At 34.5% G+C, this 72,089-nt stretch overlaps 5 protein-coding genes across 6 annotated transcripts; 4 read left to right on the plus strand and 1 right to left on the minus strand.

Annotated features, from left to right (window-relative positions):
- Positions 1-7,477: 7,477 nt before the first annotated feature.
- On the plus strand, positions 7,478-8,967 carry LOC122599832 (probable WRKY transcription factor 50). Its single transcript, XM_043772420.1, has 3 exons — positions 7,478-7,884; positions 8,199-8,340; positions 8,598-8,967. The coding sequence occupies exons 1-3, from the start codon at positions 7,623-7,625 to the stop codon at positions 8,725-8,727; spliced, it is 534 nt and encodes a 177-aa protein (XP_043628355.1). The 5' UTR covers positions 7,478-7,622; the 3' UTR covers positions 8,728-8,967.
- Positions 8,968-11,637: 2,670 nt separating this feature from the next.
- Positions 11,638-13,051, plus strand: LOC122599831 (probable WRKY transcription factor 50). Its single transcript, XM_043772419.1, has 3 exons — positions 11,638-11,982; positions 12,300-12,441; positions 12,763-13,051. Exons 1-3 carry the CDS (start codon positions 11,652-11,654, stop codon positions 12,890-12,892), a joined length of 603 nt encoding a protein of 200 aa, XP_043628354.1. The 5' UTR covers positions 11,638-11,651; the 3' UTR covers positions 12,893-13,051.
- Positions 13,052-14,507: 1,456 nt separating this feature from the next.
- LOC122599830 (protein PLASTID MOVEMENT IMPAIRED 1-RELATED 1-like) lies at positions 14,508-19,513 on the minus strand. The gene is made up of 3 exons (XM_043772418.1): positions 19,367-19,513; positions 16,745-18,699; positions 14,508-15,449 (listed from the first exon to the last, which is right to left on the minus strand). Exons 2-3 carry the CDS (start codon positions 18,697-18,699, stop codon positions 14,687-14,689), a joined length of 2,718 nt encoding a protein of 905 aa, XP_043628353.1. The 5' UTR covers positions 19,367-19,513; the 3' UTR covers positions 14,508-14,686.
- Positions 19,514-23,608: 4,095 nt separating this feature from the next.
- Positions 23,609-29,983, plus strand: LOC122600520 ((S)-coclaurine N-methyltransferase-like). Of its 2 annotated transcripts, XR_006324058.1 has the most exons (9): positions 23,609-23,877; positions 25,119-25,227; positions 26,076-26,300; positions 26,792-26,891; positions 26,970-27,080; positions 28,157-28,240; positions 28,959-29,017; positions 29,151-29,587; positions 29,754-29,983. XR_006324058.1 is itself a non-coding variant. In XM_043773251.1 (8 exons), the coding sequence occupies exons 1-8, from the start codon at positions 23,691-23,693 to the stop codon at positions 29,341-29,343; spliced, it is 1,068 nt and encodes a 355-aa protein (XP_043629186.1). In that variant the 5' UTR covers positions 23,609-23,690; the 3' UTR covers positions 29,344-29,732. The 2 variants fall into 2 exon arrangements, 1 of the variants encoding a protein (XP_043629186.1); XM_043773251.1 differs by lacking the exon at positions 29,754-29,983 and having other exon boundaries at positions 29,151-29,732.
- An 8,101-nt stretch (positions 29,984-38,084) lies between these two features.
- On the plus strand, positions 38,085-53,605 carry LOC122599127 (valine--tRNA ligase, mitochondrial 1). Its single transcript, XM_043771583.1, has 21 exons — positions 38,085-38,206; positions 38,507-38,615; positions 39,072-39,146; positions 39,245-39,414; positions 39,525-39,597; positions 39,731-39,796; positions 39,886-39,969; positions 40,387-40,464; positions 40,602-40,685; positions 40,813-40,892; positions 41,445-41,502; positions 41,579-41,881; positions 42,217-42,387; positions 42,460-42,659; positions 43,033-43,435; positions 48,759-49,010; positions 49,797-50,297; positions 50,978-51,084; positions 52,079-52,178; positions 52,362-52,507; positions 53,258-53,605. The coding sequence occupies exons 1-21, from the start codon at positions 38,100-38,102 to the stop codon at positions 53,427-53,429; spliced, it is 3,339 nt and encodes a 1,112-aa protein (XP_043627518.1). The 5' UTR covers positions 38,085-38,099; the 3' UTR covers positions 53,430-53,605.
- The last annotated feature ends 18,484 nt before the right edge of the window (positions 53,606-72,089 follow it).

Consider the following 72,089-nt stretch of genomic DNA (forward strand, 5'->3'; position numbering starts at 1 on the left):
ATATATATGATTCTAAGTGTTATATTTTGCAAGTTGTAATACAATAATTACATGAGACATATTGATGGATTTGTTTGTCATAGTCATTCTACAAGGCAAATGTTACAATATTTTCTATATTATAATTTTTTTTTAAACCAGTTATACTCATAATGTGATATTAAACATACTTGTGAAAAATTAGAGAAAAATCGAGAGTTGTGATTGGTCAATAAACAAACTAATTAAATGATGAAAGATTATAAAAAATATTCTCAAGTTGATGGGACTAAATATTATAAAAAGTATAATTTAAGTATTTAGGGCTAAAAAATATAAATTATTGATGGAAAACAAAAAAGTGTAAATTAGTGAGACTTTTGCTACAAAAAATAATAATGATTATTAGGATTATGATGACATAAGCGAGAATCAATTTGACGAAATTGAGCGATGTGATTGGTCAATAAATCATTAGTTCAACTTTTTAGGTTCGTGTCTAACACATGGGGCTTACGATTTTATCAATATTAGATGTTTTTATTATAATTTAGAACATAATATACTATTTTGAATAAAAATTGATCGATATATCAACACTTTGAGTTTTATATTAAAATATTTTTTTCAAATATATTCATCGAAGTTGTCTTAAAATGTTAATATATATATTTACATCAAATTAATTAATTAATTTTATGTTTATATGATAAAACATACTATTGGATATATATTAGTTATTATTCAATTGGATATATATAGAGATTGTTTTATTGGATAAATATTAACTATTATTTTATTAGATATATATTAATAATTATTATTTATTTAATATATTAAAATTATTGGGTAAAAAGTGTAAATTTGTGATGGAAAGCAAAAAAAATATAAATTAAAGTCAAAATTGAAAACAATTGTCAACTTTAAAAAATCGAGAGCTGTGATTGGTCGATAATTTATTAGAGCAACTGTGCTTTAGTATAATAAAAGATGAATAAAAGTTAATGCATAGAATTAAATAGAATAAATTAGTTTCCATATCTAACTATTTAGTTTTAATGGCCAAGATTAATTTAACTTTGAATCTAAATGGTTAAGATTTAAAGTTGTTTTTATTTTTTTCTCTTAGCTCTACCAACAATATATATATAATATGAATGTAAAACTACATTACATTCTTCATATTGTTTGTTGTAAAATTCTTCATCTTTTTGTTCAAAAATATGTTTCATTCGAATGAGAAGGATATGGTGCTTTTATTGTGTAAAATTATTTATATAACTTAATGGGAATTAATTATATAATTATCATTAATTATATTTTTTTATTAGATAGCTAATTGACAACCAATATATTTAGGTTGCCTTCATCTGTGTATACGAGTTTTTGCAATTCTATTTGTAAGCCAAAATATAATTTCCATATTTAAGTAAAATATGAATTTGACTTTTACGTTTCTATGAATTTACGGACTATGTAGCATGCATATGTAGTGATTGTATGTATTTAACTTAACCATGTTTCTATACTTACAAAACATTGATTTGACTTTTTATTTCAATGGCTTAGATTAATTACTTTTATATTTTCAATGATCAAGATTTAATCTTCAAATTAACTTTTTCTCTTTGCTATGGTAGCCATATATATATATAATATTGACCCATGTCCCATACCCATTACGATTTACGAATATCATCTCGAGTATATTAGGGAAACACTTAATATATAAACAAATTTAATTAGGTATATGCAAACCGGTGCTTATAGGGTATTAGTTATCGTGCATTTAATGTAGTCAGATTTTCTAAAAATATAAAAATATGCATTTATGATTTATATAAAAAGTTTTTTTTTCTATTTTATTTTATTATTTATGATGTCATATATAAACACTTTCCTTTTCAAAATTTCTTGTTTTTTTAATAAGATTGTTATGACATCACTATTCTATATAAATAACTTATTTGTCACCTTCAAAATTATTCTTAAAAGTTCTTTTCTATTTTATTTTATTTATTTATGATGTCATATATAAACACTTTCCTTTTCAAAATTTCTTGCTTTTTTTTTTCTAAAAAACTCTAATAATCTATACATGGTCTTTTATGTTTAATCATCTAAATAATTTTGTCATAATAGATATTTAAATTATTCGCATATTATGTGGGTTAATAAACTAATTTTAAGGTATACTATTTCGATGTTTCGATGTTATGAGTACCGTCGTTGGACTGCCACAACTTCAATGGCAAAGATACGTTTTTATAAAACTTCTTCAGAGCTGAAGATACGTTTTTATAAAACTTTTATTAATATGTCTGGGTTGATCCGGCTAAATTAGCTAATACCAATTAATAAGAAGATACCGTCACTTAACATACAAATCTAGTAACAAACTCATTTGACATACGATTTACCAATTCAAACGACCAAATGGTCGATTACTCATTCCATTTCCAAACTTGCATTTTAACTAGACTTGCATTCAATCAACCTTAAACAAAATGTTTTGGCATCACTTTCCATATGACCATATGCAAAATGTAACACGTAACTTTTACAAACAAAGATTTTGAAGTTTTTTATTTTATTTTATTTGGTTTTTTTTTTATTATTAAACATTGTTATGACACTGTGGAAGCACCCATTAAAACATAATCAATGCCTCCTGGGAAGATTAATCACCATACATGGTGTTACCAATTTGCATCACAGCCATAGTATAAAGATTCTATAATTTAAGGAGAAAGGGTGTAGTCGGTAAGTTTTATCGGCAAGTTGGATCGGCTAGCATCAGCTCTTTGGCAAGGTTGTAACATGTGCATTGGCTAGCATTGGCAAGGTCAATCAGCAAAGTTGGATCGACTACATTTGGCCTATGCTGGTGAACGTTGGGAGCATCTTTTGTGACGGTTATTTTTTTTGTTTTTAGCAAAAGTAAACGTTGGGAGCGGCTGTGATCTTTTTTTTTTATTATTCTTTTGCCAACTTTTATATATACATACACAAACATTTTAATCAAACAACCAAAAAACAAAACATACTATCAAAAAACAAACATACTAATCATATTATCAAATTTCATTAGCCAAAATGTCGGACAACGAACAACTACCCGTAGCAATAATCCCTGAATTCGAAGTTCCGATTTCTAGTCGTCGTCGTCGTTTTCTGACGGCTTTGAGTTCTTGGCTTCTATTGCTCTTGCAACCTTAGAAGAAGACACTGCATCTTCCTCTTCTGCAAACACATGAAGATTTATTTGTAAAGATTGGTACACGGCTCATGAGAGATTGATGTCCATGTACCTTGTAGATGATCCGATGTTTGAGGACGATGTTTTCCGTACGAGATATCATATGTCGAGGTGGTTGTTTCTGAAAATCGTAGAAGATATCACTGCATCATTTGCATGGTTTCGGGATTCAGAGAATGCAGCGGGTATTAGGGGGTTCTCGCCAATTCAAAAGTGCACGTGCGCGCTACGGCAACTAGCGTACGGCAACCTCGCCGATAACTATGACGAGGGTTTGTCGTTCTCTACTAGAACTGCATGTGAGTGTCCAGACAACTTTTGCATCGCCATAAAGCATATTTATGGTGAAGAGTATTTATGTTCTCCGACTAGCCACGATGTTGAGCGTTTATATGAGGCACATGAAGCTAGACATCATTTTCCTAGCATGATCGGTAGCATCGACTGTACCCACTGGACTTGGAGAAATTGGCCACATAGTTTGCGTGGGCAATACCACAGGGTGATCATGAACGCCCGACTATCATACTTGAGGCTGTTGCTTCCTATGATTTATGGTTTTCACATGCGTATTTTGGTGTTGCAGGGTATGACATCAATCTGTTGAAGCAATCGCTATAGTTTATTCCCGAAGTGAATGGGAAATCTCAATTTGTAGCACTACACTCTTGCCCCTGACAAACAATAACTCGACAATATAAATCATCTAATAAATGAGGTTTGTCTTTTTTTTCTTTCAAAGGTTAATAAGGCTTGTCGACTTTGCAAGTAGAATGTAAGACGTCTTCAATCTTCATTGACTAATTCTTATATCTGTCAACTAATTATCATGAATTACAATATATATATACTATCTGTATAGACAAACTACCAACTCCAAAATTGAACATTCTATCTTTAAAATTTTTAATTTACCCTTTTAATCTATACTCCTATCAAACTTTATCCCTGAAATTCCAAAAATAACCTTAAAAGAAAAACATTAGGTATGTCCTTCTCTTCCCTAAAGTTGCTCACATTATATACAAAAAAAAAACACATGCGGTCATGCATTACTGAATTTAATAATCAATTAACTTAAAAAAGCTCATTCTAAAACAACAACGGCGGTTTGCACTTTCAGCCGGACTAAGAAACACTTGAGTTGAATCATACATTCATATAATAACACGGTACCACTACTTAACCAGCGTTTTTTTCCTATATCACGCCGCATCGCGCGAGTAAAAGGCTAGTTAGAACCGATTATAAAAGCCGAAATAAAAAGTTCTATATGACAAATATGTCATCTTTCAATAGAAACATTTCCAAATAATAACATAACAAGCCAAAATAATACAAATATCAAATGAATCACGAAAGCCATGTCATAGGTTTAAAAAATTTTATACGTTAGCTTTTCTTGCGTGCCACTACATTTATACATATATTATCCAGCGATAGGAAATAGGAAAGCACCGAGATATAGCTGTGGGTCCCATCTTAAAAAGTACAGTTTCTTTTATGTTTATATAATAAATTAGTCCTATTACTAGTAGGATATACGATAACTATACAGATTATATTAGAAAAGAATTCAAATATGCATTATACATGATTCATGAATATAAGATAAATTGTAGCTAAAGTAAATTGATAATAAAAGTTAATTTATAATAAACAGTAATGATAAATATAATATATGTTCAGTTAAAGTTTTAAACTTACCTTAAATTTTTACAATTACATCAAAATCGAAACGTGTAAGCATAGTAGATGACGGCAAATAGCCTTGTGATTTCAGATCGTAACTTCAAACTTTTGAAGTTTTCATTTTAATAACTTATTATATAAGTAATATAAGTTATAGGAGTTGAAGAATTAAGAAAGTAAAAAAGACAATTTTATTATTGAGAACGATCAATCAATTAGGTTATAATTTATTTTTTTATCTATAAGCCAAAAATTAGAGTTTAATTTCAAGTCTAATAAAAAAAATTGAATCTATATACAATTAAAACTAATTTAATAAAATAAATAAATTAAAAAGACACATGTCGATCAAGGAGTACAACACGTGTAGAAATTTCAATTCTATTTTAGTTTATTGGTAGATTCTCCGTAAAACATAAACACTGAAACTCAATAGCACGTTTTTCATTGAATTCCAGTGTGTGTATTTTAATCACTTTCCATTGCTAGCCGTCCTTAAAACAGACGTTCCATTAATAAAATCGTAATCAAATTTATAAGATCGGTCTTTAAACTCGATAAGAAATTTTCATTATTTATATGCCCATGATATAACGACCATTTATGACTTTTCTTTGATTTGCTTTAGAGAAATGAGATTAATAAATCTACAACAATATTTAACCATCCACAACAATACATGTTATTGTGTAGACATCCATCCACAACAATACATGTTATTGTGTAGACATTTGTTGTAGATAGTTAAAAAATGTTATAGATTTATCACTAAAATATACACAATATCTTATTCTAATTATTATTTTTGGTTGTGTAAAATAAATGTCAACTTTGAAAAAAAAATCAAACTAACATGTAATTATACGTTTACATTAACACTTCTCAATTCAAGTTTGTAGCAAATTAGAAGTGTATCTACAACAGTTAAATGTGTTAAAAATTATATTCACGAGTATACATGAATAAAAGGTTGAAAATGGCGGCATTCAACACCTTAGAAAGAAAAAAGAAGAGATAAAACTTAAGATATTTGTGGAAAAAAAAAAGAATTATACAAATATTATGCTATAAAGTCAGAAAAAAAATTATATTTTATTATTATAAACTAAAAAGGTCAACATAACAATATTCACTTTTTATTACCATTTATTATGTATTTCTTGTTTGATTTTGGGTAATGAAGTAAAATATAAAAATTAAGTGGTTGTTACATTTTCAATTTTATTTTAAGTAAACGACTGATCAACAGGGTCGTCTCATGATTTTCAAAAGCCCTGTTCAATACTATAATAGGTCACATATTTTAACAATCTCTAAAACGTAAGTCGTTATTGTTTATACTCTCTTTTTGTTTATTTAGAGTGATAAAAACATCATTGCATAATAATAATAAACCATAAATAAAATAAGGATAATAATAATAAATAAACAAAAATAATTAATAATAAACATTCAATTGTAACCATGACTGTTTCCTTTTGCAAAAAATAATTAAATAAGTTTTCTTTTGTTTAGGTCATTGAGGAGGCCTGTAATTAATAAAGACGCACGCAGTCTAGTTGTAACCGTGACTGTTTCCAAACCATTTCCCAAGTCATTCCAAAATGTTTACTAAACATGAGACCTTATATCAAAATGTTTGACCACTAGATTACTTCTAAATCGGTTAATAAAATGGTAAAAAAGAAATATTCTTTCTAAACAAGTGTATATTTTTTGTTCTTTTGATTATACCAAATGTTATCATCATGTTTTTAGATCGATCATTATGTTGTTTTGTAGGTTGATTGATATTTTCCGTAATTATTAACATGAGACATACAAAACAAAATAGATAAACTCAATAATCTTCCAACCCCACCAACAAAATATAGAAAGATTATATTAATGATTACGGTTGGCGTTGCAAAAGGGTTGGGTCTAAATGCACAAAGTTTAGGCCACAAAATTTTCACAAAAAGTCCACTTACAAGTCTTCCCCCTCTCATCACTTTCAATCTATTCGCTCTGTCTTGCTCACACTGGACTTTTCAAAGTCAATCCTGCTAATACTTTTCAAATAATATAATTCTAATTTTATATCGACATTTTTATCCATCACCAATCTTTTCATTTTTACTTGTATATATATATATATATCTACTACCTTCTGAATAGACATCTTATGACTAACAAAAGATGTAGGAATGAAACAGTAAAATTATAATTTGCCTCAAACAGGACAGAGAAAAGCTTTGCCAAGGATTTAAAAACTAATGTAGTCATAATTTACACATTTATTGTTTAAAAATATCAAAATAAATCAATTTGTTTTGACACCTTACCCAACCCGCCCATTTTGCCACGTCTAGGTTATGATGACGCATGAGCTTAGTTGCTAAGGGATGTCATCGTCGATAGCTTACAAATGTAGTCCCATCAATTAACCCGATTTCCTACACACTTTCCTAGCTCAATTTCCTTAAAGTAATCTCTGCAGATGTAAACATCAAAACATTCATTTTCACTTATTTTCAAGGGACCTTATTAAAAAGTAAAAAAGATAACTTATAGCAGCCACTCCTGCCTCCATTAAACACGACACACGACGAAGCTTCTTTGATAGGCATAGGAAGGTCACTAGGAAAGATCCAAGAGTTATCAAGACGGTATATCAAGAAGAGAAACCCAACTTGCAAAATCATAACCGAAAATGGATACATATGATCCAATGTCAAAGTTCTACAATTATAGATCAGTAGACTCACCTGATATCGATTATGATGTCCCAAACCAGCAAAATTCTGGATTTTTTGACGATTTTCTCCCTTTCGATGATTGGATAAATGAAGATCAAGAACCCATTGTTCCTGAACATCAAGATTATACTGAAGTTTACGCTCCAGCTTTTGTTGATAATGGAAGTTGGTCCTCTGGAGGCACTATTAGCCATCACCTTCATGGAAATAGTAGTGGTAAGCATGCTTATTTTATGATAACATGGTATGCATTTATTCTCGCAGAGTAATTCACACACGTACACTATGAAACATTGAACACATTTAGGGGTGACACGGGTTCACCGTGCACGAAGCCTAATGCCCTTCATGGTGGGAATAGAGATACACACACACACACACACACACACTAAGAAACTTGAACCATTAAATTCTTATCATATGCTTAAATAAGCTTGCATTCGATCTTATTGGCATTTGAACAATTTATGGCCATTGTTATAAGCAAGTTGCATGATCAAGATTGACTAAGAAAATGATTTTGTTATTAGGTGGGACTGGAACTGTACACGCTCAAAAGGGTAAAAAAGAAAAAGTCGCCTTCAAAACGAAATCACAGGTAGAGGTCCTAGATGACGGCTTCAAGTGGAGGAAGTACGGAAAGAAGATGGTGAAAAACAGCCCGAACCCAAGGTACAAGCATTATGTCAGTTGTCATGTCAGATAAAATTATTTACATTAAAGAAGATTATTTGAACTTGTGTTTTGAAGTTTATTATCTAACTATTACGACTTTAAGTTGCTAATGATCGGATAAGAGCTTCGAGTAACAGAAGCACATCCAGACATTACTTTTTAGAGTCCATTTAATTACATCTGGTAATCAGAATTTGTTTTTTAGAACAGTGAAACTAAAAGAGGTACTAACATGGGATAAACATTTCAAACAGGAATTATTACCGGTGTTCAGCAGAAGGATGTTCCGTGAAAAAGAGAGTCGAAAGAGATGTAGAGGATGCACGATATGTAATCACGACCTACGAGGGCATCCATAACCATCAACGTCCTTCTAACTTCTGATAACATGTATCACAATGAGCTCCTGTATGCAAAGGCAGAATAGTTTTTCTAAGCTTACTCACTCGCTAGCTTATTGAAAAGTAGGGAGCATTTTTAAGTTTTCTTTGGAAAGAAGAAAGTTGTATTGCTGTTACTTTTTTCCTTCGACCAGCCAAGATTATGAATCTTTCTAGAATATAAATGATTTTACTTGATGTTATGCATGAAAAGGGCAACTCTTATGCACCATCTTTGTATGTATTTTCTATGTTCAGCTCATTGTTCAGGTCAATTGAACCTGTGTGCATACAAATTTAGTACCATTCTAAGTTATTAATGTTATGTATCTGCATATTTGAACTTGGATAGTTGGATCATAATAAAATAGCGAACATTCCATAAAATAACAAGAAAAGAAGCTACTGTTGTCTAATTCCAAGATTGTGATGTCCTTTTTTGCCTCGAAATAGTAACTTAAATCTTCTTTTTTAGGCAATAATTTAAATGATAACTAAATTTAGTTAAAAGCCTAAAATGAGGATTAAACAAAAATGCTACATTTGCACAGTTTTCTGACAACTTTTACAAACATTACTCTTACTAATGATATAAACAACTGCTTTTGCCTCTTTGTTAATGGGACCATCTCACATGTCACATGCATTTGTAAAATGATTTCAAATGTATCATTTCCATTGAGCAATTATTAATAACGGTTTTACTAATTTAATTCTTAAGTTTAACATAATCATCCCTTACGTCACGTTCTCTTCAACACGCAATACTAACGTGATAAATCACCACGCTAGCCACAGCTGAAAAGTACACATCGCCGCCTCTCTCTATCCCAAAAATGCAACATTTCGTATTTTGTGCTTTGAAATCAATAAATATTTATCCATTTTTAGATGCACTGTCTTTTCTAGATACTTCTCCATTAGCATTAACTTTAAGCATGTCCACAAGTTTCTGTATTGTCTTGTTAAGGGATACTTAGCTGCTCTAAATTACTTATAGCATAATATACATATAAAGATCTCCCAGAGTCAATTATTTATATACACTCCTGTTACCCGATCCATCCATTTTGACACTTCTAGTGCAGACAACTAACCAAGAAACAGGTGTTGTCTATCAGTGAATCTTGAGAATATAAAAACAGTATTATAAATAGTTTACCTAATGTCAAGCTCGAAACACATACATGATATTAATATTACCACACCTGCATGTAACCGCCAGTCATAAATTTAATACTACAAACAGTTGATCAAATTAGAGCAATAACTTACCAGGAAGAAGAGAAATTACATTGAACAATATGTGATAGACCCTGCTAAATATGTACAAAATAAGGTCCTGCAATTATTCACCTTATTTTAAGTTAGTTTATTAGCATAAACGTCATCATTAGAAGCAATTCAATGAAAAACAAATCCATTAGAAGTAAATAGAGTACTATTCAAACAACTAAATATGGTGATTTCTAAAATCGCATCATTTTAAGAAAATGATGTTATATGTGAAAAATAAATAAATAAATAAATAAAATTCAAACTGTATGGTTCTTTATACTGGATCATTCATATGAATTATTCATATGAAGAGAATATCAGGGTTTTTTACATGCGAACTTAGTTCTGACAACTCTTTCCATTTAGCTACTTCACCATGCAAATAATAAGATATACTTCACAGTGTTTCTTTATGTTTCTTTTTCTTAATTGACAGTATAGATTATAGATCATCTCAATAACACAGTTGATATGGTCAGTGGATGTCTTAGGTTTACCTGTCATCCGACTAGATTGCAATTAGGGGAACACAAATGTTGCTTTTAATGAGGGTCGGCTTTTAAACCGATGACACGAACTTGATTAAATTAGAACAGTGGGTCAACACACGTGCTCCTCTCTACTTCAACTAGAGCAAGCACTGGGATGACATCAGGCTCACAGCCTTGTAATGGATATCTAAGCGACATTTGTAGAGCTAAATCGAACTTACCAAAATATCCATATTTTTTATCAGATAATTTTTCAAGAAATAGAAACACGGTCACTGACTTCAGATTTAACATCAAAACTTGGAATATCCAACTTCATGACCTCATCTAATGACATAATACATGTCTAGTATTTCCTCTTCATTACTGTTGCTTGTAGAGGCCACTTTTGATGTTTGATGGAGGGTCTTAGTATATCATTCTAAATTGAACTTTAATCCTCTAAATAAAAGGTATTAAATCTTAAAAATGGCTAGTGAAATAATGATTCCTATAAACATCTTCCCTCGATCTCAACAAATGCTTGTCCATGAATCTTTGGTCTCTGATTCATCAAGTAACATGGGCCCTCATGACATGCTATAAATGATTAAGTTATTAAATTTTATTAAAGATATATGGAAGTAATTTGGAACTAGACATGCAACAATGGATTATTTGGGTAAATCAGTCAGAAAGGTAATCTTTGTAAGGCTCAATACAAGTCATGTCATGTTGACCCAGAACACCTGTCGATCCTATTATATATTTATTTAAAAAAAAAAAAACAGTAAAACATAAAAAATCGTGACAATCGTTTCTTGCAGGGGTGACCTGAAACCTGTATCGACTCTTTTGATACAAAATTATTTTGACCAGTTACCCAACCAGATAATATTGCCAATTTCTGGCCTTCGATGATGCATGAGCTTAGTTACAAATGTCACTGTCAATAATTTACAGATGTAAGTCTCAACATTTTACCAATTTCCTACACACTTTCCTAAAATTCCTTAGAATAATCTTCAGATGTAAACATCAAAGAATTCATCTCCGCTTTTTTCAAAGACCTTAAAACTAGAAAAATAAATAAAATTTATAGCAGCCAATCCTGCCTTAATTAAACATGACATACGACGAAGCTTCTTTGATATCCATAGGAAGGTCACCAGAAAAACCCATGGAAAGCATTATCAAGAAGATATATCAAGAAGAGAAAATTCAACTTGCCAAATCACGATTGCAAATGGATGGATCTGACCCGATGTCTAAATCCTACAGTTACAGATCAGTAGACTCACCTGATATCAATTATAAAGGTCCAAACGAGCAAAACTCAGAGTATATCGATAACTTTCCCATATTTGAGGAGTGGATGAATGAGCATCAAGAACCAACTATTCCTGAACATCAAGATAATATCCAAGTTTATGGTTCGACTGCCATTGATGATGGAACTAAGCGCACTGGAGGCAGTAGCAGTGGTAGCTACCTTCATGGAAATAGTAGCAGTAAGCATACTTATGTCATGATAACATCATATGAATTAATTCATGTATGCTAAATCACACATTAGAGACCATTCACCCTTGAACATTTTAGAGGAAACATAGGTTAACCAAGCTGCCAAGGCTTTAAGGGTGGAGAACCCATATATATTTATTATGAAACTTGAACCCATAAATTCTTATCATTAAGGGATGAACTTTATAAGTTTTCCACCTTTGACCAACATATATTTTAATGCCATTTGACCATTTTAACATTCTATTGGCACTGTTATAATCAAGTGGCATGATCAAGACTGACTAACGTGTTTTTTTATCAGGTGGGACAGAAACCTTGCAGGCTCAACAGGGGGCAAAAGAAAAAGTTGCCTTCAAAACTAAATCACAGGTGGAGATCCTAGATGACGGTTTCAAGTGGAGGAAGTATGGCAAGAAGATGGTGAAAAACAGCCCAAACCCAAGGTACAAGCATTTTGGCACTTGTCAAAGAATAAAACCTTCTTAACCTCAAAGTACGGACTCTAAGAATTAGTATTAAAGCTAATTATATAGAAAAATACAACTTCAAGTAGCCAATGATAAGTTTTCATAATTTGGATAAATACTGCTTCTGATTATGCAAACTAAACTATGTGATGCCACTTCTATTACATATATGGAGAGACTTACCACTCAAATTTCTTTCTTTTTCTTGTCAACTAATAATAATGTCATGATACTACGTCGGGTAGTCAAGAATGAAACTCGAAGAGGTACTTACATCAATATAAACATTCTGAACAGGAATTATTACCGTTGTTCAACAGAAGGATGTCCAGTAAAGAAGAGAGTTGAAAGAGACGTAGAAGATGCACAATATGTAATCACAACCTATGAAGGAATCCATAACCATGAAAGTCCTTCTAACTTCTGATAGCTTGTATCACAATAAATCCTGTATGCAAAACCAAATTAGTTTTTCAAAGCTTACCCATTCTCCAGCTTATTGAGAAGTAAGAAGCATTTTTATGTTCTCTTCGGTTGTAAGAAGAAAGTTATACTGTGGTTACTTTTTTTCTTGGACCAGCCAAGATTGTTGACCTTTTTTAGAGTATAAATGATATACTTGCTATTATGCACTCTTGTGCACTATTATCTTTGTAGGTGGTTGCTATTTTTAGCTAATAGTTCCTGCCACTTGACCCATGTCTAAATAGTGTGGTAAAAGGATATCTAATAAATCATTTATATTTTGCAACCATATATGAATTCCAATTCGAAGTTTAAGTAATGTACTTCAAAACACTTGAGCCTTATATCTTCTATTTTGGGCGATTCAGTTATAGTGAGTTGTTGGTCCCTGTAATGGAAGAAAACCAAAAGTAGTGTGCTAAATTGGTATAAAAAGTTAATTTGCCTAAAATTAGGATTCAACAAAAATAGGCTGTTCATAACTAAGCAATATTCCCCATACAAAATCTACACTGACAAACGATCTCCAGACATATTTTGCAAAGACATGCCTAACTAATCTAATTAACTTCCTAATAATTCAATTATCCACACAAATATATCGAATATATATCATTTGTGTTTCGTATCCATATTTGAACTCAGCTCAAGATATTGTTGTCCAATTCCAAGTTATAGTAAATGTTTGTTTGTAAAACAAAAAACCATCTCACATGTCTCATGTGTTTTCTGTAAAATAATTGTAGATTGAACACTTCCCATAGGCAATTTATAAAACATTTACTCATTTCATTTTGAGTTCAATATTACAGTTACTTACATCACCATTTCTTCTAACCTAGAAAAGAACACGCAACATAAATGCCGCTAGCTACCACGAAAAGTAGGTAACTCCGCTTCTCTCTATCCCAAAAATGCAGCACTTCCTATTTTATGCCTCACAATAAATAAATTAACGCCAATTTTAATAGACCATTCTTCCAAATCTGAAAATTTGACCATTAGCACCGAGTCTGAGCTAGTTCAGAAGTTTCTATGTGGTCTTATTGATGGATACTTCAAATAGTTAAACATTATCTATAACTTAATAAACTTCTTTTTTTCCTGCAGAGTCAATTATTAAGGGGCATTCCCACTACCTGATCCATCTATCTTGGCACCTCTAGTTTACACAACTAACCAACATAGAGATGATATTTATCAAAGAGTTGTGACAATATAATAGCAGCATTGTAAATAGTTTACCGACACCAAACTCAATATGCATACGTGATGTCGTGATTATATATATATATATATATGTATATATATATTATATACATATTACCACACCTGCATGAAGACTGCTAATTATAAATTCAAAACTACAAATAGGAAATCAAAATAGAGCAGTAGTTTACCAGAAATCGGAGAATAACATTGGACAGTATGTGAAAGACACCAGCTAAACATATACAATACGATCCTGCAGTTCTTTGCCTTATTTAGGATAGTTAATCAGCATAAATATCATAATAAGAAACAACAATGTGATCCCAAAAACATATCCATTGAACGTAAATATTTTCTCGAGCAAATGAAGGGGGTAACCGAAATCATATCGTTAAAGGAAATAAGTGAATTTACATGTGACTAATCAAAAATTTCAGCCATTTAACAGTTACATCTACTGGATTCACTTTTAAAAAGACAAACTCCATCCTCTAAATTCCATACGGTATGTTCATTCTTTATACTGAATAGATCACATCAAATTTTAGTTGAAGAGAATATCGGGGTTCCTTACATATAAACTTAGTCCTGACAACCCATCCCATTTAGCTGCTTTACCATGAACATAAGAAGATATACACCACAATGACTCTGCTTGTTTCGTTTTGTTCACTGATAATATAGATGATCTCATTAATGCAGTTGACATGGTCAGTGAATGTTTTTTTGGTTTACCCGTCATCCCACTAGAATGCAACCAGCGAGAACCTGAGTGTTGCTTCTTTTGGGGATCAGCTTTGAAACCTGTGACATATACTTCATTGACTTTGAACCCCGGGTCAACACTTGTGCTCCTCTCTACTTGAACTAGAGCAAGCATTGGGATACCAACAGGCTCATAGTCTCGTAATGGATCTCTAAACAACATTTGCAGAGCTAAAGTGAAGTTACCAAAATACCCACATTTTTTATCAGATGACTTCTCAAAGAACTTTAAGACATGATCACTAACTTCACACTTATCATCAAAACCTAGTGATTCCAACTTTAAGCACTCATCTAATGAAATAGACATGTCTACTAGATCCTCAATGTCATTGCTGCTTGTACAGGCCACGTTTATGCTTGATGGAGAATCTTCAGTTGACATTCCAGATTGAATTCTTAATCCTTCAATTAGAAGGTACTGGATTTTTTCAATAGCTAAAGGAACAACATTTCCTATAGAAACGTACTCTGAATCAATCTCGCAACACATGCTTGCCGGTGTTTCTTTGGCCTCTGATTCATGAAATGATGTACATCCCCTGTGACATTTTATAGATGCTTAAGATATTGCAATTATTAAAAATATAAATACATATAAGTAATTTAACTAATACTAGGGTTGCTAAAATGAATGAGTTGGATAACCAGGTCAAATAGGAAATCTTTGTGGAGGTCAAAACTCAAAACAGGGCACGTCAGGTTTGGTTGACCCGCGAGACTTCTCATCCAATTTTATTATAACTTGCATGTCAAATTTGATTACAAGGATTATAATAATGGGGAAATGTTAGATAAAGCATGCAGTACCTATCTTAGGTAAAGCAGGGGGGGATTATGTAAAATTCAGGGGGAGGTTATGTAAAATTCAGGGGGGCAATGTATGTTTATCAAATTCAAAGGTTTAAATTGTAATTTTATTTAAAGTAGCAGTACCAAAGCTTAGATAAAGTCTGCAGTACGGATCATTTTCCCTATAATAATTAATATATGTCAAAACCCAAAAATGATTTACAAGATTTTATGCATAAGAATACACTTTGATCAACTTGTGATCAGTTCAGCCCATTTGATATATTACTTTTCAACTACTTGTTTGATTTTAGCAGTAAGAGATAAAATATAACCCAAATCAGTTCATTCACAAGTAAATGGTGTAAAGATGTATATTAACTAGACAAAAAGATATTAATGAGTTAGCAACATTGCATCTATCATCGATTTTTAAACATATGTTAGAGTATGTCAACTGGACAATATATACTCTGATTAATATGTATAGGATCTAATAAAGGTGGCAGAATAGGCATACAGTCATAACGGGCTGTTTTTAGCATAATTTGCTTCAGTCAAGCAGCAAACCATTTATTTTTTTTATTTAGACAACTGATGCATCAAAGATTATTACAAAAATATTATCATGTTAAAAATTATAATCAAAATTTTTAAGATGGAATGATTTAAGAGGTTGTAAGGACTATACTACTTTTTGGGAAACCACCAAAGGTTGTCAAGTTGGTTATCAATAGAGTTTAAGGATTGGGCAACGGAGGTCCAAGGTGCTACTACAATCAACCCTTGTTTGGCCATGCTAGTCTCCCATTGGGCAAGCTTATGAATTTAGATGTTAGACCTCATGAATTTAGTAGGCCAGAGGTTAAACACCAGCCTTGCTAAATAAACTTTGAGACACTGTCAACCGATTTGACCAATTCCTTTTAGGCAAAATGAATTTCCATTTGGGATAAACCATACCAGATCTATCCATTTATAAGTATCAAATTGAGCAGGCATCTCTAGTTTCCAACTAAAACATAGTTTACATAAATTCACGAACCTCTCAATAACTTCCATTCCAGACTCAGATGTCCAAACCTCCTGTTGCAATGTCACTCCTGTAAATTCCACCACTGGCATCAAACGGGTTGCCTGTAAAAGCATCTTTTCAGATCCAACCTTTGCCCATTCCATCAATATATCCATACCATTAGATCCCATTACCAGAGGTAGCACAACTGAGTTAGATACTTGCAAAATCAATCTCTCGCCATTTTTAGCTTTTTTGAAAAGTAACGGATTCATGGACCTTAAATATCCGTTTTTGGTCTTCAAAAAGGAGCCCAGCCCGTCCCCAAGAGGAGGCAATTCATGTGGCCTTTCGGGTGAAAGGTAAACCGGACTTCCAAATGCACCAGAATCAGTTCTTGGAGAATTTTGAAATGCCCTCTCATTTAAACCCCATTGTTGCATTAACTCGTCAGTTTCTAAATTCTCAAGCATTTTAGCTTTTCTTCTACTAATCAAAGAGGGTGTCACCCCATAATTATGTTCTATTTTCGCTTCTGGAAATAAAAACGATGAATCAAACATGTTGGTATCATCTTTTTGATCTTCTTTGGCATGGAGATCAAAAACTAAGCTTCCTGAAACTAAAGTTTCCTGCTCAAATTGCCTTAAAAGACGTTCTCTTGGAGACTCAGGCTCACTATCGGAACCAACCAAGTTCATGAAATCATTAACAACAATATCCGTTAGGTCATCTAAGCTACGTGATTTTACAATCTGACCCCCCTCATATACATCTCCGTGCTTGTTGTAATAACCTTCAACAAACTGGTTTTCGTAAAATGGAAAATCAAACTCCTGTGATTCAGATATTGATAGGTTGTGCAAAAATAAATCAAGTTCTTCAGTGGATTCTTCAGTGCACACGTTGTTTTCTTTAGAATTAAGTTCATCAACAACATTCTCACTTTCAAGATCCCCACAAACTTCATCATCAAAAAGGTCAGCCACATCAATCATTTCGATACAAGAGTTTTCCTTGGATTTAGAAAATTCAACACCTGTATCTATAACCATATATTCTTCATCATATACATCATTAGATAATGAATTTAACTCTTTTAAATCACTTGACTTTGCATCATTAAGTAACTCATAGAGAACACTAACTGATGGCCCTTCATTTAGTACAATCCCATTATGAGGTTTTATATCAGATGATGAATTAGACACTTGGAGCATACGCCTCGAGTTACTTGAAACGCTTCCAACCCTTTGAAGAATTTTCCCATTTCCTTTATCCGGAATCTTCCAGATGTTACCAGACCTCAAAAAGCTATCCCCCAATATAGAAAAGCCAAAACTAACATTGATTATAGCACCTTTTGCCTTACCTGTCAGCTTAAAACTGGTTATCCACTTTCCATAACGGTTTTTCTCATCCTCTAACTCCACTAAAGTAAGTGGAAGCAATCGCGTAAGATCAATCCAATGCTTGCCAATATCTAAATTAGGAGCTCCAGCTATAGAAACATAAAGTAAGGAAAGCTTGGGTGCATATTTTGCCACATCATCATGGGGATTGCTTTTACTAACATATACCGAACAACGGTGGGTTAATGTCTCTTCAAACTCTGCAACACCGTCTTTAACACGTATCAAATGGCTTTTCAAAAGCTCGTGTTTTCTTTTCCAAAAAACACATAAGCTAAGGTCGTTAAAGTTTAATGGTAATCCTTCTATAGAATGAATATGAAGAAAAAAAGAACAAGTTAGCTTGTTATTTCTAATATGAGTTAGAGCTTTCAACGGCTTCCATTTCCAAATAGAAGACTTCTTTTCATTCATTAATAAGTCATCATTTACATACTTAGGTGGCTTCGAAGTCTTTGGCGGAGTGTCACTCAAATACAGGGCTTTGCTTATTGCTTCGATATCATGTAAAAGCCTTGAACTTCCATAGTCATCAATGTTTATTTTTGCAGATTCCACATTCGGCATCATCATCTTCAAAAAATTCAACACGTATGAAAAATATATATATATATATATATATATCAATTTATCAATTGGACTTTCAATGTGATTACAAACCTAAGGAAAGTTAGGTTAAATAAGTATCCCTTTTTATAATGTGTTCAAAGTGATTATTGCAACTTACCGAAATGAAATCAGATATTTTGCTGCCTACCAAGTATACTTATATCTTAAAAATGAGTAAGTTTAATAATCTTATTAAATGCGTAAAACGGGAAAGATTTTCCCTGTTCATGGTATCCGTGGAGGACAGGTCTATGACTCGGATTTACGCAGCCTAACTTGGCTATTCCTATGACCGTTCCAAACCGTTTGCCTGGCAATGCCAAGATGTTCTACCTACGGAGGTTGGAAACCTAAGACCTCTAGTGAGGACGTCCAGATGAACTTAATAAAATCATATTAAGTTTTCGTCATAACTTAAAAACAAATTATCAATTTATCATTGCAACAAACTCAAACACAAACACCCACTAATCCTAAAACATACCTACATTTCAAAGACAAAAAAAATCAATACTTTTAAATATCATTATTTGGGGTTTCCAAATTTCAATATTTTCGACAAAAGTAAAACAAACAAAAAAAAAAGAAGAGAAAAACAAATAAAATCAGAAAATGCAAGAGGTTTACTTACAAGGAAGGGCTTGTGGGGGATGAAACAGTTGTGATTATTTGTTTTAATTTCACTCTCTCGATCAGAAAATGCAACCTACCTTTTCTTTTTCAAAGGGTTCTTGGTCGGTATACTTATTTTGTCTTTTATGCTTTTTTTTAGTTTGAAAATGATCAAGTTTATTTGACTTTTTTTGTGTTTTCTTTTCTTCCTTGAAAAACAAATGCGGAAATAGTGAGGCTGTGACTGGCCACAGTGCACCCCTCTTCCTTTGTGTTTTCTATTATTTTCTTTTCTTTATGTGTTACCCTTTTGTTATTTCTAACCAAAATGATATGGAGATCATATTTACACGAAATTTTTTTGATTTTCGTACAGGAATTTGATGGGATAAGTACATTTTCCGTAGGCTACAGGGAGGAGCCAGTTTCAATAATGGGATCCGGAAAGCCCCGCAAAGCCTTCAACGTTGCCTCAAGGGGCTTCTTCTCTCAAAAAAGACATTGGAGGGCGTGAATAATTAGACACTTAAATTTTGAGAAGCAATGTATCCGTTGGTGGTCTACCCCAAGGGGCTTCTTTTGAGAAGCCTTGCTCCAAGATAAAATGGGAGGAAGCCTCTCGATGAGTGGATTGCGACTTGTCAAGAGATGCCCCTATGAGGGGCTTACTTATAAAGTCTTGCTCCCATGAGTCTAAGAATGCCCTGGGGATACCCCTTTTCGGCCTCGGGGCGTTCCGGACGGATATAATGGTTAAAACATTACCGTTTGAATGTCATTGGCATTGCCCTTTTGTCTTTTAGCCTACAACCACCGTTCAAGACCTTCTATTTTGCTGCTGCCATTTTGTCATTTATACAACTTTTGTCACGAGTTACATTTTCTAGCCTATATATATCCTTGAAAATCTACATTTTCTATCTTATATATAAAAAAATTGTATCCGTGAGTTACAACAAGTCTTCACCATTTTTTGTATAGAAAAATACATCCGTAGAGTTCAAACACCCAACCCGATTTTAGCGATCTCAATTTTCCTCACGACCCTGCTTTTATTAGCATGATCAGTGGCATGCACGTCGGATCACCGGTCAAGATGTTTACAGTTATGGATCTCCATCGGGTTTAGGAGCTACACCCGGTCAAATGTTTGGTAAATGTTTGTATTTTTTTTAATTAAATAGGACAGGTTCAAATTAAAAAATATATATATATTTTTTATATTTTTTTAGATAGCCAAATGATGGTTATTACGCCACCGGTTACAACACCAATAGATGATAATGTCGAAGCGGTTCAAGAAACGCAACCTAAAGTTAATGTTTCTTCACCACCAAAAAATCCCACAAGACGAAAGCATAGGAAGAAAATAACTGAGGAGCCGAAAGAAAACCAGAATCAATTGCCTTGGATAAAAGACGAAAGCATGGATTTATGTCGAACTTTGGTTAATGTATCCGAAGACCCCAATTGTGAAAAGTGAATATGGGGTTGATCCCCATCTCACAATTTGTTTTTTTAATCAATAAACATCATAGGGGTCCCATCATTTGTTTAAAATACAAATACTAATAAAATATTTGTGTGAGAGGGATTTCCCATCTAAGTTTAGATGACAACCCCATATTCACTTCCCCTATATATATAAAAATTCTAGAGACGTATCACAGTATTTTATATAAACCATTGCATCAAAGTTGCAGAGGAAGTGGTTCAAAATTCGAACTGTTGTTCAAAAGTTTAACCAAATATACACCCGGATTAGTGGTTTGAACTATCAAAGTGGTTTGTATGACAGCGATTTGATTAGTCGTGCTATGAGCGAGTACGAGTTAAATAATCTGATTTTTGCATTTTTAAAAGAATGGCAGTGCTTGGGGACATGTTTGTAATGAGATGTAGTGGAAAATTGGGATCTGACGGATAGTCATGGTGAGATGAGTTCTAAAAGGTCAAAGACATCTTCTAGTTTAGTGGGTCAGCAAAGCCAGGAGTCAGATGCGAAAGTTGTATTAGACCTCAATGAAATGGCATCAGTCGTTGGAATGGTGGTCGCTGTTTTTTGTTGATGCCGAAAATATGGGCGTCAGTGTAGATTACACTTTCAAGATGATGAAATATTGACTCGTAGGTTAAGTTTATTTAGTATACTCTTTAATTTGTGTGTTAAATATTACTTAGATAGGCAGATACATATATAGACAATGGTGTTGGTGTTGGTGTTGGTGTTGGTTATGAAGGAAGGCGGTAGCTAGTTGGCCATAATGGGAAGGGAGGCAACAGTTTAATTGGATTTTCATGCGGAAAGTTTGTAAAAATGATGAGGTTCTTCATAGATCTTTTTATATTTTACGAATCTTGTATAGAAGAGATCAATGGATGATGAATAATATTAGTTTGACTTTTGATTAAACCTCTAATTCTTTTTTTCCATTAATGTGATAAGATAGGTAGCAATAGCAGCAACAACAACTACTTGTGAAAGGAAAATGGTGTTACAGAACTGGAAAGACACATTCTTATTTTTATTTTTATATTTTTTTTTATTTCTATTTTTTCCTTTTAATTCCATGCATTTTTTTTCCTTTTTAATTAATGATTTTTTTAAATTATGATTTTTGCAATGGTTTCCTAGTACTTAGTGTGTTTTGTTTTTTGTCGAACAATCTTTTCTTTTTTGCAGTTTTGAGTATAGGTTTCCATTGTTTTGTTTTGGTTTTTGTTGTTTTCTTTTTTTTGTCGTATGTGATTTTTTTTTTTCTATCCTTCTCATTTTTTTTAGTGTTATTTGATTTTACTTTTGTGACACTAAAATTGTACTCTTTAGTTTTCATTTTGCAAATTGAAACCAAAACATTTCGTCTTAAATTTCAAACGATTCCTTTTCATTTGCATCCAAAAGTTTTAAATATTGTATTTTATTTGAAAACTTGAATTATTTAAACCGCTTTATGTTGTTTTATTATGAACCAAATGAATACTTCATGATTTTTAAAGAAAGTTTTTAGTTTTTTTAACCCCTATTCATTAATGCGCCCGCTTTAAAAACTGACGTCAACTTTGAGTTAAACTTATTGATTGATTGATGTTCGACGACGTGGTAACAAACCTTTTTGTTGTTATTTTAACAAACTATAGTTCTATCTTAGCAAATGATTTATCCTCTTAAAGATTTGTCAAAAATCTTCCTAAAAAGTTAAAATGGTAACATGTGGATTTTACTAATTTTTTTTTCTTAATTTCATTTTTAAACGATAAGTTTTATCATTGATAAAGATTTTCTAAAGTTGAAAAAAACTTCATAAATGAAGTTGGATGATCTTGACCCTTAAATTGAAATCAACTGTTACAATTTAAAAATAGTTTTTAATTTTTGACTTTTTATCTTAATAAAAGTCAAAATCATCCATTTTAACTTTTGCTTATCAAGTTATTTTTAAAAAAAAGCAAAATTCATCCATTTTAACTTTCAAAAAATGACAATTCGATTATAAAATTCTCATCTTTACTTTGAATTCCTTAATTTGGATAACTGTTGTTCTTATGAACTACCTCGGATTTACTATGTTATAATTATCTATAATATAACTAAAAGAGGGGGTTGGGGTACACTTAGCACCCCTAATCCACATCTTTTAGTCTGATCATCCATCCTTATTAATCATCTATTTTTTTTTAATATTTATCTAAATTAATTTACATTTTTTGGTTTTTCATCACCAATTTAAACTTTAACCCCAATCTAAAACAATTAATTTACACTTTTTGGTTTCCATCACCAATTTACACTTTAACCCAATTTAAAATAATTAACTTACACTTTTTGATTTTCCATCACCAATTTATACTTTAACTCAATTTAAAAATAATTAATTATAGGTTACACTTTTCGAATATAAGAAACTGTAAATTTTTTATTTAACTAAAGTTGAAAAAAAAGGTAAACTATAATCAATATTTATATGGAGTTAACTTTCTATGTATCTTCTTTGGGCGGATAATTTTTAGAGTATTTTGACCGATGGAGTGACTAAGCAGCTAGCAAATTTCCAAGTTGATTTCGGTATATATATTTAATATATTTGAATTCCAATTTTTTAACTTTGATTAAGATATTTTAAGACTACCTGTCCATTGGACGGGTCTGAACACCAGTACTTCGTAAATACTGGGTCCAGTGTCCGTTTTACAGTAGTCTGTTGCTAGATTCCCTCTATTATTATTTCCCCTATCTTATCTTGGCCAACATATATACCAACTACTAGTCTACTACATCTTTCCTTCCTATCTTCTTCTTCTTCTTCTTAAAAACATCATTTTACAGAACAAATTCTTTTCAGAAAATGAGCAAGTTAGTACAATTACCATATGATGCTACAGTGAAACTAATGATGACTTCACTTGAGCGTAATCTGCTTCCCGACACTGTTATCCGCAGACTCACTCGTCTGCTTCTTGCTGGTCGTCTTCGTTCCTGTTTCAAACCCACTTGTCACCAGCAACTTCAAGATCTTTTGGCTTTTGTACATTGTATGTCCTATATATATACAACATATATATCTATGTATATATATATAGTAACGTTATTTTGAGAATTTTATTTTACGAGAACCTTTGAGAACTTTTCAAATCAAGTCTAACCGATGATTGTTTATTACATAAAAATTGTTTTTTTATTGTTTTCTGAATAACTTATGTATAATTTTGAAGTTTATAATTGTGTGGAGCATGGATTATCATCCGTTATACAATTGTTTGGAGATTTGGATTCTTGATCACATGTGCACGAATATTGCTATGATAAATGCTATGATAAATCATACATGTGATCAAGAATCCAAATCTCCAAACAATTGTATAACGGATGATAATCCATGCCTCCACACAAATATAAACTTCAAAATTACAAATAAGTTATTCTATAAACAATCAAAAAACAATGTTCATGTAAAGACTAATCATCGGTTGGGCTTGATTTGAAAGTTCTCAAAGGTTTATAAACTTTAAAATTACACATAAGTTATGCTTTTTATGTTTTTGAAAACTTTTTAAATATTCTATTCATGTGTGTATAAAGAAAGTTGTATTAGTATACAACGTTGGGGAGAAGTAAAGGATTCAATCGTTGGCACGGGCGATTTTAGGATTATTTTGGGTAGTATAGTAGTAAGGGAAGTGATATTCGTACCACTTATTTTGATAGATTTGTCACGACTGTGCATTACTGACTTGTACAGTTGGTGTACAACTTATACAATGTGGTAGATTTATCAAATATAATGATATGAATATTATCTCCCTAGTAGTAAAGTAGATTCGCGCTTCATAAAAAATTGATTTTATGTTGTAAAAGGGCAAAATTAAAGAATTAGAAGGTGTAAAGAAACTTAGGAGTATAAGTTTATGGGCTACTCCCTTTTATCACGGTTTGATTTTTAAGTAAGTGTGAAACACTGGTGGGCTTACATTTTGGGCATTGTGTAGGTAATCGATTAGTTAAAAATTTATAGTAAGTTGTGGTCTTATGATGATATCATTGAATGAAGTTGATTTAGTTTTTCCGGGTTTAGTTTCTAGCATTTATGTTATTGAATTCCACTAATGGTGAATTTGAGTTTGTTAAAAGTTAAGAGTTTAAAATTAAATGTCAAATTCTATGTCTTCACGGGACTAAAGAGTTCATATCTACATACATTGTACTGTATAGTTATAGCCTCCATATGAATGAATATATGATTTACGAAGTTATTGTAAAATGATATATCTTGCAGCTTTAAAAGAAATGCCTATAGCTGTGAAGACAGAAGACGCAAAAGCTCAGCATTATGAGCTGCCTACCTCTTTTTTCAATCTTGTACTTGGGAAGAATTTCAAATACAGGCAACTTATTTTCCTTACCTTTCTCATATGATGATTTCCCTGATAGCTAAAAATTGATATAATATGGAAACATGCTAGATAGAGTGTTAGAAAAATCATATAGAAATTTATGCTTTGAGAGGAATATAATATTTACATTTTGAACACCCTTTTAGCCATACTATAGGTGTCATTGTAGACACATCTAATAAATGGTTGAATGCGGGTTATGAGTTGATTCTAGCGTGCCAAAATGCCAAATGAGTGAACTAAAAGTTTGCTGATAAATGGAAACGAGTGGAATGGGTCAAATGGGTCAATAGTCAACATAGCATATTATAGTGTACAGACCATCTAAATCACTATTTACTCATAATGCTGCAACTAAAACATTGATGATATACAATGTAAAAAGACAAAAAGGTGTCTGACAATCTTTTATGACCCATTAACCAACCCGCTGAACCACTCATTTTGTCCTCTAAGGCATGGTATGGTTCGTTTGTAAAAGACATTTTATGCAGGCTTTCCCAAACATAAAACTTCTTAATTATGCCTTAATATTGAAATCCCTTACCTAAGATAGTGCCTGATTGATAAAAAAAAATTCTTATTTCAAGCAGTTCACATTTAGAACAGAATAATTGACATTGATAAATATTGAAACTAGAGATATGATACCTTTCACAATACCTATTTGACATATTCAACCTTTCACATGATTTCTATTATGGTTAACCTATTTGGCTTTTGAGAGATACGATAGAAACCCGAATCGACCCACTAATAGTTAAGCGGGTCAAAATTTGAACTCTACTTACTTTTTGTTTCTACTTTAGTTGATGTGCTTCATGGATGATCTATTGCAGCTGTTGTTATTTCCATGACAAGTCGAGCACATTAGAAGATGCTGAGGAAGCAATGCTGCAGCTTTACTGCGAGAAAGCACAACTGCAAGATGGGCATACCGTCCTTGATGTTGGATGTGGCTGGGGATCTTTAAGTATATATATTGCACAAAAATATAGTAATTGTAAAGTTACAGGAATTTGCAATTCAGTCACTCAAAAAGCACATATTGAAGAACATTGTGGGTAAGCCCTTAAAATGAACTTTACTTATTTCTGTAATTAAAATCAGTTAATACTTTACATGTGATATAATCGGCAAGACAGGCTAGTAGGATGTGTTGGGAAACATGCTATAATCAGTTTGAGACGGTCAATTTAAGTGCAACCTAAAGGAATTAGGTTAAACCTGAAATCACATTCTCTTTACTTATTAAAGTTTTTTACAAATAACCAAGGGATATGATTACAAAGTAGTTTCATACTTTCATTACAACAATAGCCTAGATCTCGGAATAGATCCATTTAGGAGGTTATATGCATTAAAATTTCCCATTAGGGGACTTTCAACTCATTTGCCCCGTTCAGCCCACTAGACTGGTGCTTGTTTCAGTTAAACTATATTTTTAGGTTACAGTTAACTAAATTTGACTCGTTTACACGTGATTAGGTTAAAAATTGTCAAGCTAATCTAATATATACTTAATATAACTGTAAAAAAATTGTTCGATATACAGGAAACTTAGTCTGAAGAACGTGGAGATCCTTGTTGCAGATGTTAGTACATTTGAAATGGAAGGATCCTATGACCGAATATTTTCCATTGAAATGTTTGAGGTATAAGACACTTTTCGTGCATATCATAATTATGATTCGTATTCTCGATCTTGCTTGATTTCTTGTTGGCTTTTACAGCATATGAAAAACTACAAGGATCTACTTAAGAAGATATCTAACTGGATGAAAGCGGATGGTTATCTTTTCGTTCATTACTTCTGCCATAAAACATACGCTTACCACTTTGAGGTATGCATGCTTGAGCTGTTTTTAACTAATACAATTATTGTTTGGAGGTGTGTGTCCTGGTAGAATCAAAGGAGGCTTGGGGATTTTCTACATCTTTTTCGCTTTGTCTTAATGGCCCTTTAATGTTTTCCAGACAATACATGCTTTTTAAGTCATATTTGGATTGAGCAGATGCTGGTAGTTGGTTTTCAGTTTTCACTTCACTCATCTCCACTCTTCGTGATCAGGAATTTAGAGTGTATGGATTTTGAAAGTGATTATTGATTATTAGTTGGAATAAAAATGGGTTTCGAAACTTGAAACCAGTATTTGGGCGCACTTCTGCTCTTCCAAGTTGTAATAACTAGATTACCATATATTTTATAGTTTGGCAAATTCTGATTATTGAAGGAGCTAATTAGAAAATGACCAAAAGTGGTATTTACTATTAGAAAAGGAGAGATGTTAGGTGAAATGAGAGTAAGAGCTCTCAGCTCTCAAACTAGGTTCACAAATAAGTAATTTATCTTACCTTATTACAGCTGATATGAATCAGATAAGTGAAACACAATATGTTAACCAGATGATATTGTGATGCAGTACGGAAGCAAACAAATGGCTCGATAGCTTAAAGATTAATCAAAGACTACAAAAAGAACCATAAGGCTCAGTGAACAAGGTTCATTATCAAAATAATAAAAACGTCCCCCCCCCCCCCCCCCCCCTTCTCACGTACAAAGGCTATATATATTGGAATACAATCAAATCCAATAAAAGTATAAAATTACTAATAAAAAAAAAGGCAAGTGGATAATCTCTAAACATTAGAAGATATCCGTGTATGCAAATGGAGAAATAATCTCCATAATAATTATAAATGCATAATTTATGTTTTGATGTGTCATCAACTAGATACGATGTCTTTCACACCGCATCATATTCTAAAAAATACTAGCCATTCGGACCCAGAGAAAAAAAAAAAAAACTAGAATATCTAGTGTTGCTTACTGTTGTTGGTATACGATACTTTCTGAGTGGCTCGTGAATTCAAGGTTTATCTTCAATTAAACTTTGACAGTTTATGGCTATTTATGCAGGATGTCAATGAGGACGATTGGATAACAAGGTACTTTTTCAGTGGAGGTACCATGCCTTCAGCGAATCTTCTCCTTTATTTTCAGGTAAGAGTTCCTACAATATAACCCTGTTTTGGTCATTCAAATCATGTTAGCATATGACACAGGCGGTAACTTGTACCCATGTACGCAGTACGCATGAACTGGTTTATCTGGGTAATGTTTTGATTGAACTTGACTAGTAAATTCAAGTAAGCTTAAAAGGAAACAAGCTATATGGATCGAACGGGTCAAAAAGTCTCCCAAATTGTATTATTAACATTTACAACCTTTCTTAAGGGTTTTACCCCTTTAAATGAAACCTATAAAACCTTTTAAATCATTTTAGTCAATAACTTATATGAATTAATATCTATACTATTGATACTATATTATTAAGCAACTAGCATTTATTTAGCATTTCAAGTTTCAACATTTCATCAAAACCAAATTACGTTAATAACTTACACTACTTGCCGCCGCCGCATCGGCGCCGCCACCACCACCACCAATCTCCGCCGCCACCACCGCCGCCGCCACCCGTCACTGCCACCACCGCCGCCACCCGTCACTGCCACCACCGCCATTACATCACCACCTCTGCCGCCACGGCAACGCGCTGGTACCATTCTAGTTATAATAATACAAATTTAGTAATCATGTTTGATTAATTGTTTCTTTATAAATTAAAGAAGGCTGACAAAACAGTGTTTGTGATTAAACCCCACCTGCCCATTTTTTTGCCACTTCTAGTATATGACTTGATGATGGTCTTTTATGGCAGGATGATGTTTCTGTTGTCGACCATTGGCTTGTGAATGGGAAACATTATGCACAAACAAGGTAAATGTGCTCTATTTTCTTTACATTAGTGCCTAAGTTAGTCCGAAATATATATATAGTTTCATACATTTATGATTTGTTGACTTGCCAGACAAAAAGAAGTTCCTTATGATTTCCTGTGTTGTATCTGCAGTGAAGAGTGGCTAAAGCGAATGGACAAGAATATAAAAGCTATAAAACCAATAATGGAGTCAACCTACGGGAAAGATTCAGCAGTCAAATGGACTGTGTATTGGAGAACGTTTTTTATATCGGTTGCTGAATTATTTGGTTACAACAATGGAGAAGAATGGATGGTCACGCATTACTTGTTCAAGAAAAAATGATATCGAGATTTTTATGACCCAAGTATATTAATCATACAACCAAATAAGTCGATATGAAGTGTATCAGAAATAAAGTAAACAGCTGCTGAATCTATTGGGAATGACGATTAACAATGTGATAATTACCAACTGATGTTGGCTGATTAGCTACGGATTTAGGTCGATGTTGTTGGCAGTTTTCTACTAGAGCTATAAGAAGGCATCTGCGTGCTCCTGCTTATTTAGTTGGTTCACAAGCATTTAGGTGTGTAGTCTTGTCTCTGGGCCGCTCAATTGTATTTTAACTGATTTTCGTGAGATCTATCTTATATTGATGTTTTTACTATTGTAATCTATGCTATTGAATAAAGTAGAATAAAGCATCTAAGCTATTATCCCCGGGTTTAAAATCATGTTGTTAACATTTTCAGGTCTTGGATAGTTTGGGTGGTGAGTGGTGACAGGTAACAAGTAACGGCACGAAAACACAAGGATATATGGTAATTGAGGTGGATGTCAACTAATCCACCTTAATCTGCTCATAGGTCTTCAACAGTTCAACTTGAAGCTTTTCTTCCTTGGCTTTGTTTCGTTAAACTCAAAAGACTTGCTATTATGCAACATTAGTAATGGTTTGTATAATTGCTTGCCTCTTCATTAATCATAATATCCCTATATATACAAAAGGCTCTCCACTATTTAGGAAGGAGATAACCATAAAATAAATACAAGTTTTATCACTAAAAATATAAGATTTATCTAATCTAATAAATAAATAAATACAAGATGTATATAATCTATCACACCACCGCAGTCGAAGCTAAAGGAGGCCGAATGCTTTTTGTAAAGATGTCAGCTACTTGATAGCGAGACGGGATATGAAGAATGCGCACAAAACCACGTTGTACCAAATCACGGACAAAATGTATATCGAGCTCGATATGTTGGTACGTTGATGTTGCACCGGGTTTCCAGATAGATAAACGACACTAATATTGTCACAATATACCAAACTGGCCTCTCGAAGAGGTCTATGTAACTCCAATAATAAATTCCGAAGCCAACAAATCTCGGCAACAACATTTGCAACACCACGGTATTCCGCTTCAGCATTAGACCGAGAAACAACCACTTGACGTTTAGATGACCAAGACAATAAATTAGTACCCAAATAAATACATTAACCAGAAGTAGAGCGACGAGTGTCAGGGCAACCAGCCCAAACAGCATCTGTATAAGCACGCAAAGAAAATTTTGTGGAAGATCCCAAAGTAAGACCAAAAGCAGAAGTGCCATGAATGTAGCGTATGATTCGTTTAAGAGCATCCCAGTGAGCAACATACGGAGAATGCATATGCATGCAAATTTGCTTAACTGCATAACTAATGTCTGGGCGAGTGAAAGTAAGATACTAAAGCCCACCAGCCAGACTTCGATATAGTGTGGTATCATCAAAGAGAGGACTCGAAGACACACTTAGTTTAGACTTTGTGTCCACGGGAGTAGTGACAGGCTTACAAGAAGACATACCTGCCCGATCAATAATATCCATCGCATAGGACTGCTGAGATAAGAACATAGTATTGTGATGTTGTGTCACTTGAATTCCCAGAAAATGACTCAAGGTTCCAAGATCCTTCATATCGAATTCAGCAGCTAACTTATGAATGAGACCAACTCGAAGGGCGGCATGAGAAGTCGTAAGAATGATATCGTCAACATAAATAAGTAAATAAGCCATAGCAGAACCACGATGATAGATAAATAAGGAGTTGTCACACTTACTCTGCTGAAAATCAATGGACAAAACAAAATCGGTGAACCTTTGGTACCATGATCGCGGTGCCTGTTTTAACCCATATAATGATTTCTTTAATAAACACACATGATCAGGGTACTCTCGATGACGAAATCCCATTGGTTGATACATATAAACAGTTTCATTTAGATTTCCATGTAAAAATGCATTAGTAACATCTAGCTGATGAATGGACCAGGATCGAGATAATGCAAGAGCTAACACAGTCCTAATAGTAGTTGGTTTAACAACCGGACTAAAAGTCTCCTCACAATCGATACCTACCTGTTGCGCACTGCCATCACAAACCAAGCGAGCTTTATAACGCTCCAAAGTACCATCAAGACAATATTTATGTCTAAACAACCACAAACTACAAAGCACATGCATATTTGTTGTGCGAGGGACTAACTCCCTGTCTTATTTGTAATAAGAGCATTAAACTCAGTAGTCATGGCATTATACCAATCCGGTTTAGACAAGGCTTCAGTAGGGGTTTTAGGCAAGAGGGTAACATGAGAAGCATGGAGATTAAATGGTTGTTTGGGTTTGTAGATACCGTTCATAGATCGGGTGCGTATAGTACGATCAGGTGGAGGAGGGTGATGGTGAGGAGGGAGGTTCAGTGCATCAGGTGGGGGATTCTGTACATCAGGTGAGGGGTTTGGTGCATCAGGTGGGGGGTTTGGTGCATCAGGTATGGGGTTCGGTGCATCAGGTATGGGGTTTGTTTGGGGATGGCCAGGGGTTAGTTGTTGTCTGGGATGACGAGTGTAAAGATGAGTGATAGGCAATTTAGAAATCGTGATGACAGTATGTATATCAGATTGTTGAGGTGTATGTGTGGGGGTGACCGATGGCGATGGTATAGGTGAAGTGATGGAAGGAGATAGCTCTAAGGTAATAGGGAAGATGGATGAGGTTGAGCGAGTGGCAAGATAAGGCCAATCGGAAGGATGAACAGAAGAAGAAAGGAAGTCATAGTTCTGAAGGGACCATTGTGGAGAATTGGAAAAAGGAAAAACCGTTTCATCAAAAATAACGTGACAATTTATGATAATTTTCTTGGTTGCAAGGTCAAGGCATTTATATCCGCGATGATTAGAAGGGTATCCGAGAAAAACACAAGACATGGACCTATGTTCAAGTTTATTGATGGTAGTATGAGGGATTAAGGGATAACACAAACATTCAAACACACGAAGATGAGCGTAAGAAGGACAAGTGAGGTAGAGAAATTGAGTAGGAGACTTAAATTTGAGAAGTTTACTAGGCAGAATATTAAGAATATAAGTAGCTACCTCTAAGGCATGATGCCAATAAGTGTTAGGCATAGAAGATTGAGCAAGTAGAGTTCGGATAATATTATTAATAGTTTTAATTTTTCGCTCAGCTTTGCCGTTTTGAGATGATGTATAGGGACAAGAAAATCTAAATTGCATGCCATGTGTATCAAAAAATTGTTTAAATTGAGCATTAGCATATTCCTTACCATTATCACATCGAAACTGTTTTATTGGACGCTCAAATTGAGTTGTAATGAAAATGGAGAAGTTATGAAAGATGGAGAAAACTTGTGATTTATGACTAGGGTCCATAAGAAATTAGTAAAATCATCAAGGAATAAGATGTAATACCGATGACCACCCTTATTAAGAAGAGGCGAAGTCCATAAGTCACTATATATAATATCAAAAGGTAAAGAAGTGGAATTAAAGGAATCCATAAACGGTTGTGGAACATGTTTACCAAAAACACACGATTGACAAAATTTAGGTTTCAACTTATTACAATCAATAAAACTAGAAGTCTTAAAGCAAATGCAGTAAATGTGAGCCATGATGACCAAGGCGTTGATGCCAAATATCCTAAGTTATTGCGGCAAAGGTAGATGCTGAGGTGAACTTTGACACTTGATTAGGATCCAATGTGTAGAAATCACCAGAACTATTGCATCGTAGGATAGGGGTGCGGGTCTCGAGATCCTTCACAATAAAACCAAAGGGGTCAAATTCAACAGAAACATGGTTATCTTTGGTGAAACGACGGACGGAAAGCAAGTTTTTGATTAAATATGGTGAATATAGGACATTGGTTAATTTATATGGCGGAAAGGGTTTTTGTAAGGTTTGATTGCTGTGTCCAATAACCGGTATGGTTGTGCCATTACCGACTACAATATTACGAGATATGCAATTATTAAATAAAGACTGTAAATGAGGAGAGTTAGAAGACATATGATCTGTCGCACCTGTGTCCATTGTCCAATGTGAATCTGGAGGATTGAGAGCCATATGATTGAGAGCCTGGGTCAGATCCGTTGGAGTGTAGCCATCATAAGTGGACTGGGCCTGACTAGCCGCATAATTCTGAGCTAGTCGAGGACCTAAAACACCGGGCCCAGCATTGTTACTTCTTGGAGCGGTTGGGTAAGGGCATGGAGGAATCATCCATGGAGCCCATGACTGTGGCGTGGAGCCGGCCCAAGGCTGAGCAGACAAACATGTCCACGAAGAAACATTAGATGTATTCCATGGTACGTGAGGTGAAGTAGGATAATTGTTGGAGGAATTCCAGCCGCTAGCTCCACCACGCTCGCGACCGCGTCCCCTTTCCACGACCGCGACCACGACCACGCTCATATGCAGAGTCGGACCGGGTGTCCATGGAGCGATTATCCATAGATCTGGAAGAATTGGAACGATCAGAGGTATTAAGTAAGGAAGTTCCGGCAATCTGAGAAACTTGTTTAGCTTGATGGTTCTTTTGAGCTTCTGTCATACAAAGCTGTGAACGAGTCTCAAAGAAATTTGGCAGGGGTTTTGTGTGGGAGAGAACCAGAGCAACATTTTCATATTGTTCGGGAAGTCCGGTAAGGATTTGTAGCACCAATTGATCATATGTAATGGAGGAACCAATATTAACGAGTTGATCAAAGATGACCTTCATGGCCTGGCAATAAGCAGACATAGAAGAAAACTGATCCAGACGAGTGGTTGTAAATCGAATATTAAGATCAATTGTGCGGGTGGCTTTGTTGTCTTGGTAAAGGTTAGATAGAGCAGTCCATGCATCATAAGCAGTAGTGTTTGGTTTCAGGATAGTATGTAGAAGATCGGTAGATATCGTGCTATAAATCCACTGAAGGACAATTGAATTCAGACGTTCCCATGTTTCAGAAGGTGGGGTTGCCTTATCTTTATCCTTGTCTGAAGACGAAGAAGAAGCAGTAGCTGGAGGCTATAAGTGATCATAGACTTGGAAGGATTTGCAGTGAATTTTAAAGAGTTCTGACCATGTTATGTAATGGCCAGTTTCGATGTCAAGAGTGATTGGAATATAGGTACGGATATTTGTGACGGTGACTGCAGGCAGGGTGTAACTGAGAGGCCATAGGGATAGAAGAGAAGAACTATAGATAAAGTAGCAGAGAGGGGTGGAAGGGTTTTTAGGAGAGGATCGTATTATGTTGTGATACCATAATGGTTTGTATAATTGCTTGCCTCTTCATTAATCACAATATCCCTATGTATACAAAAGGCTCTCCACTATTTAGGAAGGAGATAACCATAAAATAAATATAAGATTTATCTCTAAAAATATAAGATTTATCTAATCTATTAAATAAATACTTTATATAGTCTATCAATTAGCTTTATCACGAAACAAAAACTGTTTGAATTCAAAATGGTAAAATTGAAAAGTTGGCTACTTTAAGATTATACATTCTTAGTTGCAGCTTAACAAAAATTGCCGCACTTTTCTAGTTTTTTTATATTGAAGATTGTCTCATGTAGCTTAAAATTAATAAATTAATGATTATAAATTTTTACTAGATTTAGACCCATGTCAAATACACGGATTGGTTATGATATATTAAAGATAAAGTTAAATATAAGTAATCAGAAAAAAACTATGAAAAAAACCCCTAGTAAATTCAAGAATGTAATTAAAATTATGAAAGAACGAATCGGTAAATTCAAATATAAATAATGTGATGAAAATCAAAGTAACGGAATGTAATACCGGAACACTGACAAAAACATTAAACTTATTCGTTTATCAATATCATGTCAAGGCTTGTTGTTGTAACAGTTTTTCAACAATACAATCAAAGAAATTACTTATAGTTTAAGAGATCTTATTATAATTAACAATGATAAATATAATAAACAAATTAAAGAATGAAGTGAAAGATGTATTAGAGAATCAAGCAAAACATCAAACGATAAAAGAAAGAAACGGAAAAATATTGCTGACTTCTGTTGATTTTCAATCGTGTAGAAGCCTAACATCATCCTAGTAATTATTTCGGGCTTGGCTCTTTATGGATCACAAAAAAGAAAAGGACAAGACTTAATTTTTATTTTTGTCCTTACTTCTTGTTTTCTAGACTTAACCGAAGCCCACAAGAAAAGGCCCATTTCAAAACTTTGTTTTTGTTTTGCTCTTTGTCGGTTACGTGGGCGTAGGAAGCAAAGGATACATATATGCTTTATTTTGATATTCGACATACATATAAATATTAATTTTGATATTCGACATACATATTAATACTAGTACTCAGGTCCGTCTAATGGACGGGTAGTCTCAAAATATATTAATCAAATATCATAACTTATTCAATACAAAAGCTAAAGAAGAAATATATGAAAATTAACACCATATAAATATTGATTTCACTTTACTTTAAAAGTGGGCCATTTATTAAATGAATATTAAAAAAAAAATAGAGGATTAACATGAAGAGAGTATTAAGTTATATTATAGATTCGTGACTCGTGAGCAACACATCATTCGGCAAACTCATTTGGTGAACAGAATTGGGAGCCAAGCAAGAACATTCATGTAATAAAGATTTTCTCCATCAAGCATCATTGATTTAAAGATGACGATACTTGGTTAAGGTTTGTGTTAACTTTTTTCTTTTGATAATTATTAATTAAATTTTTTGATACATAACTTATAAATATGAATCTTTTTGAATTATGATTCATATGATTAAGTGAATATTAATTGACTATCATTTGACCGAATTTTCATTAGACAATTTATTATAAGTTAATAATTTATGCCAAGTCTATTTTGATTAAGGATTAAGACATGCCATTTAATAATATAAGTTGTGCCTAAAATTATTCATGTCAATTAATAAAATTATATATATGTAATCTTGAATAAATATTTGGTAAGTTTATTAAGTAAATTAATGTGTCTTTTGAGATTTGCGAGAGATACATTTTTTATTATTTTTTACAACTTATATTTTATTTAATTATTGCCTTAATTAAGTCTAGCTAATTAAAAATAGTTTTAGTTTAATATAATGTCTAAAACTAAATGAAATTGGGTTCGAGTCCCGCTTCCTACATTTGTGGGATAAATTAATATGAAGTTTTTCGATAGTACTAGATTTCATCCCAGACATGCGTGAAGTTTTAAGAGTAAGGATAGATTAGAATGTCAATATAAAAAAATGACCCATCTATAATTGATCAATGCCGATGAGATTTTGCACTAATTTTTCACATAATGCTTCATAACCTCTACAAATGAAACATGTAAAAATCATGTTATGTAGATTTACACCATTATATGTATAACGCTTTAGAGTATTATCTACCTCAATTTCAATTATAACTATTTGAATAACTCGTTTTGTCAACGGGTCGTTATTCTCACAAAATTATTTTACCCAAATTTTGACTTGCACAAAATCTGACAAAACTAAAGACAAATGAGATAATTGAATAACTGATAAGTTCTTATTTTATTTGTGCAAGTTTGACAGATAATATGATTGTCGAATTGAAAAGGAATGCGTAATCTGTTTTTATGCATATTGTAAAAAGTTACAGTTTTTTCCTAATAGATTTGGACTAAAAAAAATTAAAAAAATTAGACATGTTAAATGTAAATAGGAAGAAAAGGTTGATCAACAAAATTAATTAGGTGGTTTTTTTTCAATTTTTTTTTTAAATTGACTTAATTTAGTTATTACCAATTTAACTTGAGAAACACTTATCTATGTCATTTTTAAATAAATAAAAAGTAAAACTCAAGTTTTTACGAAAAAGGTTTGCTAAATACAGCCCTTAGGGCTGTGTTTAAGGTGCATAAATTATTTGTACATTTAACATGAAAATCAGGGGATGAGCTTTTAATATGGAAGATACAAGTTTTTTTATGCACGTTAAATAGAACCCTTGTATTTCCCTTTACGAAAAACTAAATACCCATTAAAATTGTGTACGAAATTCTAGTCAAGTCTAATTACTTTCACTTAAGATTGCATTTATTAGTGTTTTTACAAAAAAAAAAAGTATAAATTAAAAGAAATTAGTAGATGTAAAAGGACCCTTCAAATAATCGGAAATATAAGTTAAACAATTCATTTACATAAATTTAACAATAATTACTTGGAGGTTATTACATATATCTATTGTATTCTTTGATTTTTTTTTTAATTATAATGTGAAAAAAAAACAAGAAGAAAATAATTTGGTTTGGTTTTCTTATTTTCATTTGTAACACACCAAAGGGTGTTTTTTTTTTTTTTGGTTTTGTAGATTTTTGGTGGACAACAAGCAAAGAAACAAAATTTTTGCTTTCTTTTTACTGATATTTAAAACAAAGAGAGAAATCGAAAACAAAATTGGAAGTTGTTTTTTGATGATTCAGATCGAGCAGATATTATTTAATGTGTTTGAGTGGATTATCCCTAATATTTTGTAACTTATACGTGGCCATCAAGCAAAAGTATGTCATTTAGCTACTTTATACATTATGAACATGCTAATTATTTTGGCAATCTCATAAAAACGCTTAGTAAACAAAATACGAGTATATATTTATTTTTAATCTCTAAAAAAGTACAAAACAATATTTCTTTTCTTTTTCCCCCAGTGTATGTAGCAAGTAGGTTTTTGTTTTACCGTATATATGTAGCCGCATCAAATTCAAGATTTATTCTTTTTATATGTTGAGAAAAGCCATAAAACCCTTTCTTTCTTCATATTATTCTTCTCATTTTCTTCTTCGTCCTCCTCTGCTTCAATCTCACTCTCCCTTTCCCCTCTCCAATCGGTACACACATTCACTCTCTCTCTCTCTGTATCTATCGATTTACATATACATATATACATATAAATATAAATATAAATATTCCTCTCTCTCTCTCTATATATATATTAACTATTATTATAATTTAGAAAGTTATTAGTTACCTTATAATTTAGATTATTTATTATTTATTTTTACTATTAAGGTTGTTATTGTTATTATTAAATTAGTACAGCTTTAGTTAGGGCTTATATAACTTTAACTTATGCATTCATGTTGTTTTTAGTTGAAATTTATACAAGTTTTGGTTTTTTCTGTAATCAGGTTTATATCGTCGAAAGTAGGAGAAGACGCCGCAAAAATGTCGAGCATGAATCCGGATGTTCAGCTTTCAGAGGAGGAGCTTGAAAGGAAAAAGAAGAAAGAAGAGAAGGTAAATGAATATGAATCCTTCTGTTTAAGTTGTATAATATGTGGTTTAGTTGTTGTTTATGTACGAATATCGATATATAATCGCAATGTATGTTCACTAGACTACTGGTTTTTGAAATGAGAGATTTTACTTTTTCATATCGTGTATGACGAATTTAGGCTTCTTTTTGACCTTATTCGGTAGTACATTAATGCTTGTAACTTACTGAGTTCAAATGCTTGCTCCTTTTCGTTGTAAAAAGTTATGATAGTGTACGGGGTTTCTAGTTTTCGCACGTGTTTAGGTTTTTTGAAACAACTTTTGAAAAGGTGTTCCTTGTTTGTACGGCCCACGTCGTTGAACATAATAAGAGCAGGCTTCCCTAGAGCATAATAATTGTTAAGAGTGCATTGCTGTTGCGTGTCGTTATCTGCTACTATGTGTAATTATTCACGTTGGATTTTATTTGGTGTTCAGGCGGAAGAGAAAAGGTTGAAAAAACTCAAGGCTGCAGAAAAAGCTGAAGCAGCAGCAGAAGCAGCTAAACTTAAGGTACTACTCCATAGTATATTTTTATTTTATTTTTTCTTTAGTGACTTTGCTAGTGTCTTGAATTTAAAGTAATATGGTTTAATCAATTTACACTTAAGGCACAACAAGGGTCTACCTCTTCAAAAGCCAGTAAGAAGAAGAAGGAACGGGCAGATGCAGTGGACGAAAATCCAGAAGATTATATTGACCCCGAAACACCTGTGGGTGAAAAGAAAAAACTTTCGCGTCAAATGGCAAAGTCGTTCAGTCCTACTGCAGTGGAGAAATCGTATGTTACATGGTTTTTTTCTGCATCAACATACTTATAGTTAATTGTTAATATAATTGTTTTTTTATCAGTTATCCTATATGTTATAAATTAATTTTGTGCATTTATAGATGGTATCCATGGTGGGAGCAGTCAGGATTCTTCGAGGCAAATTCCAGCAGTTCTAAGCCTTCATTTACAATTGTGAGGCTCTTGCACTGCTCATATATTTTTGCATTAGTTTAAGTGTGGCCTGTTAAGTATCCATGAAAATCCATAGATAATGATTGGTTTGCTGTAGTTTGTTTATAATGGTTTTTTTAATGCGAAATTGCAGGTTCTTCCACCTCCTAATGTGACTGGAGCTCTACATATTGGTCATGCCCTAACTGCCGCTCTTCAGGTTTTTGACTTACTCTCATACTATTTCTTAGTGATAGTTCTGCTTTACTATTCACTCAATCGAGGTGCTGTTGATTGTCAAATCCGCAGGATACAATAATTCGTTGGAGGAGAATGTCAGGATACAATACATTATGGGTGCCTGGGATGGACCATGCAGGGATAGCTACGCAGGTTAAATTGAATTTGAAGATATAAATACTAGATGTGGCAACATGGTCAGTTTGGCGGTTGGGTTATGGGTCAAAACGTTTATCATTTTCGTGGTCAAGTTGACTTGAAACACCGTTTTCTTGTTTCATTATATATTTGTAGTTAATCAGCCTTTTAAATATGGTTATAAAACTTAACTTATTTCATTAGTGTTTATTTTGCCAAGTAAGATATTATAGGAGGTTTTATACATTATTTTCTTTTTATCCCTTTAGGCAAGTTTGATCCATTCCCTTATTTAGGAGGTATATTCCGCACGACCGAAAGATATAATATACAACCCAAATTCATTTCATATGTAAATGGATTTGGAATTGCCCTGTTAGCTCCAAATTTGTCGTTCATTTTGTTGCATAATTGATATTGCCTCATTGATAGGTTGTGGTGGAGAAAAAAATCATGAGAGAAAGGCAACTGACCCGTCATGACGTGGGCCGTGAAAAGTTTGTGTCCGAAGTGAGTTTGATTTTCATAGATTACATTTTGTCTCTAACTCTTGATAAGTGATTGCTGTTAGCATCATGTTTGACTGTATAATAGTTTCATATATTTTTCAAAAAGTGTTCATAATTTTGTTTTTGTGTTGATGAAAGGTATGGAAGTGGAAAGAAGATTACGGGGGCACAATACTACAACAACTTCGGCGCTTGGGTGCTTCTTTAGATTGGTCACGTGAGGTAAAATCTAGAAAAGTTTTAGCAGTCTTTACCTTAGAATATCTAATGCATTTTTCAGGTTTTGCTATTTATTTGTTTTGTCTCGGCTCTTATTGAGACTTCTGAACTTGGCGTTATCTTTTGGCAGTGCTTTACTATGGACGAGAAAAGGTCAAATGCCGTGACAGAAGCTTTTGTCAGGCTTTATAAGGAGGGTCTTATCTATAGGTATTATTAATATCCTTGGTTCTTTCTCTATATGAGTTTTGACATGGGTGTTGCAAGTACGAGTATTTGTTCATGTAGTGAAAGATTTTATTTTTCACTTAAGTTTCCTTGTATACATGTTTTTTCAGATGCTTTTATTGTATGCATGTTCTTTCACTTAAGGTTTTGCGTCATGGACACGAATACAAAGATATACTCTATTAGCGTTATATAAATCCAATGTTAAATATTCTAGAAGTTTATGTATATTCTATTTTAGATAACTATTGAATGGGATCAAAATTTAATTCTTCAAATCCAAATTAAGGAAAACCTTAAAATACACTCAGGAAGTGTAGTTATAATTTGTAAATACACATAAAGATAGATTCACGTGCTAACCTTTAAAAGCGTAAATCATCAAATTTTATAGTTTAAAATATAAATTAAAGAAAGTTGGGAAAGACAAAATAAAGCAAAAAGATCAATATAGCCTTATATCAGTATCCACTTCAAATTTTTTTAATGTAATTGATATAGTAGATGATGTGGATTCCTTTGCTTCTTATTCAGAGATTTACGGCTAGTCAACTGGGATTGTGTCCTGCGAACAGCAATATCTGATATTGAGGTAGGTCGTGAGAGCTAGTTTTCGAGACCTATATGACCAATCAAATTCATTTCTTATTTTATGGCTGTGTGTATAGGTAGATTATGTTGATATCAAAGAGAAAACGCCTCTTAAGGTTCCTGGGTATAAAAACCTGGTGGATTTTGGTGTTTTGACATCATTTGCATACCCTCTCGAGGAAAATCTTGGAGAAATTATTGTGGCTACTACCAGAGTGGAAACAATGCTTGGAGATACTGCAATTGCTGTTCACCCTGAAGACCCAAGATACAAACATCTTCATGGAAAGTTTGCCAGTCATCCATTCAATGGAAGAAGACTTCCTATAGTTTGTGATGCTATACTTGTTGACCCGAAGTTTGGAACTGGTGCAGTGAAGGTAAAATGATCTGTTATAGACAAAAGGTGGCCAACTAGGCGAGTTCAATTGTTTATTCCGGTGCTGGTCAAGTAGGGTGCTAAATATGATTACAAAACTGTCATTACTAAAAAGAATACAACTCTTTTAAATAAAGTGATTCAAGGTCTTTTCTGTATTTCCACACACTTCAGATGACTTTTAAACTTTTTGACCATTAGAGATATATTATTTATTTGATTTGTGTATAGGTAAACCAGTAGTAAACTTCGCCATCTTTATTGAAGACCATGAAACTGCTTGAAATCATTCTGTTATATCATTTCATAGTTTTGATTTTTGGGGTAATAATGCAGATAACTCCAGCTCATGATCCAAATGATTTTGAGGTTGGGAAGCGTCATAAACTGGAGTTCATCAACATATTCACTGATGATGGGAAGATAAATAGTAATGGAGGTTCCGATTTTGTAGGAATGCCACGCTTTGAAGCTCGTGTGGCGATAACCGAAGCTTTGAAGTCCAAGGTATTCATACGTTTATTAATATTATAGTAACGGTCTTCCAGTATATTGATATCTATCTTTTTATGCCTACAGAAACTGTATAGAGGGGAACAGAAAAACGAAATGCGGCTTGGTGTTTGTTCTAGAACTAATGATGTGGTTGAACCTATGATTAAGCCTCAGTGGTATGTCAGCTGCAGTAGTTTGGCCAAGGAAGCACTTGAGGCTGTCACTGATGAGACAAATAAGAAAATTGATATAATTCCTAAACAATATGTTGCGGAATGGAAAAGGTTATGTCACTGTCAATCAACTTTCTTAAGTTAATCTTGTACCTGCAAGTAGACATGGCAATATTGGTGGGCGGAGCTGTCTGTTAAGATGGGAAATTTTTTATATTGGCCAAAGCTCGATGGGACATGCTGACTGACCTGAAATATATTTTAAAAAAAGATTTAGTAGGTTTCATGCATTAGTGACTTGAACATGCAGCTCTAAGGAAGGGTCTGTGGTTCAAATCCTATGATCCAACTTAGCATTTAGCTTTTTCATTCATTAAAATCTGTTCAGTATTAGCTATCTAACTATCTAAGATATTCATTTGTGTACAAGCACACAAATTCATGACCTCCTTCAGTGAACTAAATATAGATTATTATTTTATAGATGGCTTGAGAACATTCGTGATTGGTGTATATCAAGGCAGCTTTGGTGGGGTCATCGTGTTCCTGCATGGTATGTTACCTTGGAGGATGACGAACTTCAGGAAATTGGGGCATACGCAAGCCATTGGGTGGTTGCCAGGAATGAGAAAGAGGCTGAGGGGGAGGCTAACAGAATCTTTGCAGGAAAAAGGTTTCAGTTGGCTCAAGATCCCGATGTTCTAGACACCTGGTTTTCTTCGGGGCTATTCCCATTATCTGTTTTGGGGTGGCCAGATGACACCCAAGATTTGAAAACTTTTTACCCAACTTCTGTTCTTGAAACCGGGCACGACATTCTCTTCTTTTGGGTTGCTCGCATGGTAATGCTTGGCATGAAATTGGGAGGTGATGTACCCTTCAAAAAGGTTAGTTAAGTTTAAATTGTTGTTAAATGTGAATTTATGCAATCTTTACCCAAAATGTAAGGGCACTTTGTTTATATAACGAGGAAGGTGAATTATCGTTAGCAATGGCGGCTCTAGGAATTCTAGTCAGGATATACCTCACCTATTAAAAATCTTCTTAAACAACTTATTTCCATAGATACTCTGGTTTTTGGTTTAGATATACAGTTTGGGTTTTTATTAAGGGTTTATTTTAATTTATTGTCTATATGTATAATAATTCTTCTGTCCCAAATTGGCATTTACAGACTTAAAAATTTGTTTTACAATAGGTGTAATTAGTGAAACATTTAGGTGATAAAATGATAGTTTTGTCCTTGCATTCAGTACACGATCAAGTTAAATATGAATAATTATTATTTAATGGTAAATTAAGTAATTGACTAAGTAATATGCATTTCAGTTGAAATTGAACATTTGTTTTGGGATAAATGATCGAGTAATAAATAAATGAGATAGAGTATTAGACAATTTAGACAAGTGCGTTATTATATAGGGTAGCTAAGTGTTAGTATGCATTCTATATAATATAACCATCTGTATTCCGTATGATTTGAACATCAATCAATAATAATATGAGCTGATATGGTATCAGAGCCAATCACTCTCAAACCCTAAAAATATAATAATACTAATAAATAAAAAAAAAAATCTGTCGGCAGCAGCCACAATCCAATTGGCAGCCACAATCCAATCCAATCGGTTGCAACAACACATCAACAACCATCTGCCCCACTTCCAATCTCCAATCTTTCAAGAGATCAGAAGAACACAACTCGATCTCTACCAACTAATTTTTAGTATTTTTTATCATCATCATCATTATTATTATTTTTTAATCTGTGGGTTTGCTGCATAAAGAACAAATACCATCAACATCAATTTCTCAAATTTTTTGATCAGCAATCTGTCCTCAACAGCATTCAACAACAACTTCGATCTCTCCAAATCATGGCGGCTCAACATGGGTATCAACTGAACCCGATTACATTTGCTACAACTCCACCATCACATAGTAACTTCAACAACAGTTGTCACAATAGTGGAACCAACAATAATTTTCGAAGCAATCACCAAGGAAAACAAGACACTAGAAAGTTTTCTTGGGCATCAACCAAAACAATAATTTCTGGTTATTGCAATCGATGTGGAATCGGCCATCTCGTGTCAGGATGCCCTAAGCGTCCATCCTTTGTCACACAAACATCCAATTTTTCTCGTGCTCCACCTCAAGCTTACAATGCTCATGCCCCAAGCAACTCTTATACTACTTGGAATCCCGACACTGGAGCTACTCACCATGGCACTCCAGACTTGGCAAGTCTAGACAACTCTGAACTATATCATGGTAACGATTCTCTGCGAGTTGGTGACGGTAACCCATTGCCTATTTTTCATATTGGCTCAAAATCAATTTCCACCTCACACAAAACTCTTAACCTAAATGATATTCTACATGTACCTGCCTTACAAAAGAACTTTCTATCTGTTCAAAAGTTTTGCCTTGATAAAAATGTCTTTTTTGAATTCCATTCTTCCTTTTTTACTGTGAAGGATGAGGCTACACACGATATCCTTTTTATGGGTCCTAGTGAACAAGGCTTGTATTCTATCCGCCTTCCATCCTTTCAGCCTGTCCCTAAGGTTGCCTTCACTGCCTTTAAAGCCCCTGCCTCCATTTGGCATCAACGATTAGGTCATCCACACAGTCGTGTTTTTCATTCTATTGTTTCCTCTTGTTCCTTACCAGTTTCCAATAAACTATCCACGTCCTTATGTACGTCTTGTCAACTTGGCAAGTTGGCCAAACTTTCTTTGCCAAATTCTTCTTTTCATAGTAACAACATTTTGGACTTGGTTTATTGTGATGTTTGGGGTCCTACCATGAACTCTTTAGATGGTTATTGTTTCTTTTTGCTATGTGTTGATCATCATACACGTTATATGTGGTTTTTTCCTCTTGTAAATAAATTTGATGTTTTTGTGACCTTTACAAATTTTGTTCGCATGGCCGAAAGACAGTTCATTACCAAACTTAAAAATGTCCAAACAGATTGGGGGGGGGGGGAATCTTTCTTCTTTCTTCACCTCTCTTGGTATAGTCCATCGTTGCTCATGTCCCCACACAAGTGAACAAAATGGGATAGCTGAGAGACGTCATCGTCATGTTGTTGAAACCGGTCTTACGCTCCTCCCACAGTCTGGTTTACCCCAACGTTTTTGGTCCTTTGCTTTTCAAACGGCTGTCTACCTTATCAATAGACTGCCTTCTCATGTTTCCTCTAAATACAACACCTACACCTCCCCTTATGTCTCTATTTTTCCTGACCCAGTCCCTAATCTTTACTCTTTTACCGATAACACACCTGTTACCCCATCACCTACCACAAATCACTACTACTCCGCCATCATCCCCACCATCACAGCCTCCAAACCAAACGCCACCACCACAACCACAACCATCTCCACACCACCACCACCACAACCACAACCAAAGCCACCTCGTCCTCGTCCTTCTAATCTTCGCCCTAACCTGAAGCAAACCACCTTCTTTGATCCTTCTGCCCATATAGCTCACAAAACACGTATACCATATGAACCAACCTCCTTTACCGTTGCTAACACCTCCCCGGAGTGGCGTCGTGCCATGACTGATGAGTTTGACGCCTTGCATAAGAATGGAACCTGGTCCTTAGTACCACCTGTCAGGAATGCTAATGTTATTGATTGTAAATGGGTATACAAGTTAAAGACGGACCAACATGGTAACTTGACTTGTCATAAGGCACGACTTGTGGCCAAAGGCTTCCACCAAAGGTCCGGCATCGATTATAATGAGACTTTTAGTCCTGTTATTAAGCCTGCCACAATACGAACAGTTCTTTCAATAGCTGTTTCTCTGGGTTGGTCTTTAAGGCAACTGGATGTTCAAAATGCGTTTCTTCATGGTGACCTGCAAGAGACTATTTACATGCGTCAACCTCCGGGTTTTGTGGACCCCTCAAGACCTGATCATGTGTGTCTCCTTCATAAGTCATTATATGGCCTCAAACAGGCACCACGTGCGTGGTTTACAAAGCTCTCAACGGTTTTATTTTAACTCGGATTTCAGGGCTCTAAAACAGATCCTTCTCTCTTTATTCTTAGACAGGCTGGTACACTTATTTACATGCTGGTTTATTTGGATGACATTATAATTACGGGAAACAATAACCGGTCTGTCACTAATATCATCCACCAACTTGGGGCTAAACTTGCAGTTAAAGAGTTGGGTCGTTTAAGCTACTTTCTTGGTATTGAGGTGCTTCATCAAAACTCGGATGTCATACTTTCACAAGGGAAATATCTGCTTGATATCATTCAAAGAGCTGGTCTACTTGATTCCAAACCTGTCTCCTCCCCAATGTGTCCCAAGTCTGTTCTTCTCCCTGGCGACAGTCCTGCTTTTAGTGATTCAACTCGCTATCGGCAGGTTGTGGGTGCTCTACAGTATGCTACTTTATCACGATCAGATATTTCTTTTGCGGTAAATAAAGTCTGTCAATATATGCATGCCCCGACTGAAAACCACTGGACTGCTGTTAAACGGATTGTTCGTTATCTGAAAGGTACTACTGATCTCGGCCTTCTGTTTAAACATAGATCTAGTTCCCTTCTTCATGCTTTTTCAGATTCTTTTTGGGATGACCGCCTGGTACCCATACAAGCTTATTTGGATTCTGACTGGGCTGGTTGCCTGGCTGACCGTCGATCCACGGGGGGCTATGCAATCTTCTTGGGCTCAAACTTAATCTCCTGGTCTGCTCGTAAGCAGAAAACTGTCTCTCGGTCCTCTACTGAATCAGAATATAAGGCCATTGCTGATACGGTTGCTGAGGTAATCTGGTTAAAATCACTTCTACTAGAGCTTGGTGTTAATTCAACGAAACCAACATTGTGGTGTGACAATCTTGGTGCAACTTATCTTTCCGCCAATCCTGTTTTCCATGCTCGTACAAAACATGTTGAAATCGATTTTCACTTCGTTCGAGAACAGGTTGCTCAAGGGAAATTAAATATTTAGTTTATCAAGACAGACGATTAGATTGCCGACATCTTCAAAAAGCCTCTATTACCACAAAGATTTGAGTTCTTGAGGTCCAAGTTGCAGGTCGTTCCCCGCCCTCAACTTGCGGGGGAGTATTAGACAATTTAGACAAGTGCGTTATTATATAGGGTAGCTATGTGTTAGTATGCATTCTATATAATATAACCATCTGTATTCCGTATGATTTGAACATCAATCAATAATAATATGAGCTGATATAGAGGGAGTATCATTTCGTGTTATAGGAATTCAGATTTTTTTTCTGATTCCAAAGAAGTTGTTGAAATGTATTTGATATTCTAATCAGCTTTCATATCATATAAACTTGAAAAATATATAATATGATTCAAAACTATACAAATCTCTTCAAAAAAATTTAAACTTTATTATAAAGCGTCAATGCAGATGCTCTAATAATAAATAATAAATGATAATGAATCTTTGAAAAACATGATATATAAAATTATAAATCATTATCATTATAAAGTATGTATTACTACAAGTCTACAACCAATGCCTATTATAAACAATGTAAATTACTTGATCATATAATCACATATAAATATAATAAAATCTTTAATGTGTTACTGCAAAGTGAGTGGCCAATGGTGGCGGTAGGTTGGCAGAAGTCCAACTTTCGTTTAGTAGTTTAGTTTTGCACTATTTTTTTTTATTGAGGGTAGTCACTCTGTCTGTATATAAACCATTTAGGAATATGTAACTTATTTTAATTGATAGGGGCCTTCATGGGATATCCTGACTTTAACGTACATCTGCCACTAATCATTAGCCATGAATAAGAGGTGTAAAAGTTGGTGGGTCGGGTAATACGGGTTAAAATAGATAATGTCTTTTTTTGAGCTGAAACAGGTTAAGTTGGGCTGACCCAGACATGTTTTGTGTAATTCTTCAGCTTATAAACAGTTAGTGTGTCATAATTTTTCATGCGGTTCGCTATTTTAGCGATAAACACGTTTCGAATAGTATGATTTAGGAGATTTCAAGCATTAAGATTACACTTTCGGCTACCTGTGTGTTATTTATCTATCTATTCATTTGACTTGTTATATTAAACTGGATCAGTGTATTTATAATTATATATTTTTCACAGCCATGTTTGTTAGCATCATCATGGGCTCATGGCTAGTTTGACCACTCTTTAATCTAAATAATTATCCATTCTGCATTTTAATTTAGGTATATCTACATCCCATGATTCGCGATGCACATGGGCGCAAGATGTCCAAGTCTTTGGGCAACGTGATAGATCCTATCGAAGTCATATCGGGAATTTCCCTGGATGGTCTTAACAAGAGACTAGAGGAGGGTAACTTGGATCCTACTGAGTTGAAAGTTGCCAAAGAGGGCCAGAAAAAAGATTTTCCCAATGGTATTCCTGAATGTGGTGCAGATGCCCTTCGGTTTGCCCTTGTCTCATACACAGCTCAGGTACTGTCAATGTTTACTTGGGATGGCAACATTGGCGGGTTGGGTAATGATTAAAACCATTTTAACTTTTTTGTGCCTAATAATGGCTCACTTGTTTCCAAGCTTTAATATTTTCAGGCAGTTACATGTTAAAGGCTTGGTAACCCTTGTAGAAAGAAAAGGGAATTTTTTAAAAATAATTTAAAAAAAGTTTGCGCCCCCATCCCAAATTTATAGTCCACTTTTCCATTTTTGCATGTCCCAAAATAATTGTCCACTCGCAAACTCTTGCAATCAAAAATCATTTAAGTGGTAAATATCAAATTTTTTTGGTGGCACAATGTATTTATTACACTTTTTTTATGCCGTGTGATTGTTGGTCTGGGAACAATAATTTTAGGTGGAGGGAGTAAATTTTTTTGTTGGGGTTGGAGTTACCCAAAAAACTTGATATGCAAAAATAAAATAAGATTTTGTGATAATAGGTCAAAAGAGGTTTGTTAAATTTGGGTTGTTTGTTTGTGCAGAGGCTGTGGGTTGATTCAATACATTGTCCAAAACATTGAACTTCAATTAATAATATGAGTGATATATAATTTTGAGTATAGTATCATTTTAAGAATAAATCAGTTTTTTATAATGATCTAGGAAGTTGTATTCATCAAAAAGACACTCGAATTATCATTTTGTAATATCTGCGAGTTAAATGGGTTTAATAATAATCAGTTTTTTCAATTACTCTCTTCACGTTATTATTTTCTGTCCTACTCTACTTGATGCTAATTTGTGGTTTTTGACTCTCTCTAGTCCGATAAAATAAATTTGGACATATTACGTGTCAACGGGTATCGACAGTGGTGTAATAAGCTCTGGAATGCTGTGAGATTTGCCATGAGCAAACTTGGGGATGGTTATATTCCTCCAGAAAAGATTGCTGTTGAGAAGATGCCATTTAGTTGCCAATGGATACTTTCTGTACTAAACAAAGCTATATCAAAAACCATATCATCATTGGATTCTTATGAGTTCTCAGATGCATCGAGTGCTGTATACTTTTGGTGGCAATCTCAGCTGTGTGATATCTTCATTGAAGTAATTAAACCATACTTCTTCGGTGATGATGCATCAAATGTATATGAAAAGAGATGTGCACAGGATACGTTATGGGTTTGTTTGGATAATGGACTAAGACTGCTACATCCTTTTATGCCATATGTTACTGAAGAATTGTGGCAACGTCTTCCCTCACCAAAGCATTATACACGAGAGAAATCCATCATGATATGTGAATACCCTTCATCTGTAGAGGTTAGATATTGAGCTCTAATTGTTCTTTTCAGAATCAAATATAGTATATTAGCCTTTAAAGTGGGCCGAAGCAGGCCGCACTGAGTTGACATTGTCCCATTTTATTACTTTATATATAATATAATTAGTGTATTGGATATATTTACAGAAGTCATATAGTTTCAGTAATACTCCAGTAATATTTTGACGAGAATGAGCTAGGAGGATCTGTCGATTGAATTCATCATTTTGTGACTTTTGACCCATTTGATCTGTTCTCTTTTAATTATTTTAAATGTAACCCATCTGACTAAATCAATCTTTTCTTAATTATATGTGTCAGGCCAAGTTGAAACACTGCACGTTTGACCAGAAAAGACAACAAATAACTTTATTTGGGTGTAGTAGTTGGTGTTTAAGAGGCGAATAGTCTTCTTTTTTAAATTCAGAATTATTTAAGAGGTTTTATGCATTAAAAAGAGATCTAGGGTGGCCTTTGTCTTTCTTTAGCTAATATCTTTACACGTTTGACCTTTTAGAGTTAATATTTGAATGGACCCATCCTTAAGAAATGGCAAGATAATTGAGTAGACAGGCAACATTTTTGATTTTGCTATGCATTTTATGAATGTAACTTATTTCAGTTCTGTTGGATCAAGTGAACAGAAATTTATACTCGTGTTATGGTTTACTGCTTGCAGTCCTGGACAAATGAAACAGCAGAGAAGGAGATGGAAGTGGTCGAGTCTGCAGTCAAATCTATAAGATCAATAAGGGCTAACCTGCCTGCGGCAGAGAGGAATGAAAGGTACTTTCATTTTGGATGGTTAGAATCGTGGGAGGGTCTGGGTGTGTTTCTTGGTAGCGGTTCTGATTTATCTATTTTTTAGGATAATCCAAGATAATAGAAAGGCTACCAGAAAACAGTGTATTTATGTGCAAAGGGGTTTAAATCCGAATACCGCCTGCATTTCTATCTTCTATGAACTGAGTTTTATTATAAATATATATAATACTAGGTCTTTTACCCGCACGATGTGCGGTGTTTAATTGATTTATCAAAACTTTTAATATTAATATTGATAAACAATAAAATTTAGTTTAGTTAGCATGATACTAACGTGTTTTTTATATTTATGTATACAAATTAGAAATAAAAATATATAGTTGTTTATATTTATGATATAAAAAAACTAATGCCCAACTAAATTTGTTATAAACAAAATGGAATTTTAATCTTAATATCATGAGTTCTTTGATTTTTAATGTAATATAATTATGATGAAAAGGTCGTTCGTCTTGAATTAAGCTACTAAAATTTTACGAATTGTATAAAACTCAAGATATGCAAGTAAATAGATTTGAATATCTTATCAAATTTTAAAATTTGTTTAGTATATTGTCAAAATTAATATGAAGATGTCATGTAGGATAAAATCCTACATGGCAATGTGTGGAGAATTCTTTTAGTTGAAGAGGCTTTAGAATCGTTCGGTTAACTACTGTTTTAATATATATATATATTTATATATATATATATATGTATATATATTTTTTACTAAATTGGCCATTTATTCTAGAATTTTTGCACTATGTTTCAGTTTTATTTTTTCCTTGGTGAGTATTTTAAATTTATCGATGCCTCAATGGTATTTTTTACGTGATCATTTGTTATCCATATTATATGATTCTTTACGGATAAAGGTAGTGAGTATTTTAAATTTATTGATTGTATTCTTTACGTGATCATTTGGTATCCATATTATATGATTCTTTACGGATAAAGGCTCTTCCTTTTTCAGGCGAGCAGGTTTTGCTGTTTCTCGAATGGATACAATTACAGATCTTCTGAGAAGCCATGCAAAAGAAGTTTCAACCCTAGCCAACTTATCATCTTTCACGGTACACATATTTATCTTGCCTATTTTTGGAATTCAGCTCTGTGTCTTTGACATTTGTAGGAGTTGTATCTCCATTTTTTTTGGTTGTGATCTGTATATTCCTTAATGAATTCCTGATTCATATTAGTACTCTTTTTTCCTATAAACCAATATACATCTCATATCTGGGATTAACAATTGTCAGGTACTTACTGAAAATGATGCTGCTCCCGCTGGATGCGCAGTTTCAGTTGTAAATGAAGCATTGTCGGTTTATCTAAAGCTTCAAGGAGCTATTGACGTTAAAAAGGAACGTGAAAAGCACCATTCAAAGTTAACAGAGTTACAAAAGTAAGCACTTTAGTGGAAATCATTTTTTAGTCATTACACACAAATCATAATTTTAAAGGTTGCAAGATGGCCGGTTGGGTAACAAATCAAAATGGATCGGCTGGTTGAAATGGGTCGATGTTAGTATTGGTGGAAATGGGTAGGATGGTTGGGGTTTACTCAAACCCTATTATATCTACTTTTTGTTATTATATTTTATTATTATAGTGTAGATCTCAAATCATTTAGAAATAGAACTTTGATGGTTCTATTTTGATTTGTAATTAGGATAATTTTAGCTTGCCTAATTCCAGAATGATTATATTGCTTTTAGCGAGTGTAAGCAAGTTTGATTTGCAAATCATCCGTTCTTAGAAGTTCTATAGTAGCGGTATATTATGCAGGAAATACACAACTCATAACTTCGTCTCATTCTCTACTAAACACAAATCATAATTTTATATGCCTGGTAACTTTAACTTCATTTCGTAAGATTTTTTAAAACGTTTCATTAGAAACAGCTTAGGTCTTTCCATGTAGAAAAAAGAAGAATCGGCTTGTAATAACTAGTTAATCAGGATCCAAATCCAATTCTATCTGGTGTTTCTTTTATCTAAATATATGTATTTGTGACCCGAAGTTAATATCATTCTTGTGATTTGGATCGACATATTCGTTTAACTCTCAAGGGTCAAGCTATCTTACAGACTTCCCTTACCACCTTTATATGGAGTTATTAGCAATCTCATTAATTTCTCTCTATTTCACCAGGCAAAAAGAGAATCTAAACAAAGAGATGAGTGCGAAGAGCTACGAGAAGGTTCCAGCCCGTATAAAAGAAGAAAACGTCGCTAAACTGGCCACAATAATGCAACAAATATTGTCTCTTGAAGAAGCGGCGCAACACTTTGAACGAGAAGTAGCTGCAAATGCTTCACAGTAATGCACTTTTATAGGTTTTGAAATGAATGTCATCGAGGCATTCATTATAATATTTGATAAACATTGTGGGAAGTTAGAGAATGAGGGAAACACGATAAGATTCTGATACAAGATGTGTTATGTGAAATTTTTGGACAATTTGTACTTTCAATACTGATTCATGAGAACATTTTTTAATGCTGCGGGACTGTTTAATATGTTTTCAGTTGAGTTGAAATTTGGGTGCCCAGCGGTTGTGAGCTTGTAAGTGGCCATCTCTTGCTACACTTTGATAAGGGATATAAGACCTAGAAAGTGGAAGTAGTTTTATTTATCTTGCGTAGTAGGCTAAAGAATTGTTAACAGGGATAACTATTAATTGTTCGGTAGGCAGTTCGGTTTTGATATAAAAAATCTTTATTCTGTGAATACGGTACTAGGGGCATAGGTATACGCGGGTCGATTTAATGGGTTCTGATAAAATAATTTTGTTTGGGTCAAATCAAATACTATGGTTTCCAAAAGGTTCAATCCAAACCCTATATATTTCGATTGGATTATATTTTGATTGGATTAATGTAATCAACGTATCTGTTAAGAATTAGATGATCTTGAATCAACTAATAACAATTAACAATAACAATAGAAGATTGTTAAGAATTAGATGATCTTGAATCAACAATAATAACAATTAACAATAACAATAGAAGATAATAAAAGGAAGAAGATGGAGGGTTTGCATTTAACTAATAGGAAGCTTAACTTTTATATAGAGTATATTAGCTTTAGAAGTAAGCTAGGGGTAAATTAATCTTTACATAATATATATTTGGTATATAACACTCCCCCTCAAATATATATTACACAGTTGTATTGTCTCATTAAAAACCTTACTAAGAAAAACCCAGTGAGATAAAACTTAGTTAAGGGAAAAAGAGTGCAATGCGTGTAATACTCCCCCTGAATTGAGCAAACGTCTTCAATCTTCGAAATCCGGTCATGTAGTGAAAACTGCTCGAAACTGCTTCCATATAAGGACTTTATGGATAGGTCAGTCAAATTATCACTTGTCTTGACTTTTGTACATCAATCCCTCCTTCCTTGTAAATCATAAGTTGAGAAGAATTTTGGTGAGATATGCCTTAATTTGACACTTTTGATGTAGAGTTCTCTGATTTGAGCAATGCAGCCAGCGTTGTCTTCATAAATGGCTGTCGGAGTCTTCTCGACTAATTCTATATCTTGAGAATTGATTTTCATAAAATTGTTTTACCGCCGTAAGACGTGATTTGTGTGTATAAGTACATAGCATGAGTGTATCCGATTAGTTGAGACTTTTTGTTTTGATATGATAGACCTAGGTCTTGCGTCCCATAAAATATGTGAATATAAATTTAGTTTCATTCCAATGTTTACATGTAAAATTTAAATTTTATCAGACAAGTATACATACCGAAAAAGCAATGTCGTATCTCGTGTTGTTTGCAAGATACATGAGAGTACCGATTGCACATACATATGATATCGAATGTTTCAACTCATGTCCAAAACAGTCATACTACTGCCAATTAAGTAGACAGGTTCGAACTGAATCAAAGCACAAGCCTACGCACTTTCAAGACACACCTATATATCTCAAGGCTAAGGCACATTTACGAGATATCCAACGAGTCTATATTCGACTATATTATTTAGACCATATAATGCTCTAAAGAGATTTTTATATAAATGTCATTTTCTACTTTCCCGCATAAATATGTAGTAATGACATCAATTAGTTTCGTATGGAGTCCTTCCAAGATTGTAAGGTCGATTAAAATCTATTTATTGTTGCATATAATACGGGAGAATATATTTCCTCATTACCCGGGATTTAAGAGAAACTTTGTGCAACTAATCGTACCTTATATAATCTCATTCTTTTTATTTCAATCACCCATTTATAACCTACTGATTCGACGTCTATGGGTGTGCGACCTATAGGTCAAAAAGATACTTTGCTTTTTGAGCGAATTTTATGGCTTCTTGCCATTTTGGGCCAATCATCTTTGTGCATACATATATCCAGAGTTTTATATACGCATTTATTACGTTTATTGCCATAGCATATATGAAAATATATATTGTCAACATGCATGTGTTGTCCGGTTCCAAAGTGCACTCGTATGTATTGAGATCTCATTTTTCATCCTGGAACCAGTATTTTACCAAGGACTATTTCATCTGGTATTGTGTATGTCCTTGGGATATTTACCTCTGTAGAGGTTTCATTTAATGTTATGTTGGAGATTTTCACCAACTATGTTTTTGCTCATTTCTTTTCGTGGGTTTTTGTCTCTGGAATCGATCCGCCTCCCACATTTAATTTGAGCAGGTGCATTTGATGCTGGTATATGTGATGTTGTCACTCTAATTTTATCTGAAAATGCATCTAATAATTTATTTTGGACTTTATGTGTGATCATTTTTGGGGTCAACATTTGATATTGATGATGCATTCTCAAGTTATTTTCTGTGTTACCAGTCTTTCTTTTCTTATCTCTCCGCATAAGACTGGGAATACTTTCTCATCAAATTGGCAATCAACATATGAGTGTTGTAGATATGTCATCAGTTGATGGTTATACGTATTTAATAATTGATGGGGAATCAAAACTAAATATATAAATGTCCAGTCATACTTTTTGTCTTGGTACATATACCGTGCAACCAATAATTTTAGATTGAGACAATTTGGTTCTCCTCTATAAAATAATATTAGGGAGAATATGAATAATGATTATGTTATTATGATGACCTGAACAGTCATGCCATGCATATAATTTATCCTTATCGAAAATTCATTTAATTTGCACCATGTATGATTCAATAAGATTTGTGTATAATATAACCTAGAGGATAAAACTTTTTATTCATGACAATTTTTTTTGTCATTAAATGAATATAATGCGTCATTTATTGTTTGAATCCTGAATATAGGATAATTCGAACAAGAATTACATTGATATCAATTTAAAATTCATCACAAGAATAGCTTTGCTATAAAATAGGAGATATTTCGTTTGAAATATAAATCAATTTATTAAATGCATATAGCAACCATTTGTAAGAAAAATAAAAGAACAAAAACAATTACGCATTTCTTCATCTTTCAATTTCAATTCCATATAAACTTAAAAACTTAACAGAAAAGCTATGCCATATAAAATATAAAATATATATATCTAAAGTAACTGTTGATCTATTTGTTTGTGAGGCTTATAACAAATGTATTATAGACACATAAAAAAGAAAAACTAAATGGGCTTATAGTAGATTATTATTATTATTTTTTATAACAAGTGTATTATTATTATTTAAAATTCATCACAAGGCTTATAATAAATGTTTAATAGATTATTATTATTATTATTTTTTATAACATATATTCAATCATATCATCCATAGATGATAAGCGAAAAATCAGGGATTTATTTACTAGTTTTTGGAGTACAATTTATATATGAAGGTAGTTGTGAGTCCCTACACAAGATGTAAACGAGTATACAAGAAATAACAAGTATATCAAGTAAATCTGACTGACAAATAATTCTGATCTATAGAAAGACTAGTTCAGCATTATGATCCAGATATGGATATGAATATAAAGTAAATACGAGTAACAAGTACTTGAAACTATATAAATAATATGTATAATCAAGTATTTAGGCAAAGAGTCGAGATGTATTTTTTAATGTATTTTATTCATTGATATAAACAAAATACAAAGGTTGTTGTGGAACAAAGATAATCACACTTGTGAAAATATCTAAACAATCTTGAAATACAAATGATCTAATCAACTAGGAAATACTCGTAAGGATTACTTAGAGTATATCTCACAAGTTGCAATGCCAAAGTTCCAAGCCATTTGCAAGTTGTGAGAAGTCTTGTATTTATAGGCAAAGTTCATGATGACATGGACTAGACCGTACAATACATGGTTGGGACACATTTAAGGAAATCAATAAGATTCCTTAAATTGTGTATTTTAAGATTAAGTGTGAAAGTCATTTGATGTGGCATTTCACACTTTATTCCCAACCATTTGACTTAACCAAAAAGCTTTCCAGAAACAATGTTATTGACTGGATAAAGCATGGTAAAGTAAAAAGGCTTCCTAGTAATCAGTGCAAAGTGGTGTAAGTACTTTACACTGAGCATCTTCAGATCTTCAATCAGATAGAATCTCCTCAGAGCCCTGCTTCTCAGAAGATTCTCTTCTTCAGTCTTCAGTCTTCGACTTCAGATTGAATGTATTCAGTTTGGGCTGATCTCGATCTGAAGTGAAGCTTCAGAGAACTAATTCTGAGAGGGTCCTCAGAATTTCTGTACAAGTATTTTCTCTGAACTTCAGATATTTCTGAACAAATTACACTTGGTCGATTTTCGACCTAACAAATTCCCCCTATTTGTTCTGAAATATTACATGCATTTTTAGACTTCTATCTATACATGTTTGTAAGTCTAAAGGAAGCTTTCTGTTGTTAGAGGAGTTTTGTTTAAGTTGTAAAAATATTCTAAGGACATCTTATAGATCATTGATGCCTTAGAATTTTGCCTTGTGAATTTTCTAACTTAAACATATCATCTACTTGTTGAATGCAACTTGTAACATATATACAATACATAAATTTAGAGTTTGTTACAAGTACATGATAATTCTGAAAGAGTAAACTTCTTTGTAGGCCTCAAACCAGAAGGTGCATCAGTAGCTTTCCTCTTCAGTGGAGAATGATCCTTCTTTCCAAACAATCTTTCCTCTATCTCCACCTTTGCCTTCATCTTCTGTTGAATTCTTGACAACCATGCACCAATAAGATGAGACTTAGGCTTTGACTTCAGTATTTGGATCATCTCCCTGTGCTTAGAAATCCCAAACTCGTGAACTAAAACTTGCTTGTACTCTTCTGCTGCCCTTCCTTCTCTTTTCACCACCAAATCAAATAATCTCAGTCCATCCTCCTTAACAACATCAATATCTAAAATCTTGGCAGGATTGGATCTGTGTATCATGTAATGCTCATATTGATCCTTTTCATGTTTATTCTGGATTTGAGCAGCATCTTCAGACATTGGTTTGAAGGTTGAAAGGTCAGCATCACGAGCTTGTATCCTTGAAGACTTAGGTCCAGTCACTTTGGGCTTTGTGGGTGGCCTTGCCATTTCTTTCTCAGTCTTCAGAACTCCAACCAGAATTTCTTTCCTTTTGATTGCCATCTCTTTTTCCCTGTTTTTCACCAAGTCTTCAACAGACAACTTAAAAGTGATATGGTCCAGCTTTTGTTCTAATGGAGAGTATTTAACCCCATATTCATAATCACCCATTTCTGACACAGCTTTCTGCACTCTTGGATCATCTTTGATCTTCTGATATCTTTCAAGTGTAAGACCAAGAGCTGCAACATCGATATGATCAGGGTACCCATTGACAAGTGTTGAGCCCTTTCCCTTTCTTTGTTTTTCTCTCCACATAATAAATTGATTGAAGACTTGTTTCTGAAGGGCCTCCAGCTTCTTCCCATCTGCAGTCAAGTCTGGAAATGGATATCCTTATTCATCGAAATTTTCACCAACCACAAGTCCAGGATCTTTTGAACCTTTGGACTTGGGTTATTCAACCATCTGGGCCTTGCCCTTATCTTTCTTCACAACCTCAGATTGTTGTACTTTAGATTTCTGAGGTTGTTCACCAGACTTCTGAACTTGTTCCCCCTAAACTGAAGCACTGCCAGATTGTACTTCAGTCTACTTCTTGGTTGCTTCAATTATTTTTTGAGTGCTAGCAAGCAAACCAATAGGCACATTTCCCCCTTTGGGAATCTTTGAAGGCATTTTGGCATATAAGTCAATGGATGTTTTCATTGCCTTCAAAGGTTCCCAACTCTGCTGCTCAAGGTAATCAGAAATGCCCTTAGCCATAGAAGCAAACTGAGCCCTTAATCTGAATGAAGAGTTAAGGTTCAGTGCCTCATGATCTTTAATTTCCTGCAGCAACTTTCTGTCATCTTCAGTCAATGATGCAGGGGGAGGAGGAGTAACAACACTTTCCTTCTTCAGAAGATTCAAAATTTCATCTAACTGTTTTGATTAGGTTTTGATACAGGTATTAAGGGTTGAAATTGAGGTGTGAATTTCTTCAACCACCTTATCAACCTTCTTGTTCGTTGCTGATATGTCCATTTATATATACATTCCCATATCGTTTTTAAGTCGTTTTAAGCTTAATTATGTGTAATTTATATGTATATTCGATGCTTTGATGGTATTGTTAGTGATTTCAGGCTTAGAACAGGTACATGGGCTAGAAATAGCATTTGGAAGGATAAAAGATGCATTAGGATGATTCTTGGACGAGTACGAGCAAAGATGAGTTGAAAAATACAAGTTTTGCGGAAATTGGAAGCTTGTGCGGCGCACAAACTAAGCATGCGGCGCACAGAAGGTTGAGAAATTGGACAGGGAATTTGGTGATTGTGCCTGTGCGGCGCACGAAAGGGCTATGCGGCGCATAACGGGCTAAGGAAAGTCTGAAACTTGGAAACTCTTGGTTTTGTGCGGCGCATAAAGTAGGTCGGCTGAAGGGTTTTTGATTTTTCACTATAAATACAAGACCATAACCCTCTCATTCGAGACACAATCACTTCTAGTCGATTTTAGGGTTCTTTGGGGCTATTCTCAACAGCTTTTTCGTCCATCAAGGTCTAAGGGTTGTTCGTGAGCTTCAAGGCATTCGGTTGTCGATTTTCTTAGCGTTTACTTGTTTTCTACACATTGGTACAATATGTTCTTCTATATTTTTACTCTTTGTGCTTTGTTTTTGATTATGAGTAGCTAAATAATTCGTCATCTACTGAGATGAAGTGATACATTGAATAATGGTTGCATAAATCTTTTGAATTCAAGTTGATTTGATTTAACGTTGTGTCGTAATCTAAGCTTATTAATTCTTTGTTATTTAACTCTTAATTACGGATAGTTTTTGCATAATCTCAGTGGTAACTAGGTTGTGTAGAAGTTATTTTGATTGCTTGGTTAGAAGCAATTGTTTCTATGACGGGTACGGTAGAAAGTAATTGATAGTTAATAAGGGTTAACGGGTTAATGGTTGGGTACAATCAATAGACACAATTGTTATCTAAATAACCAAAACAATTAATTGGCTAGGAAAGTTATGAAAGGCGTCTTGGGGTACCGGTCTTAGTAATGGAACTAGTTAATTAAGGGAATTGAATAAATTAACGAACTTGACGGGTACGGGGTGAGTCTTTGTTTAGTTCTCGGTTATAAAATCAACATAATTGAATTGGTTCTTTAAATATATGCAACCTAAATAATGTGTATCATGGAGTCGAAGTGGATGATCTTCTCATCCTATTTGATTTAAAACAATTCTCTTTTCGATAAATTCTACGGAATTTCTAACTCTTTCAATTAACTAACTTTCAATTTAAAATCAAGATGAAGTGGTGTCTTTAAAAAACCAAACTCTTTCTAAATTACTTAAAACTCGCTAGCTCTTATTAGTCTCCGTGGAATGAACCTTTACTTACTTTAATCTATATTGCATATGAACGGGTCTACTGCCCGATTGTGTGTGGTATTCGATTCGGAGTATTTATAGGATTTTAATTTAACTAGATTTTCACACATCAGTTGCCTTATCAACCTCATCAACCATTATTCTGATCTTCTCTTCAACTTTTTCAGCCACTGAAGATGAAATCTGAGCAATAAGATCTGAGGAGAGCTCAGACTTCACCTTCTCAACAAGACCAACACCAATAGAGGATCCAAGTTCTGTTTTCATCAAAACTTGGCTTATTTACCAACTCATTTACTTCCTTCCCGACTGCCATAACTTCTTGTTTCATTAATGCAACACTAGATGTCAAGTTCGCAACAACTGAAGCTTGAACATCCCTCTTGGTCAGTCTGAAGGCTTCCCTGATGGCTGAACTTATGTTATTACATGCAAGAACCAGCTCATTTAGCTTCCCACTTACTAGTCCCTCATTCCAAGCAACTTTGGTGAGCTCAGTGCCAAGAAATATCTGAGCACCCTTCATATCAGCCAGGGACTTAGTATTGGCAGTTAGAGATTTAGTTAAGTCCTCAACCTTGAGAAGTAGGCTTTGGACTTTGGTATTTTGCTTCTCTAACTGTGCTTCTACACTCAAAGGAGGGGGTGGTTATGCAGAAATAGAAGCCACAAAGGGAATATTGCCAAGCCCTTCCAATGCCTTTTCCAATTGTACTTCAGTTGGACTCTCAGATTCAGTTTCAGAGTCCAACTCCTTTTCAGAAGGATCATCATAACTTATGGGCTTTGGCACTTGGTAAATTTGGGGTGATGGTGTTGCAGTTGTGGTTGAAAGACTGGTGAAGTGACATATGTGGGAATTGAGCCTGGTGGAAAGTAAGGATGTTTATGTGATATAGGCAGTGGGCGGCATGGTTGTTCAACAATTATATTTTGGATTTCTGGGGGAGAGGGACGTTTGTGAGATCAAGGGATGGCTCAGAATCAGACAACTGATTCTCCCTTAATAAGTTCTCATCAAACTCAAAATCAGACCCTTGAGTTGGCTCATCTTCATCCCAAAGGTCAGTCGAAACTGCAGTCTAATCAGATATGCCTAGGTTCAGACCACTGGTGCCTAAACCTGCTTCTGGTTCAACAACTTCTGCTGCAGATGCATCATCACCAGATTGATTTTGTGTAGGCTCAACCATAGTCTCATCGTCAGCGACAGCAGACATAGAGGTTTCCTCAGAATCAGACAACTGATTCTCCCTTAATAAGTTCTCATCAAACTCAAAATCAGACCCTTGAGTTGGCTCATCTTCATCCCAAAGGTCAGTCGAAACTGCAGTCTAATCAGATATGCCCAGGTTCAGACCACTGGTGCCTAAACCTGCTTCTGGTTCAACAACTTCTGCTGCAGATGCATCATCACCAGATTGATTTTGTGTAGGCTCAACCATAGTCTCATCGTCAGCGACAGCAGACATAGAGGTTTCCTCTGTAATTCTCGTGCCATCATCAAGAACTACTTCATCGGCCGTAGAGTCTGGAATCTCAGTCTCAGGTGGTGTCACACCAAAGACTTCATCGACTCGTGCATCAGAAGATTTTAAGATTTGTGAGGTTACAGGAGGTGCACGTGCAGACACGGACTCTAATGTGAGTTGGGCGGACTCACTTGTATTATCTTCACCATCCCTTCCTAAAGAAGTTTTGGGGATGGCTGCTTGTGGGTTTTCCCTTTGACTCGATTCTTCTGGTTCCTTTTGGGAGGTACCAGATGGGTTAGCATCGGTACTAATGTCCTTGGGCTGTGAGGACTGCTTATATTTACGACGTTTTAATAAGCCCTTTGGAGAGCTTGAGGGATCTTTTGGGAGATCCTCAGGTTGGTCATCGGATGGGGGTTGTGGCTGGAAGGATGAGGTTGTTTGGGATTTTAACAACTTCAACATTTTGCCACCAGGTGCACCAATGGGTTTCGCATTCTTTTGCGACCCGCCCAGTGACCTTTCTGAGCCAGCTGGTCTTGCTGCGTCAGTTTTAGAAATTACTTGAAACATTGCAGGAGAGAGTTCTGGCTCTTGATCTGAAGTAGATGCCTTTGATAAGTCTCTACAGAATTCGGTCGCTGAAGTCTCAGGTCCCCCTTCAGAATACGCGTCTCCTAGAATTTGCATAAAGCAAATGCTCAAAAATCTGGGGAAAGAGATATGTGGACTTCTTTTCCCTGTTAACTTTGCCAACAACTAAGAGAAGAGCATCTCAGCGAAGTCCACCTTGATCCCATGCCACAAGTAGTAGCCCATTTCAACTTGTATTAGGGAAATCTGGTCCAAGCCAGCATAATTTCCCCTTAGGCACCCGACAATCTGAGTCCAGAAATACCTCCAACAATTTTTGAAGCCAGCAATGAAAATATGGCTGGAGGTTTTCAGATTGCCTTCAGCATCGATCATGCCATCATGACCCATGTCTCTCAGAACTTCCCTAAAATTGATTCCTTTCAATCTTTTGGAGTATACAGATGGAGGTCTGAGATAGTTCAATTGAAGGGCCTCCCTGAACCCATCAAGAAAAATGACACACCGCTTAGTGCCATCCTTCAAAGTAAAAGCATTGGATTTTTCATCCTTGCTTATTTCAGCGGTGTACCAGAATTCAAGCAGGTATCGATGATACAAAACTTGAGGATTTGTTTATTCTCCCCGTTAAAGTTTTGGATTTTGCATTTAGTGGTGCCACAAAGTTGTTCATATTGAATCTAAGGGTCGATGGTTCAAACCCTTTTGGCCATTGTGAACTAGGCTTGACTGCAGGTTTTGGAGGGTTGTATTCGAATGTAATAAGAGATTTGGCTTGAGATTGCTTAGCCATAATTTCTACAAGGGAAAACTGAACTTGAATATGATTTTAGGGTTTTGGAATTTGGAAGAAGAAAAGAAGTAGATAAAGAATGATGATTGGGAGTAAATGAAAAAGGAAATAAATGAAGGAATTAATTTGGGAAAAAAGGTATTTATATTTATGATGGAATAAGAATGATTTTCCAAAATAAATAGAAAATAAAAAAATTTTGAAATTCAAACCCACAAAAATATTATTTTATTTGAAATCGATTTTGATCGGGTTTGAAATCTGAATTTTTTTTAGGTAAAAGTACGCAGTTAATGCAAAACGGTTATGGACCCCACTTTTGTAAAACAATTCAACTTTCATTAAGAAAAAGTGATGATCACTTTTACATTTACGGCGCCACTTGTGTGCCACGTAAGGAAAAGGTACTTTTTCCTGATGTTATATAGTAACCTTCACGTGTACAAACCATGACCAAGTATCCAAAAGACATTATAAAGAGTGACTAATCTCAGAATTTACACACAAAATCTGAGCATGGTCAGAACTATTGGATCTGAGCCATCTCAGTTTACACAATCATTTTGAAATCATTTCAGAAATTCTGAGGCATTTTAGACAAAATATTTTTCAGAAAGCAAAGTTCCCCCTTAGAGAAAAATTCTTTTATAACAAAAATATTTGACACTTCCCCCAGATGTAATGCTATATAGGATTTAGCATACCTAACTCACTGATGAGATGTTTAAACGTTTTGACATCCAAGGGTTTTGTAAAAACATCAGCGAGTTGTTTATCAGTGGGAATGAAATGAAGTTCAATATCACCTTTAAGAATGTGATCTCTTATAAAATCATACTTGAGGTCGATATGCTTGGTTTTGGAGTGCATGACAGGATTGTGAGAGATTGCAATGGCACTTGTGTTATCACAAAATATTGGAGTTTTTGTATACTTAACACCATAATCAGTTAGTTGGTTCTTCATCCACAAAATCAAAGCGCAACAACTGGCTGCAGAAATGTATTCAGCTTCAGCTGTGAAGAGTGATACTGTAGTTTGCTTCTTGCTTGTACAACTGACTAATTTGCCACTTAGGAAATGACACCCACCTGTGGTACTTTTCCTATCTATTTTATAACATGCATGGTCAGAATCTAAATAACCCATTAGATCTAGACTTAAGCCTTTGGGATACCAAAGACCAAGTCTGGGGACACCTTTAAGGTATCTGAAAGTTCTTTTCACAGCCTTTGCATGTGCTTCTCTGGGATCAGACTGAAATCTTGCACAAAGGCATGTTGCAAACATTATGTCAGGTCTACTTGCAGTCAAGTACATTAGGGACCCCACCATGCCATGATATTTTGTGGGATCCACTTGGTTTTCATTGTGATCTGAGTCCAAATTTAATGGTGCAGAAATGGGAGTATCTTTTGATGAGACTGAATCAAACTGATATTTCTTTAATAAATATCTGACATATTTTTCTTGATTTATAAAAATACCATCACTAGTTTGTTTAACTTGAAGACCCAGAAAATATGTCAATTCACCCATCATACTCATTTTATACTCAGATGACATGATTTCAGAAAACTGTTTACACATTTTGTCATTTGTAGACCCAAACACAATATCATCAACATAAATTTGTACAAGTAAGATATCACTTTTATCATGCAATATGAATAACGTGTTATCATTTATACCCGTTTTAAAACCATTATTCAGAAGATGTCTAGTAAGAGTATTATACCAGGCTCTAGGTGCTTGTCTCAGACCATTTAAAGCTTTGTTACCCAATGTGGTTTTTCTACATTGATGAACCCTGGTGGCTGATAAACATACACAACTTCTTCTAATTCACCATTTAAGAATGCACTTTTAACATCCATCTGATAGACCTTGAACTCATGATGAGCTGCAAAAGTTAAGAAAATTATGATAGCTTATATTCTAGCAACTGGTGCAAAAGTTTCATCAAAATCTACACCTTCTTCTTATGAATAACCCTTTGCAACAAGTCTTGCCTTGTTTCAAGTTACATGACCATCTTCGTCCATCTTGTTTCTAAAGACCCATCTTGTTCTAATTGGTTCTTTCTTCAGATTACTGGGACAAGGAACAAGTTCCCAAACATTGTTCCTTTTAAACTGGTTAAGCTCATCTTGCATGGCTTCAATCCAACTTGGGTCTTTCATAGCCTTGTCAATCTTCTTCGGTTCTATCAGTGATAAGAAGCTGACATTTAAGCATTGATCGCTAGTGGCTCTTCTGGTCTAAACCTCACTAGTGGAATCTCCAATAATCTGATCGATTGGATGTGCTTTAGTCCACTTAGTATAAGGACCAGGATGAACAATGATATCAATGCAAGAAGTCCTCTGAACTACTTCAAGAGGAGGTTCAGAAAAGACTATTTCAGTCTCATCATCTTCCTCCTATAACTCATGACTTGCATCATGAAACTCTTTAGATTGGGGTACTTCAATGGAGGCTGATATCTGAGGTGAAGCAGCACGGATATCTGATCCAATAGTCAGTTCAGAAGGTAGTTTAAAACTAACTGAAGGATAGAATGGAATGTTGCTTGTCTTATTTATTACTGGTTCTAAACGGGGTTGTTCAGAAGCATGTTCTGGTGTCTAACTAGATTCAGAAATAGGATCAAGATCACCAAAATTGATTGGATTTTCTGAGGGTGGTACAGGAGTTGGTTTATTGAAAATTGCAGAATTGGATTCATCAAAGGTAACATGAATTGACTCATCAACCTTTTGCAAGTCTCTTGTTATAGACTCTAAAGGCTTTGCGAATTGTTGAATATCCTAGGAAGTACCCTTCATCAGCTTTTGCATCAAATGTTCCAAGCTGATTAGAGTCATTCAGAATATATACTGGACATCCAAATACATGGAAGTATCCAATATTGGGATTTCTATCTCTGAGTACTTCATAGGCAGTCTTCTTGTGTCTTTTTACATACATAGATCTGTTCTGAGTGTAACAAGCAGTTGCAACAGCTTTAGCCCAGAAACTCTTGGGAAGACCAGATTCATTAAGCATACTCCTAGCAGCTTCAATCAGCGTTTGATTTTTTCTTTCTACAACACCATTCTGCTCTGGTGTGTAAGTTGAAGAGAAGTTCTGAGATATGCCAGTTTCAGTGCAGAATGACTCCAGAGTGGCATTTCTGAATTCAGTGCCATTGTCACTTCTGAGCTAACAAACTTTTCGCTTATGTTTGAGTTCAATTTGCTTGATGAGAGCAATGATTTCAGCAGCAGCTAAACTCTTGGATATGAGGAAAATCACCCAACAATATCTTGAATATTCATCGACTACAACAAGGGTGTACTTCTTTCCTGCTCTGGTCTGAACATTCACTGGTCCAAAAAGGTCCATGTGAAGGATGTGAAGAGGTTCAGTTATGCTAAAACTTTGTTTTGTCTTGAATGAAGCTCTTTTATGCTTTCCCATTTCACAACCTGGACATGGCTTGTCTTTATTGAAAGATATCTAAGGTATCCCATCAACAAGTTGTTTTCTAGACAACTTACTAATGTTCTTGAAGTTCAGATGGGATAACCTTTTATGCCACAGCCAGTTTGTGTCTTCATCAGCCTTTGTGTAGAAACATTGTTCAGTGGGTGATTTGATCTACATTCCTTCATAAAATGGTCGTGATACTATATGGGTGATTTGTCGATCATAAGAAGCCACCCGGTTTGTTGGTGCAACCGGTGATACTGGAATGGAAGTGGGAACGAATTGCAATGGACTTCATCATGAAGTTACCGAAGACAAGAAATGGTCGTGATACTATATGGGTGATTGTGGATTGGTTAACAAAGTCGGCTCACTTTTTAGCCATTCGTAAGACCGACAAGAGTGACACCCTAGCTCGTTTTTACATTCAAGGAGTGGTGTCAAAACATGGAGTACCTGTTTCTATTATGTCATAGGGATAGCCGGTTCAAATCAAATTTTTGGGAAGCTTTTCAACGAGCAATGGGTACTCAAATTGACATGAGTACGACGTTTCATCCTCAAACGGATGGACAAATCGAAAGGACCATCCAAACGCTTGAAGACATGTTGAGGGCTTGTGCTACTGAATTCGGTGGAAGTTGGAAAGATGATTTACCGTTGGTTGAGTTCTCGTACAATAATAGTTACCACGCGAGTATTAAAATGGCGCCGTTTGAGGCACTTTACGGTAGAAAGTGTCATTCTCCACTCGCTTGGGTAAATCGGTGAAAGCCAATTTGTTGGGCCGGAAATAGTGATTGAAACAACAAAAGTGATTTCTCAAATTAAGGAGAGATTACAATTAGCCCGTGAAAGACAAAAGAATTACGCCGATGTGAGGCGTAGACCTTTGGAGTTCGATGTTGGTGATCATGTAATTTTGAAAGTCTCCCCGTGGAAGGGTGTTGTTCATTTCATAAAAAGAGGCAAGCTTGCACCAAGATACATAGGACGTTTTGAGATCATTGAACGAGTGGGCAAGGTGGCATACCGATTAAAGTTACCCCAAGAACTTAGTGGTGTGCATTACGTGTTCCATATTTGTAACTTAAGAAAATGTTTGGCGGACCCTACGCGTCATGTGCCCATGGAGGAGATTCAAGTGGACAAGAAACTCAATTTTGTTGAAGATTCGGTAGATTTCTTGGAACGATAGGTCAAGAAATTGAAGAACAAACGTTATACAATAGTCAAGGTTCGATGGCATGCTAGGCATGGGGCCGAGTTCACTTGGGATCGGGAGGATCATATGAGGTCTAAATACCCGCATTTGTTTAGTAACTAAGGTTCTATCGAATTTCGGGACAAAATTCTTCTAACGGGGGAATGATGTAATAATCGTGAACTGTGACCTTTTGACCATGTGTACAATTTGACAAACTATTTAGTTAGTGTATCTATATATATGTACCTATTCGAGTTCAATTTGTGGTTCAATTACGTGCAATGTGTTCATTTGAGTGCTAATCGAGTTCCACTAGGTTGACATTTAAGATTTACTAGTAAAATGAGTATGGATCCTATCCATGGGTTCAAACCCAACCCATGACCCATCCAAGCCAACCCAACCTCATCCATACTTCCATCCATTCATTGATTTCTCTCATTCACTCTCTCTAACTACCAAATGCAAGAACATTTAGTTCACTCCCTCTCTAAATTCTAGATTGTTTAATGTTGTTTCAAGAGGAATAATAGCAAAATCATCAACCTTATCATCATTCTAGCATCATATCAAAAATTTAAGTTTCAAAGTGCAAGAAAAGGGTTCAATTAGGTCAAATTCGGGTTTGATTGCTTGTGGAGATTTTGGTAAGTGTTTTCTAGCTCAAGTTCATTATTTCAAGTTGTTAAACATGTATTTCAACTAAATCTAAACACTCTTGGTCTTTTTAGCTTCAAAAATCCGGAATTAAGGTTTTGAGTTCTTCAACTAGGTCAAAATCGATTTGGAGTCAAAGATCATGTTACGAAGTGAGATTATTGAGTGGGTAATGTTCAAATGAGTTGGTTATGTGTAAAAAAGGGTCAAGGAACTTCTCAAAACGAATTCTAAGCCAAAAACTAGATTTTGGGTCAATTTTGTGTTCAAATGGGTTAAGAATGATTTAGACATGTAAATGGGTTAAAGGGTTGGATTTGAATGATGAAACATGTTTAATTGTAACTAATTATGACTAACTATGTGTGAAAATGGGTCTTGGGGCTGAGTAAGTCGATTTCTTGGTCTAGATATGAAGAAAATTAGGGTTTGGGTCGTGTTTGTGTCAAGAACACCTACTGGTGTGACTTACGCCCACCCCAGGTGTAGCTTACACCCCTCCCTTTTTTGAACTTTCCAAAACCCTTCTATTTACGCCTAACTAGATGCCAAAAAGCACAAATGGGGGCCAACGTAACTTACGATGCCATTCAAGTGTAGCTTACGCCCTTTGTACCTTGCCAACGTAGCTTACGCCCCTCCCTAGCCGTACCTTATGCCCTTTCAGAAAACAACTAGCGTAACCTACGGTGGGTCTGGCCGTAGCTAACACGCCTCTTTAAAGTTCAATTTCCTGTTTTGATTTCTAGTTTGAGTTTCACCTTCCTTGGGACCAACCGAACATTCAAATGAGTCATTTCTTGTCTCCTAAGTTATCGTATGCAGTCCTAATACGTGTTCAAGCTCCGGGTTCAAATCAAAAGTTCATAAAAGCTAAATGAGGACTTAATTGCATATATATTGATACGTATATGTATATTATGATAGGTTGTGATCGTTTCGCAATTTGATTGACGTTCTAGCTCACTTTAAGTTCGATAATCAAGGCAAAGGTGAGTTTTCATAGTTTCCCTTACTCTTTTAAGAGTCGGGCTGAAAGGTGTACCTCGTGCATGATGACTTTGTCATTTACGTGTTGTGTGACGTTCTCCTTGTAAATGTGCAAAATAAATGTTTCGTTGTATAGCTATTGTGTGTGTACGTATAGATGTTTCTAGGTTAGTTGTGTATATACGGAAGACGGTAATGCCTTTGAAAGATTGGAGATGTGGTGGGAAGGCTGCGGGTGACCCTATATATAAGCATCAAAGGCATTTCAAAAGTAGTATCGTACGAAGTATATATACACATGGTGTTATGGGTTATGTGTGGACAATGATGGTCATGGATGATCAAATTATGTGCAATGAGTACAATGAGGTGCATGATAACATTATACGGGTACGATATGTACTTGATGGCATTATACGGGTACGATATGTACTTGATGACATTATACGGGTACGATACGTACTTGATGACATTTTACGGGTATTTTTAGTAATTGATGACATTATGGACTAAATGTGGACATTGAGGGACATTGTGTACAAGTGTGCATATATTGGGTCTTGTTTGATGAAATTATGTATTAGATGGCATTGGTACGTGTTCTTGTTCACTCTTTCCTATGAACTCAACAACCTAGTATTGACATTGTTTAGTACACTTTTCAGGTAACCAAGAGAACCCAAGAGCTTGACGTGAAATTGCTAGATGTTGGACTTGACCATGGATCCGCGATTCATTACCCGTTGATGGGATTTGCTTAGGATCATGAGCCATCTTTTGAATGTTATTTTGTAAACTTTTGATGGTTGTATGCCCCTTATGCTTTTGTGACAATGTAACTTAATTGTTGGGTTCACGGAATCCTTTTAATTACAACTAGTTTCGTTCTACGGTAATTCCATCTTGTGTCATGGTAGGAAGCCTTACCTTCCTTACTTGTCTAGCCTTCCCAGGTAGGAAGCCTTACCTTCCTTACTTAGCCTTCCCAGGTAGCCTTACTTGTCTAGCCCTCCCAGGTAGGAAGCCTTACCTTCCTTACTTGTCTAGCCTTCCCAGGTAGGAAGCCTTACCTTCCTTACTTGTCTAGCCCTCCTAGGTAGGAAGCCTTACCTTTTATACTTGTCTAGCCCTCCCAGGTAGGAAGCCTTACCTTCCATTCTATCTAGCCCTCCCTGGTAGGAAGCCTTAGCTTCCATACTTGTCTAGCCCTCCCAGGTAGGAAGCCTTACCTTCCTTACTTGTCTAGCCCTCCCAGGTAGGAAGCCTTACCTTTCATACTTGTCTAGCCTTCCCAGGTAGGAAGCCTTACCTTCTTTACTTGTATAGCCTTCCCAGGTAGGAAGCCTTACCTTCCTTACTTCTTTAGCATTGATCTATATATATATATATATAATCTAGGGTTTTATTTGGTGAAATCTCACCATAATCATCAAGTCCCCCAAGTTTGAAGGTAAGATTTCTTTTTAGAAAAGCTTGGATTCAAACTTTACACTTTCTTCTCATTCTTTTAATTTTTTCATATATATATATATATATATATTGGACGTTCGTTTAAAAGGAGAAAAAAGGAGTTATTTTCTTGAATTGGAGGTAGCGAGAATAAGGAAATAGGAAGTTCTCATTCTTTCTTTCTTTAAGCTTCAGATATAAAGGAGTTTATTGTTTGACTTTTTATGCCTTGGTGAAGTTTAGGCACTTCGTGTGTACATATAACACGCTTTATTTCATAAGGTGAGGAAGAGTGGAACCTCATGTCTCTTACTTTGCTTCCTCAAAGAAAATATGAGACTTATAATATTATGTTTCTCTTCCCACGTGCCTTTGTTCCCAGGAAAACAAGAAAAGAAACTATCTAATAGTACTAGCAGCATGGTCCATTCCCATGTCCTTTCCATGTGACATGATGCAAGAGT

This window comes from Erigeron canadensis, chromosome 5 (genome assembly GCF_010389155.1).
Source record: "Erigeron canadensis isolate Cc75 chromosome 5, C_canadensis_v1, whole genome shotgun sequence".
Taxonomy (NCBI): Eukaryota; Viridiplantae; Streptophyta; class Magnoliopsida; order Asterales; family Asteraceae; genus Erigeron; species Erigeron canadensis.

Excerpts from the sequence above, each read along its gene's own strand:
- LOC122599831 (XM_043772419.1), top strand. The coding sequence starts at position 11,652 with ATGGAAAGCATTATCAAGAAGATATATCAAGAAGAGAAAATTCAACTT. Across the intron at positions 11,983-12,299 it reads CCTTCATGGAAATAGTAGCA|GTGGGACAGAAACCTTGCAG; the intron begins GTAAGCATACTT and ends TTTTTTTATCAG. Across the intron at positions 12,442-12,762 it reads AAAAACAGCCCAAACCCAAG|GAATTATTACCGTTGTTCAA; the intron begins GTACAAGCATTT and ends CATTCTGAACAG.
- LOC122599832 (XM_043772420.1), top strand. The coding sequence starts at position 7,623 with ATGGATACATATGATCCAATGTCAAAGTTCTACAATTATAGATCAGTA. Across the intron at positions 7,885-8,198 it reads CCTTCATGGAAATAGTAGTG|GTGGGACTGGAACTGTACAC; the intron begins GTAAGCATGCTT and ends TTTTGTTATTAG. Across the intron at positions 8,341-8,597 it reads AAAAACAGCCCGAACCCAAG|GAATTATTACCGGTGTTCAG; the intron begins GTACAAGCATTA and ends CATTTCAAACAG.
- LOC122599830 (XM_043772418.1), bottom strand. The coding sequence starts at position 18,699 with ATGATGATGCCGAATGTGGAATCTGCAAAAATAAACATTGATGACTAT. Across the intron at positions 15,450-16,744 it reads GGAATGGAAGTTATTGAGAG|GGGATGTACATCATTTCATG; the intron begins GTTCGTGAATTT and ends AAAATGTCACAG.
- LOC122600520 (XM_043773251.1), top strand. The coding sequence starts at position 23,691 with ATGAGCAAGTTAGTACAATTACCATATGATGCTACAGTGAAACTAATG. Across the intron at positions 23,878-25,118 it reads TCTTTTGGCTTTTGTACATT|CTTTAAAAGAAATGCCTATA; the intron begins GTATGTCCTATA and ends TATATCTTGCAG. Across the intron at positions 29,018-29,150 it reads AAACATTATGCACAAACAAG|TGAAGAGTGGCTAAAGCGAA; the intron begins GTAAATGTGCTC and ends TTGTATCTGCAG.
- LOC122599127 (XM_043771583.1), top strand. The coding sequence starts at position 38,100 with ATGTTGAGAAAAGCCATAAAACCCTTTCTTTCTTCATATTATTCTTCT. Across the intron at positions 38,207-38,506 it reads CCCTTTCCCCTCTCCAATCG|GTTTATATCGTCGAAAGTAG; the intron begins GTACACACATTC and ends TTCTGTAATCAG. Across the intron at positions 39,598-39,730 it reads CTAAGCCTTCATTTACAATT|GTTCTTCCACCTCCTAATGT; the intron begins GTGAGGCTCTTG and ends GCGAAATTGCAG.